The sequence below is a fragment of the Balearica regulorum genome, chromosome 5 (assembly GCF_011004875.1).
Source record: "Balearica regulorum gibbericeps isolate bBalReg1 chromosome 5, bBalReg1.pri, whole genome shotgun sequence".
NCBI lineage: Eukaryota > Metazoa > Chordata > Aves > Gruiformes > Gruidae > Balearica > Balearica regulorum.
In genome coordinates this window covers 58,601,872-58,672,922 of record NC_046188.1, presented here as the reverse complement: position 1 = coordinate 58,672,922, position 71,051 = coordinate 58,601,872, and the positions used below count along the sequence as shown (strand labels likewise).

General features: G+C 41.0%; 2 protein-coding genes across 4 annotated transcripts in view; both read left to right on the top strand.

The window, feature by feature from the left end:
* Window positions 1-20,417, top strand: part of DENND5A (DENN domain containing 5A) — a 70,750-nt gene extending 50,333 nt beyond the window's left edge. The window contains exons 13-24 of one of the 2 annotated variants that reach the window (XM_075755137.1): window positions 330-434; window positions 2,696-2,780; window positions 4,230-4,314; window positions 5,273-5,401; window positions 8,836-8,957; window positions 10,849-10,994; window positions 11,563-11,681; window positions 12,868-13,049; window positions 13,922-14,004; window positions 15,302-15,425; window positions 16,000-16,168; window positions 16,918-20,417. In XM_075755137.1, the coding sequence (XP_075611252.1) occupies window positions 330-434; window positions 2,696-2,780; window positions 4,230-4,314; window positions 5,273-5,401; window positions 8,836-8,957; window positions 10,849-10,994; window positions 11,563-11,681; window positions 12,868-13,049; window positions 13,922-14,004; window positions 15,302-15,425; window positions 16,000-16,168; window positions 16,918-17,101 (1,533 nt within the window). In that variant the 3' untranslated portion in view covers window positions 17,102-20,417. The remainder of the gene's footprint in view (window positions 1-329; window positions 435-2,695; window positions 2,781-4,229; window positions 4,315-5,272; window positions 5,402-8,835; window positions 8,958-10,848; window positions 10,995-11,562; window positions 11,682-12,867; window positions 13,050-13,921; window positions 14,005-15,301; window positions 15,426-15,999; window positions 16,169-16,917) is intronic. The other variant, XM_075755136.1, reaches the window with a different exon arrangement.
* Window positions 20,418-26,881: 6,464 nt separating this feature from the next.
* SCUBE2 (signal peptide, CUB domain and EGF like domain containing 2) lies at window positions 26,882-70,771 on the top strand. Of its 2 annotated transcripts, XM_075755127.1 has the most exons (22): window positions 26,904-27,077; window positions 29,441-29,563; window positions 30,015-30,140; window positions 33,259-33,393; window positions 39,177-39,302; window positions 39,688-39,804; window positions 40,683-40,772; window positions 42,360-42,476; window positions 43,472-43,594; window positions 45,396-45,512; window positions 47,897-48,019; window positions 48,500-48,616; window positions 49,255-49,341; window positions 50,052-50,156; window positions 51,386-51,541; window positions 51,902-52,105; window positions 60,088-60,255; window positions 63,068-63,229; window positions 64,444-64,641; window positions 65,256-65,408; window positions 66,479-66,558; window positions 67,187-70,771. In XM_075755127.1, the coding sequence occupies exons 1-22, from the start codon at window positions 26,975-26,977 to the stop codon at window positions 67,337-67,339; spliced, it is 2,883 nt and encodes a 960-aa protein (XP_075611242.1). In that variant the 5' UTR covers window positions 26,904-26,974; the 3' UTR covers window positions 67,340-70,771. The 2 variants fall into 2 exon arrangements, with proteins under 2 accessions (XP_075611241.1, XP_075611242.1); XM_075755126.1 differs by lacking the exons at window positions 48,500-48,616; window positions 49,255-49,341; window positions 50,052-50,156; window positions 51,386-51,541 and having other exon boundaries at window positions 26,882-27,077.
* Window positions 70,772-71,051: the final 280 nt, after the last annotated feature.

Here is a 71,051-nt window from a genome sequence, read left to right as displayed (position 1 = left end):
TTAGAGGTGTTGTTATTCATATGAAATGAATAATTGTTTGTTGTGCTCTTCTGTTTGGAGTCACTTGTGGGACTAGATGGAGTTTGGAATGCCTTTATCCTTTCTTCCTCCTTTGTACAAAGGAATAGTAAGGACTGTGAGGTTTATAACTTTTTTTTAAAAGAATGTACAGAATAAATGTACATAATCCAGGCAACTGTAACTCAGTATCTCTGTTCCCAGCACCCAAGTGCCAGTGTTTAAATCTGCTCTCCTTCAAACTATACAGCAGTTCTCTATGTGAAGATTTATCATGTGATTCTCTCCCTTCCCTCTTGTATATCACTTAGGATAGAAGCTGTACTGCTTTCGTCTTAGAAGACAGAGCATCAGTATACTCTGCTTCAACTCAGATTTGGGCCTTTCAGACCACCAGACGGCCAACCCTACATAAGGTTAATGCTTTGGATTGATTGCAGATGTTGGCAAACAGTGCTGAATGGTGGAATAAATAGAATGGTGGAATATAATAGAGGCCTGATGGAGGAAGTGCAGTGCATATCTTATTATGATCCACAGTTTAAAAAAAAAAAGCGCACCACTAATTCTCTGTGTGCTCTGGCCTTTATTAAATATGGAAAAGCTTGCTGGTTTATACATTGATTTTATTTGATTTTTCAATAATGAGCTAAGGAAGACTCTTCTTTCTCAATTGACTGTAGTAATGAGGATGGCTTTCCTTCCACCAATCCCTGCTTTTACCTCTTCCCTGCTGATGAACCCTGATAGTCCTACATTAGCTGCCTACCGAGTCTTCCATGTGCAATGTGAATCCATGCTTGCCTTTGCCCAGAGCAATGCAGGAGAGTTGTTGGATGTAGGGTCTAATGACTGAAGTAGTCTGAACTTTCAAAAGGCCCTGATTATTCCCTTGCCCGTTCTCTGTCCCAATGCTTTCCTTAGGCTGTCTTCCTTTCCCTTATAGATACAGCTTGCATCATCATTGCTATTTGGTGAAATTAAAGGAGAGTTAACATGACGGTAAAGGAAGTGGGCAGATATATACTGCATGAGTTCTTACATTCATCATGATTGTTGACATCTATTTGCTGCAGGATCCTTTGTTTGCTGCTTTATGTGATCTGTTGCAGTTCTCCTTGCCGTGGCAGCTAGTTGCTGAACACTAGGCTATGTGTGCATGTGTGTGTTTATTGAGAGAAATGCCATTTTGGATGTAACTGTTCCCTGGTTGATAGTTTTCATGCTCTCTTTTTATGTTTTTATAAGACTTGCAATTTTGGCTTTCCATGTTGGATCTGTCAGGTACACACATGAGGCATAGAGCTTCTCTGGATTTTTTTATATCTTCACCACCTAATGCATATTTTTAATAGATTTCTCTCAACACAGATGTAACAGACGCTCTAGGCTTTATCTTCTGGAGGCATGCCACTTCTGGAATAATACCTCATGGCTGTTAGTTCTTTGTGTGAACTGTAGCGAGCTACAGGATTGAAGTGTTTAGAGATTTTTAAAGATTTAAAAAAAAAAAAAATTCAGAGTTGAGCCATAATTACTGCACCTCCAGGAAGGCACTTACGTGATTTTAGATTACATGGGTAGTGCTGAATTGACAACTGTTGCTTTACAGTCATGGCTTTGTTCTGTACAAAGTTGCAAATAAAAATATGGCTTTATAATATGACTGCTTTTCTGAAATGCAGATTTAGTAAGTCTTTACTGGGATTTCCAGTTAATATAATATTTTAGAATGATGATAAGTAATACTAATTAATTTCTTCTGTAAGTAACTTCAATTAATGTGCCGGAGAGCCCCTATTCAATTACTGCTCCCTTTCAGTGGCTTTGCAAGCTTTTGATTTATCATGCAGAATATTTTAGGATGAATCCAAGAATCTTTTTAGTTTGCCAGTGAAAGATTTTCTCACATTGCTTTAAGGCATCAGAGATTTAAGAAAGCAACATAATGAGCAAGGTGCACCTTTTAACAGCATTTGACGGATTTATCTTGGCCTAAATACTACAACCCAAACTTTAACTTTTAAGTTGGTTTTAAAATATGCAGAGCTGGATTATTCTTGCTGATAAGCTTTCACTGTCCTGCTTGTGTTTTAGGTTGTCTTTTACTGTGCTTGTGATTATCCAAGTCCATTGCCTGATGAAATTGAGGGGGATCTTTTGAGGTTCTGAAAAGGGACAGCAGGCATCTGTGACCCTGAATTACCCTGAAAGTAACAGATGCACAAGGCTTGGTCTGAGTATAAGGTGGTTTACTCAACCTGGCTCTGTATCTCTTGTCACTTCACTGCTGAAGAGGCAGGGAGGGAAAGACACATAATACGGGTTATGGCCTCAGACATAGAACTCTACTCGCACATGGTGTTTTACAAGCCTTTAAATGTTTTCTTGGCGTGTTAATAAGCTATGAGAAATTAAGTTCAATTGACTTTTTCCTGTAACCGGAATCATTAGATCCCAGTAGTTTGACTCTTGCTTTTGTTTCTCAACCTCTTTACAGCTCCTGAGCACCTCCAACTTGTGTCTCATTTTTGGTTTTTACCAATGACTTTATAGGGAGAAACATATTTAAAGCAAGTTTTTGTTATGGCTGATACCTTTCAATGATGACTTAAACTTTTTTTTATATATTCAGCTGATAGTGATTTCTTTAAATTTTTTTTTTTTTTTTTTTTAGGGAAAGTCTGCTTTGTGGTCTCATCTGTTACACTACCTAGAAAACAGGCAGAGAAAAACTACATCAGGCAGCTTCAGTACCTCAGGTAGGATTGGCTTCTGCTGGAAGAAGATGATAAAAAAGTATGAGTAAGAGCTGCCTGCAGATTTGCAGCATGCAGAGATTGTTTCCTTGGAAATATTCTTCACTCAATATAACTGAGTCAAGTATTCTGTCCGCTACAGAATTAATGTGGATCTGGTGTATTGTCTCAATATATTTTTTGTGGAAAAAACTGCCAAACCCACTTGTTTGTAGTAGTCAGATACCAGAAGTAGCTGATGTTTCAAAGACAGGATTTAAAATGGATTGCTCTGATATACCATCATCCGTATGACACATAGTCACTGCATGACTGGCAAAGCATATTAAGTTATGGATGGGGGTGGAAAACAAGTAAAAACATGTAAAATTGTGCTGTACATTCTGAAGTTTTACATTCTCTCTTGAAAAACAAATGAACAGTAGGTTTATTGTTGAAAAGAAAAAGATATTTTAAAAATTACAAAAAACCCTGAAGAAACATATTTTAATTTTTGTTATATATAAATATATATTACCTTTATTTGCAGTAAAAGTAATATTGCACGTAAGATCCACTGATAAGTTGTTTCTAAGGTTGTTAATGAAATTTTTGTACGTTACTTGTGTCAGATGGAGGCATAGGGTATAACTTTGGAGAGAGCAGTGGGTTTGTGGGAAGCAGTGGGTACCTCCTCTTCTCTTCTCTTCTCTCCTCTTCTCTCTTCTCTCTTTTTTTTTTTTTTTTTTAAATAAAATTGCTGTAGGCAGAGAGCTGAGCATTACTAACATGGACAAGGTCTTCTAAGCAATCAAAACCAAAGATTTGAAAATATTAAGATCTCCTGAATGTCACTTGGTCTGTAATGTTTTTGCGTATCACACTAAAGTTGCAATCAGTTTTATGCTTTCTAACTTGGGAATGAGGGCAGGGACTGTATTTAATATACAGCTTGATTCTAGAGTGGAATTTGAAAGATAAGAGTAATAATATTTCTTTAAAAACCTCAAAACATGCTATTTTAAAAAGTCCTGGTATTACAGGAGCGTGCAAAGTGATAGATTAGTTAAGCATATGATGTGTAGTGTGCTCAGTAAAATATGTTGAACAGTGTTTTCTGGTGTCAACAGTTCCAGTCAGTTTTACTATGTAGAAAGAAAATAGGGTAGTCTTTAGAAAATAATACTTGATTAGTACATGTCTTAAGCCATTTGATGTCATACCAATTTCAGCAGAATCTAAGCTCATTAATGTGTTAATACTCAGTGTGTGCTGATCTACAAACCATCTGTGTAGCGTATTAGATTTTCATGTCATCTGAAGTGGAAATATGCCACAGTATCTTCACAAAGCAGTGAGGCATCAGTAACACAAGAGTGGAAGGTGGTGTTAATTCACCTTCTTTTTTTATATTGATTTAAAAATCTTTAGATGGACTTCTGCTAACAAGAAATTCTGTTCTTCTGAATCTAGGAATACTTCTTGATTCAGAAAGGAGAAAGTCTGATACCAGTCCAGCCATGTCACCTCTTAGAATTTCTCTCATCCAGGATATGAGGTGAGTTTAAACTGTTAAAAGCAACACAGAAAACATGAGATCTGCGTAATTTTTTTCTGTGTATAATGTGTACCATAAAGAAAAGTCTTTTTTTCATACAGCACGAGAGGGGTGTGGGGAAGGAACCTGCTGAACTGTTCTAGAGATTTTACATTGTCACAGCTACTAACTTAAAGAAATACCCTGACAGTTTTAATCTTTTTGTAAGCATTCTGTATTGGTTTATTTCCACAGAGATGTGGGTGTAGCATATGTATTTTCCCAGTCATTGCCAAGTTGGTTGTGTAGCTCTGAGCTCATTCTTGCTTCTCAGTGAAGAAAGCAGTTTAACAAACTTGTTTGATCTAAAGAATGGGTTTATCTAACATTGAGTACTGTAGTGTGAATAAAACTATAACTTCTGCTCAGTGCCTTGTTTTCAGTACATCAAAAAACAATATGCAGAAATCCTAAATTAATTTTTGAGAGGATTTTTCTTTCCCCTTCTTTCCTTATCAACATCTAATTTTTTCAGTGGGGAGGAGTGAATTGAGGCTTTTCAAGGGATGTGCTTGTCCTTTCAAAATGTATCATTTGTGTCTTGTGTGCAAAAAAGCTACTACTGAGCATGCAGACACAGTATTTAATTTTCCAAAGCACTCAGCCATAAATATTGCAGCGATAAGGTCCAGAATGATTCTTAAATCATGTGAGGCAATAGACCTGGTTTAGAATTTTGTAAATAGGGCACTGCATTGCAGATATTTCCATTTTAGGCTCCTATTCTTTTTCAGCTGGATATGCAAGGAATTTAGAGACTGCTGAATATTAAGGTGATCATTCCTCTTTTTCCAGTAGTTTGACTGATATTTTGCATTCTTGGCAAAATTCCTTCTTCAGCCTAGCTTGGTTCAAAAGAACGATCACACTTTGAAAATACTGGGCAGTGTCTTTTTTTTTTTTAATTTTTTCTTTTCAGGCATATCCAGAACATTAGTGAGATCAAAACAGATGTTGGCAAGGCCAGAGCCTGGGTTCGTCTCTCTATGGAAAAGAAGTTGCTCTCTAGGCATCTAAAACAGCTGCTTTCAGATCATGAACTCACAAAGTAAGATGGTTTATGTCGGGCAAAGCTTAAATAAATTAAACCTGTTTAGTTGTTTGACTTCAAAAACTCCGAAGTGCCTATTCTTTCCTCTGCTTAGCAGTGTGCAAAAGGAATAGAACAAACTAGCCTTCCAAGTGTATTTCTGTACCTGTGTATGAGCTATTTGGGAATTATGTTTCAATGCTGGGATTCTTCAGGTACAGAATCAGTTCTGTCAGCGTAGACTGTCTGTGACTTTGAGGTGAAATCTTCAAAAATTACTAGGGATTAAATGAAATGGGGTGTAAGTGCACATGCCACTACTTTGCTGAGTCAAGCTTGTTATCTTGGTGCACTTTCTGTAACTGTGGGATATTTTGTTTTCCTTGGATTGTTTGTGTGTTATCCCAATGCATGATGAAGTGCAGCTTAGGTCCTGGTTGCAGGTCTGTCACGATATGAAGAGTGTAGAGGCACATCCAGATGTGCTTCTGTGGTTCTTGTTAGTGTCACTCAAAGTGACTGTTCCTTAGCTTCTCATGTCTGTCTCCAAATCTGAGACATTCTTGTAACTCCTTTCAGTGCCATGTAAAATAATGTAGATAAAATCAACTTCTGGTGTGGTTTAAGAGAGCAGATGAATGGTGTACATGCAGTACCTTGAAGGTGACTAGGAAAGCTGTGATGATCGGTTCTTGCATCTCATTTTGGGGCAATAAGATCAAGATGAGATCTGGTAATCTTTTGAAATCTTCCATTTAAATCTTTCAGAGCATGAGTGTCCACATCTCTAGATCAAACTGACAGTGTCTCAGCTTTGTTTGTCCTCTCCGACAGAATGATTTTGCATTTATAGCCTGCTTAAGAACACAAGGTGAATTGGTTTTGTAATAGTCAAATATCTGCTATTATGATCCATTTTTTATTATTCTTTTGTAAATAGTTGCACAAATCAAAGTATAGGCCATATTTAATAGTAATTGTTTTAGGACTAACAATTTGAGGTTTATTTAGTATAACTTGTGCAGAAAACAAATGTATTGCTGATAAGGTTGGACATACTAGTTACTGCGTGGAAATTAAAGGCTCTCTTGTATGGGCCCTAGTAATTGTCATTAGCTTTAGTTGAAGACTTTTCTCTGGAGACAGCTTATCCTATGCTGTCTACTCTTCCTTTCCTTTCTTCCCACTCACACTACCTTCCAAGAAATATCTTCCCTCCCCCAAACCCCAACTGCTAATTATTTGAGATTTGCCTTGTATTGAATTATGTTGGACTTTCTGATGAAGCTGTGGCCTTCCAACAGTGAGCAAGGAAGAGCTGAAAGATAGAGTGAGGACAGCTGATAAACCTACTTGTATCTCTAAATTAAGGTTAGGTCTCTCCAGTGAAGTCAACAGTCCACATCAGGTTGAATTTAGCAGTGCTTGTCCCATGCAGAACAAGTGCTGTGAGAAGACTTTCCATACACCACCACACTCCATATCCCTAGCCCCAAAAAAAAAGAAAAAAACCCAACTCTTTTAACACTGGCCAATGTACTGGTCATCTATGACACAGATTCTGATTCTGTAGAACAGAATGAGACAGCAGCAAAAATGTTTAAAATCAAAGTTACAAGCAAAGGAGCAACTTGCAAAGAATTTTGTGTGTAATCTTGTGTGCTCTGTGCTGCATATTTAGATATCCTACTTAAAGGAAGGTGTTCTAGGCAGCGTGGGTTTAAAGTGTGCTCTGTTTTCAGTGGAAGCAGTGCCAAGTTCAGTGAGGTACTAAAAGTAATTGTGCAACTTCTGCCATTTTACACTTAACATGATTGTGTGTTGTTCTTTTTTGGAGCAACTGTTAGATATTTTAACCCATTCTCTTCACTTGGCATTTGCTAAAAAAAATACAAGAAAACTGAAACATGTTTGTTTTCTTTCTAGTCTACAAAGGGACTGAAGTTAGGGAACAGAAGCTTCACTCCCCTGAGACTTTTATGTGCACAAGCAAACTGAGAAATCTTATGCTTTGAAAAGGCAGGACAGCACATACCCTTGTGGACAGGCTGTCTAAATGTGTGGTTCAGATTATTCAAATGAAACATGGACACGGTAACCCGTGAGACTTTTGTGGGTTTGCTACTCTTGTGACTACAGACAGGTTATGTCAGTTTAAGGCTCGGTATCTTTATTTCCATTTAACATTTCCTGTCAATCTCTAGTGTTATGTTTGTTATGTAAGTGAGAATATGTGTATGTGTGTTTAATCATCATTGATTTGTTTTGCAAATTTCTGGCTTGTGAGTCACTTGCTGACTTTTTTGTAATTGATATCTGAAATTGAGGGGAATTGTCAGGATGCCCTCCTGGCAGGAACAACTTACCCGTGGCTGTGTCAGCATTTCTAACATCTAATTCATGCATTTATGATGTTTTGAATATTCCTCTAGAGTCAGTTGGATTTGATGCAACTTGGCATGCTCTTCTTTTATGATTATTCACCAACACTGGTGTTATTTATTGGTTGCATAATTAACAAAAACAGTGGTAATTGCTACGTACAAGTGAGAGTGTTTTCCACTCAAAATTTGCACTTGAAAAGGTTGAGGTTGTAAATCCTTTTCAAGGTTTCTCAGTTGCAAGTCTTAAATTCTCTAATGCGTTTGAGTAATCTCAATAAGTATATAAGATTGTTTCCATTTACAGTGCGTTCTTCTGCATAGGCGTTAGTGTCTCCATTAGTGAGAAGGCTACTGAGCTGTATCTTTTGCTATTTCCACTTAAAAGAAGTTGCAGTTCTCTGTTGCAGTCATAGCAAAGAGTTTGCTACCCAGTAAAAAGGAACAGTAGGACTTGAGGCCACCTTTGCATGCTTATGATTTTGGTTATGTCAGGAGCTGTGTACTGAGAACACTGAGGATATTCCCTAGCTTAACGTGCGGGTTGTTGTAGGCCCTGGGTTACCACCTATAACCTGATACAAGCAGATAGACGAGGTGTTTGCCCTAGTGTCCTTTGAAAACAGCCTTCTAACTGTCTTACATCATGTGCTGGAGGACTCTTCCACAGCACCATCTGCTCCAAAGTAACTTACTAGGATTCTCTTTACTTCAGTTCTGTCATTTTACATGGTCAAAAGAAGTCAGAATTTTTTCCAATAAAGTACAAAATTCCTTTTTCCATCTTTTGGGGTGGTTTTGGGTGGGAGAAGACCATTAGACCACCCCAAACCTTGCTTTCGAGGGGTGGGAAATAGTGTGAAGTATCAGACTGATGCACTTGGGAGACTTCAGACTTGCAGAGTGTCGATATATCTTGGCACATTGAATACTGTTGGCTCTACCAGTATCGCTTGTCATTTGTAATCGCTTGCACATTCTTTATAGTTTACCTAATAAATATGCACAATAGAAAACATTTCACTGAAAGCATCTTGTTACTATGACAGACTATTTGTTTTGCTTTGTCAGAAAACTCTACAAGCGTTATGCGTTCCTCCGCTGTGATGATGAGAAAGAACAATTCTTATATCATCTCCTGTCATTCAATGCTGTTGATTACTTTTGCTTTACCAATGTTTTCACAACAATCTGTAAGTATTTGCTTTCCCTGGAACTCTGATTTCCAGATTTGGTTGAGTCCTTAATGTTACTGTTCTGCTTTCTTCCTGGTGCCCATCTGTGTATGTTGTATCACTATTTCTGTGATCCTCTCTGGTGGGCAGTAGTGTCTCTCTTGTTTCTAACTTGGTAAAATACGCAGCTTTAATCCTTTTAGTTGGGGGAGACTTCTCAACAGAAAATTTTGTGGTGGGCTTGTTTGCATCATACTAAACAAGAACAGTATGGATTGTTCATTGTCAAGGTAAGAATATTAACTTAACACATGCTAGGATTTAAAAAGAAAAAAGAACCCTTTCCGTTTTTCATGCTCGGCCTACTTTGCTGCATGCATCTCTCTGAGTTTGGGATGACAATGAAATACCCATTGCATCAGAACTCTGCAACACATTGAAGTACCTTTTTTTTTCTTCTTTTTTTTTTTTTTTTTTTAAATGATACCTTAGAGAAACTTTTAACCTGTTGGTGCTGATGCTTAAACGTGTTACAGAGTTCTGATACATTTGTGGGCCTGCTATCACAGGACCTCACTAGTAAGGTAGAATACGGAAAGACTTTAGCAAGGCTTATAAAATTGGGGGTGGAGTGTATGAAAGGACCCTCTGGCCCCATGGTAGGAGCTACCCTTGATGGTACCTTATGATCCATATTTGTGTGTTTGGAAGACAAAGCAAGCAAATGTCTAAGCAGAATAGTTTTCGGTCTTGTTGTGGGCAAGTTCTGCACAAGGCTAAAATCCGGTCTGCTGGATGCAGTTAAATTGTTGCTTACTTTAAGACTATCAGCACAGAAAATAAAAAGGGAAACGTTTTAATTCATTCTTAAATGCTATGAGCATCAAGCTTTTAAGAAAACCCAACTACCAGATGCTTTCTTGAGGGGACGTTGAGGGAGAAATGTATTAAATGCCTCAGCTGTAAAGCCCTTACTGTAATCCATTTATGCACTGTAAAGGAAGGGCAGATTGTCAAGAAACACAATGACCATTCATATAATTGGATTTTGTTCTGAAAGTTTGGTTAATAGGGGGCTGTGCATGAGATCCTAGGCGATTGAAGAGCAAATGCATTTCCTCAGGAGCACATGCCTCCTGAGTCAGAGAGGGGGCTGTAACTCAGGTGATACTGTGTTGAATTAGTCACTGGTAAACTAGGGGACTAGAAGGCATTTGAGCACCTATGTGGTACCAGTTAGAGGGGGAAAAATTGGTTTGTCCTTTTTAAAATCAAGAAGTCTTACAGTTAGCATAACTAAGAGCAACATGGTACAGAGAACTCGCATCATTATAATGTATTTTCACTGAGTGTGTTCAGCTACATTAATGAATGCTACTGCAAGCAAGCCCTGCAAACAAAGGCTTTGGTTAGTGATTGAATGGGAATTGGTGTTAGTCATGTAGTGTACATACCTGCACGCAGAAAAGCAGGCAGTTAGGAGTTGAGCATTGAGTTGCATGTGGTGCTACAATGCAGTCCTGGATACAAGAGTATTCATTCTGTCTTTACTTCCTTGTCTCTAAGCTGGGGACAAGTAACCATCTTCATGACGTGTTTTGAGGCTGGTAAATGAAGAATTATTGTACCCATATGAAGGCATTATTCCATCCCTATTTCTTTCTTCATTTGACAGTGTTTTGCTATCAGCTCTGCTTCTTAATGACTGCTATATGTACACTTCCTGATTGTCAATCAGTGCTTAGTGTGCAAGTGTTAGCATGATTAAATAGCAGCTCTGATGTTGTTTTAACGCTTCACGGTACTGCAGTATTATTTTATGTCTTATCTTTTCTCCCTCTCTTCATTAAAGAGGTTACATAATTATCCTTCTTCATTTCTGAAGTGTTATTTCTTCTTGTGTTTGCAGTGATACCATACCATATACTGATTGTTCCTAGCAAGAAACTTGGTGGCTCAATGTTTACAGCCAATCCTTGGATCTGTATCTCAGGAGAACTGGGTGAAACAGGAGTCCTGCAGATTCCCAGGAATATATTAGAAATGACTTTTGAGGTTTGTATTGCTTGATTAAAAAAATGCTTTGGATGTTCTGTTTGTTCAGTTTTAAATTCTTCCCTTGCTGTACCATCTTGCTATACATTTCATATCTTTAGTCTATGCGGTTAGTTGCAAATACTTCCTGTGCCTGTACATAGCAAATTTAATCTATATTTAATAATGTGCAGAGCAAAATGACTGACAAATCCTTGGTGCAAGGATGGACAAGACTTTCTTTATATTACAGCTTTGTGCTTTAATGGTGGGAGGTGTCATACCCTCTTCTACTGGGGGAAAAAAGTGATTCTGCTCTGATTTTTGTGTGCGTGCACACGTTGGGTAAAATTTAATTGAGAAATCTAGTTCAACTGATGTTTTTTCTGCTGACCAAAATAATATTTAACAAAACAAAGCAAACAAAACCAAATAAAGCAACCTACCTCTAAAAAGCCCAGAATCAGTCATGCAGTTTGAAAAGGAGAACCACACTTCTAATTCCTTGTCTGAGCATCTTATCTAATAACTTACTCCTCTAACATGCTGCTCTAAGTTTACTCTGACAAACTCTTTGTTTAATTTGCAGTGCCAGAACCTGGGAAAACTGACCACCGTGCAAATAGGACATGATAATTCAGGGCTGTATGCCAAGTGGCTAGTGGAATATGTTATGGTCAGAAATGAAATAACAGGGCATACTTACAAGTAAGTATCATCCTGACATTTCATGTTGGGTAAGTAGAATTTCTGCAGGGAGCTGGCACAGTAGAGCTTGTTTGATTAAAAAGGTCTTATCTGCTGGGACTCTGTCTACAGTTGCCGCTACCTGAAGACATCGAAAGGTCATTTGGCTTCTGGCATTAAACAAGTCGTGATTCTTAAAAAATTAAACACGGTTTTCAGTTTGCAGATGCTCATGTCTAGCCTCAAAACATTGATGGAGAAGATTAGTTGACTGTTGCACATCTTAAAAATAATCTGCCTTGAGCCCAAGCAGGAAATAGCAAGTTAGAGCTTGCTGCTTACCAAATGTGGGTGGTATTTTTGTATAAAGGCTGAGCGCTCTAGCTGTTACAGAGAGACCTTTGGACACAAGCTGGAACAAAAGGGTTTATAAGTGTTTGAAACCTGTGTTTCCATAGTGAAAATAAAGGAATGAGATTTCTGGTGAGAGTTAGATTTCTGTTAGGTACAGCATAGTTTGATGCCCTGTCCTTTGTTTAGAGAAACTGTCAGGCTAATGTTGCTGACAAATTGGTGGGTAAGTCCACTCAGTTCTCCATGCCAATTTGTTTGTAATTAATGAGAGAAAAGGTTCTATTTTTGGATGCTGTTCAGTTTTCTGATTAAGCTGATTAAACTGACATCAACATTGGTTCATAGAAAGTGATAATGAACAAGTGAGCACATGTGCTTTCTAGTGTCTGATTTAATATCCCAATTTCAATAGCTGTATTGGCGTTTTGGCGTTTAAGTATGTATTTGGGTTTGGTTTTTTTGTGGTTGGCCTCCTATGTAACATACTCAGTGAAAGCATAGGTGTATTTCACCACCCATCTATAGCGCGCAATGGGTTGTCTTCTACCTGGTTTTTTTTGCCTCTGCAGCCCTCAAATCGTGTGCCACATATAGGACACGAGACAAAATCTACCGCTGTTTGCAAATCATCTAGTGTCACATTTAGCACAAACTTGGAACTGTAAAGCTGTTTTACTTTTGCTCCCTCTGCTGGCAAAAGCCAAAACCAATACTTTGTTGCTAGATGGATGAAGTATTTCTAATAACTATACTAGCAGAATTTGGAGTTAATGCAACTGCAGTTGAAAGTCTTTGGCATGGAATTGAATCTGGGTTGAAGGAATTGATCCAAATATCTCCTTTGTGTTCATAGGTTTCCCTGTGGAAGGTGGCTTGGAAAAGGAATGGATGATGGCAGCTTGGAGAGGATCCTGGTGGGAGAGCTGCTGACTTCCCACACTGAGGTTGATGAGCGGCAGTGCCGAACCCCTCCTTTGCAGCAGTCACCAAGCATGATCAGAAGATTTGTCACTATATCGCCAAACAATAAGCCAAGTGAGCGGTGGGGGATGTCTTGTCTTGTACTGTTCTGCATCGTTGCCTGAGGAGAGCTGCTTGCAAGCAGAACTGTAGATCTTCTTGTATTTTAGAACTGTAGCTTGGAGAGGACCCGTGAAACTTGCTTAGCCCAACCTCCTGCTCAAAGTCCAGCTAACTTCTGAGTTAAAATTCTGAGCAGCCTGTTCTATCTATCTACTCAAGTTCTGAAAGTCTCCAAGGATGGAAGGAAGATGTCTCTGAACTCCTGGTCTGGTGCTTAGCTGCCCTAGTGGTGTTTTCTGTATTCTTGTCCTTCATCTGTGGAATGAATGCTGTGGAGGAAGGTAGAAATTTGCTGTCCTGTCCCTGTCTGTCCTTCATGAATGAAAAAGCTTGCTAGTAGTTTTTATTCATGGGGTCTAGTTTTCTACTGAGATCACTGTCCTGGGATTGTCTTACTCCTGATAAATTAGGTGGTTACTTTGCTCCCAAGCATACTTGGGTTTACAGTGAAACTATCACAGGAAGTATTTCCAGGATGCCCAGATTTGGTGGTCCTAATCAAAGCATATTACCTTTTCTTTGTTTTGGGCCCTGGTCTGAAAATGCAAATAATGTGTAAAAAGCCTTTCCACCTGTTGGGTTGAAACACCACAGTGTTAACTTCGATTTAAAACCAAACTATCTCCATTTCTACCTCCTCCACAGTAAGTAAAAGCAGAATTAGATTTCTATTACTGTCCAGCACCTTTTCACTAACAGATTAGGTTATACTGGTTCACGCTCCTCTTTTTTTTTTTTTTTTTGTGGTATGCCTTATTCCTCATGCACATGTACAATTTCTAATGCTGTTACAGAGTGACCGGATATATTTTTCTATTTTGCAGAGTTAAATACTGGTCAGATACAAGAAGCTATTGGTGAAGCTGTCAATGGTATTGTCAAGCATTTCCACAAGCCAGAGAAGGAGGTGAGCGGTTGTGTTGCCTGTGTAGTGGCACTCTTGTCTTAAAACTCTTACTAATAAGCCTTGTAGAATATGTAACAGAAATAACTAAACTGAATGAACAACCTTGTGTTTGAAAATTCCTAAATGGAGCAAAAATGAGATACTGAGACTACGCTATTGGAATAGTATATCCTCAGGTACCTCAGTTTTGCTGCTAACTGGAGCATTCTGTTAATTTAAATGTTAACATTCTGTTATTGGAAATTGTATTATTAGTCAAATTCTGCCAAGGATTCTACCTGTACCTCTGTCAAGAGTGTTGCCTCCTGTTTAGTTTGTTCTGAATGACATTTTATATCTACATTGAGTACTGCGTAGGGTTTTTTATGTCTGTTTTCCATTATCTTTGTTACTGAAAACATGAAAACCCATGGACCACTTTAAAAAAAAAAAACAACCAAAAAACCTACACACACACCCCCTCCCCCCAACCCCACACCAAAAAAACCCAAAAGACTCACACCCAAACACCCACACCCACCCTGCTGAAGTGCTCTCAGAGACTCTGGCACACTTTTACCTTACACAGGTAACCATGTTAACTGACACAGCAGTTATTTCCTGAAACAAACTTAAGCCCCATGCCTCTGTGAAAGCATCACAGTCCAGCCCTTATGAGCAGGAGTGGTGCAGAGTAGTGCTGGCTTCTGTATGGATATCTCTTGAAAGTCATTAATTTTTTACATGTAGGTCCTCCTATTCCTTCTGCACTTATCTTTTCTAGAAAATTCAGTATACTGTGGCAAATTCAGATGCAGTATAATTCTGGTTGATGATCACATTTACACAGTAATCTCAAGTGGTCGTACACTGTTTTTGCAAAATAGAATTTATCATCATGTTCTAAAGAAGAATTTGGGTTTTTTTCTGACATTTAAAAATTGCATTAAATATTGTTTTTATTGATAAGCAGTCTGAGACACCTACTGCAATGGACCTGTGATCTTTGTTACTTAGTAAAAGAGGAAAATATTTTCTTAATTTTCTGTACAGTGGTTATTATTATAGGTAAAACGTGCTTAGGAACTTTATCTTGGCCTTTTTGTGGCTCATTTGATGACAACAAGGCCCTGTGACTGCTTTCTTCAGCCTCATTCTTAGAGAGGTTGACAAATTTTTGAATTTGACAGCAGACTGTAACTTTGGGCATCTAGTTATTTAAAAACTGGCTTCAGTAATAGATGCCTGAGACGCTTTTGTGTCCCAGGCTTCCAAACTGAGATAATAAAAGCGTGTGCTTTCTGTGTGTGCTTGGCAGAGAGGCAGTCTGACACTGTTGCTGTGTGGAGAAAGTGGACTTGTTTCAGCTCTTGAACAAGTGTTTCAGCATGGATTTAAATCACCAAGGCTCTTCAAAAACGTCTTTATTTGGGACTTCTTAGGTAAGTGGGAGGAAGACATATCAGAACCTGCTTGTGTCTTTGAAATATATCCATCCATGTGCCTTATCATTGCCACTGTGTCTCAGCTGGTGTGAACAGCATACTTCTTGGAGGCATCTCCTTATATCATCATTTTACTGTAGCATCTCAAAATTTAGTAGATACTAGAACCTCTTTAGCACTGTTCACAGGGAAGGAAGTGGAATCCCTGTTTTATACTTGGGGAACACGAGACTGAAGCATACAGAAAAAAACAATGCCTAGACATAATCATTCAGGAAGTTCATGGGTGAGCTTTAGATCTAGGTCTTTCAACTTTAACAGTCCCCTCCATGGTGCAGAGACTCGTGCTGATTTGCGAATGGTCTGATACAGGCATCAGATAGCCTTACGGATTTGTAAGCATGCTTATGGGGAAAGCATTATACTGAGGTGGTATTAAATTTAATCATCTAAATTTGAAGGTCTTAATGCCTAATTATTTTATTCCAAGCACAGGAGAATGATATTTCAGATATTGTAGGAGTGCTATATGTACTGATGAAACTTCACTATCTCCCACCATTTTTTTAAGAAAAAGCACAAACATACTATGAGACCCTTGAGCAGAATGAAATGGTCCCAGAAGAGAACTGGCAGACAAGGGCCAGGAATTTCTGTCGTTTTATCACTGCTATCAACAACACTCCTAGAAACATTGGGAAGGATGGCAAATTTCAGATGCTGGTGTGTCTTGGAGCCAGGTATAAAGAAACTTCATGATGATGATGATTATTAATTATTGGTATCATTATTAATTATTGTTATTTATTATTTAATCAAATGAAAAAAGATATTGCATATTAGTAAGATAAAGCCACACAACTGCTGGGTTGTGCAGTGTGACTATTACTTATGCAGTTCTTTGATGTAACTAAAGAAGGATCAAGTGAAGCATGCCCTGACTGAGTTCTTGGGCATGTGAAGTGTAGGAGATCTGAGTTACAAACCTGACTATCCCAAAGAGCTGAGCAGCTGAATCAAGAAAGATAGTGGGCTGGTGTGACTAGCCTCCCTCTCATGTACAGCTAGCAAGGGTGGAAGATAGAAACAGAAAACAATCCATTAGTGAGGCCTCTCCAGTTAATGGCTGGGTGAATTCCCCATCCTCCAGCTACTCGTTGTAGGAGGGAAGCTGGGACCACTTAGAAGCCTCTTGACACAAAGGCAATGGAACTGGCTAGTGACTTTGGGGCTGCTTGGGACTTCCAGGCCTCCTGGGAACCATATCTTTTGATGTGAGGGGTGGAAAGCCTAGAAGCATGTGTCTCATGGATGCTCCCTCCTTAAACTAGTTCCACAGGCAGTTATTCCCCCTTCCCTGCCTTATAAAAATATGTGGAGAAGATGGTAGGCCTGTTTAGAAGGCAAAGAATAAAAATCGTGTCGGTGAAAATGAGAAATTAACTTGACTTTATTTTTATTTCCAAATTGCAAATTGCCACTTTGTCAGAGACCACCTTTTGCATCACTGGATCGCCCTGCTTGCAGACTGCCCGATCACAGCACAGATGTATGAAGACATAGCACTGATTAAGGATCATACTCTTGTGAATTCTTTGATTCGAGTGCTGCAGACCTTGCAGGAGTTCAACATTACGCTGGAGGCATCTCTTGTCAAAGGAATCGATATTTGACCTCTTGTCCCACAGGAAAAACTGTCTTTTAAAAAAAAAAAAAAAAAAAAGAAAAAGCAACAAGGAGTGAATCTCATTAGTATGCAAAAGTTCTGTCTGCCAGTACATTGTATCGGGAACTTGTTCATGGCCCTAAAATGCAACCTTGGCTTTTCTTGAAGGGAACTCCAAAAATAGTACAGGCAAATGGATAGAAGCTGTAAACTCAATGTAAAAAAGAGGATTTTGGTATAAATCTATTTTAGAGTTTATTTGCTGATTTGCTTTTTACACACTTTCATGTGAAAGAGATAGAGACGAGTATTGTGCAGCTTATTTTAAAGCTGCAGTATTTCCTTGCCATAGAAAATGTGCAGTGAGCCTTTCAGCATTCTGTGAACTTGCCTTCAGATATGCTGTATGTCATAGACCGCGATGTATACACCCCATTTCTGCTGAGAAGGTCATTCTATAGTTTTTAAACTAATATTTTATATATTAACATTATTACCAATATTTGATTTTTAACGTATCGGGTCATGTTCTGCTGCAAGAGAACTACAAATCTGATGTGTGCTTTTTTTTTTAATGGCTCCAAAGCACTAGTTTGTCAACAAATCATTTTTTCCTTTATTTTTGTTGTCAGTATTATTTTTAGTGAAATCCAGGAGACTGAACCATGAAATGTGCAGAGATCAAAGTAATATTTTTCATATTGGTACGTAATTGCACAGAAGAAATTAAGCGTGTTTTTTAACTGATGTTTTTTATTTATTTAACCTATCGTTGTGTTTTGTAAGTTTGTCTTTAAAAAAAAATCTTCTATGATACAACTGGCTATATTACATTGCAATTCAGAATTCACAGTGCAGCCCACTTAAATGAAAAACCTGGAATAATTGTTCATAACACAAAAATGTTTTCACTTGGACCAGCCTTTTGAAGTTTGGTATACGGTTGCTGCTGGTAATTCTCTTAACTGCTAATAAAGAGGGACATGAGCTCCCCAAATGCCAGATGACTAAATAAAGATGTTTATGCCCCCATGAAATAATAATGGTATGCCTTACTAACAAATATAAGGATTTCTTAATTTTTCTGAAGACAGTGAGTAGTAAGGTTTTTTTCTTTTCCTTTTGAATGAATACATCTTGGGTCCTGTTGTTACAGTCTGTTTCATTTGGGATGCTTTTGTTTTTAGCAGAGAAAGCTTTAGTCCACATCTACAATAAAACACAAACACTTCGAAAGCTTAGTTTATTGGAGATCTGGAACTTGGCAAATGCCTAAAGGCATCTCTGTTCATTTGAATCCTCTGATAAAAATCTCTTTGAAATGAATATGTGACTGAAGAACAGGCTGATTTATCAGCCTCGCAAATTACTGTACAGAAATTCAGGGCTGTGTATTTAAGAGGTCTCCACTGTATAAACTTATCTCAGTATTGTCTCTCTTTTGAGAAGCAAAGTCCAAATTTTTTCAGTTCATACAATGTTGTAGCACCTTTTCTTTACCTACAGTTTAGTCACATCTTGTGATAGTTTTATTTCCATAATTTATAAGTATAGCACATGTATTAATTTTTTGAGTATTTTTACTTTTGTCCTATTTATTTCATTATTAAACTGAAAAGTTCCTTTGTCACTACTTATCAGAGCAAGATTGTTTTTTGATTTCACAGTAGCATTAGGAAGATGCAAGGGCAATGTCCAAGCCACTCCTCATGCTGAGTGGGTGTGATTTCTTTCACGGTCTGGAGCTTACAGGAGCATTTCACAGAAGTATTTTGTGTGTGCAGATTTAGTTTTGTTGGGTTTTTTTCCCATCTTTGGAAGGGAAAAAATAAAACAGATGTACTTTATTCTAAGAATTTCATGTATTCAACTTAATATGTTGGGATAATCTTTATACACTTGCCCCAAAGTGCTTATTTATGTATTAATAATAGCAAAAAAAATAAAAAAAAATTTACAGTGCTTTCAGCTATATTTAAGATCACTTTACTAGACCTGTGGATTTCACGGGGAAGATGTCTACGGAAGAAAGGAAGGTTGGATTAATTATCTTGACCTTAACAGAATAGTTGATCCTGTTAAAACCATATCTCTCGTAGTATTAAGTATGGATTAATTTTATCTTGCATGAGGTAATTATCCCTGAATTAAGGTTTGCGGGGTTTCTTTTTTCTTTACAGAAGTTCAGCTAGTGTGGCATGATACCATTGGTTTAATGGCTGGCTTTGGTGCAGATCTTTGTGGCCTCATTATGACAGTTAGCGATACCTGGGATGGACATAGGCTGGGTTTTGCTGGTTCCCAAGTTTGGGGTTCTTTGGCTAGCACATGAGGATGAAGCTGTCCCTCAGTGACAGCACCCTGTTGTGCTAGCTGTCCCAATGCAAAAGGAAGATGCAGAGGTCACCTTCCCAGCTTCTCAGTTACTTTATTTTCACAGGAAAGACCATTTTGTGATAGACCCTTCCTGCTTCTCTCGCAGGGGGACTATGCTTAATTCCATTAGGATTCAAAGCACTTTTTGGTATGGACTTCTGAGTCTGGAAGGATTTGCTCCACTGAAGAGTAGTAGAAGGTTCTGAAATGCAGCAGGAAAAAAAAAAAAAAATCTGGGTTTTGCTGGATCCAGAGGCCACCAAGGAAGACTGAGATATTTAATATAGCTCTGTGGTAGCCTGTGCTAGGGTTTTGGGTAGAGATTTGGCTGGCATATCTAAGAACAGTTCAGTATGGCTGTAGTAGCAGCCATAATCCCTACCACTCATCAGTGTTTACCACAAACCAACCCACTTCTTTCGTTGATGTAGCATTAGTCCCACAGGATAACATTAAGATCCAGCATTTGCTCCTTCCATGCCATTCTGCTGAATTGGATGACTCTGTGTAAGAACAAATTGTGTAGTCAGCATCTTTTACAATTCAACTAGAGCCTTGTAAAATCCATCCCCCTTTTTAAAACTTGCATTACGCTTTTTGTTCAGAAATGAGCTATAGAATAATCAATTGTAACCTTTTTTCCTGTTACTTTTCTAAAATAATGGAGCGGGTTTGGTAGGTGCAGGTTAATGTGGTTATACTGATTTGTTAGGTGGGATTTTTTTGTAACAGTTAATGGGGAAAAAGTCATGGTTTTTTAACAGCAGACATGCATTCTGTAGAGAGAAATATAATGATAAAAAGTAGTTCATATTGCAGTAAATATGTAGTGCTAAATTGGCCAAACATGTTTACATGATTTGAGGAAAAATCACCTATCAGTTATTTATGCTTCTTTGGTTAATGCTGTCAGAGTTGATACAATGATACTTTATACAAAAAGAAAATGAAAATTAATAAAGATTGGTTTTAAATGTAATGAAGTACTATGATGATAAGTTTATACAAAAAATAGCCTTTACCTGCCATAAACTTAACCTTCTGACATTCTGTAGCTGCAAACATATTCATAAACTGAAGACTATTCCACAATTTTTTCCATTATGTGAAGAGTATTTTTCAAATTGTTCAAATGGGACCTACTAGCCGGATGATCCATATTTTTGATGTGTTTTGAATTCATGAATGCGTTAAGGTTTCTGCAGTGAAACTATTCAGAGTTAACTTTTTCTGTATATTGTCAAATGATTTTTGTCCATAGTGCAAGATACTATAGGATACTTGAAAATACTTGAAGATATTGTACATGTACTTCACATCTTTGTAGCTCTTTATTTTATACCTAGAGATTGGCTGTTAAACTGAGAGAAAGCATCAATACCTTACAAACTATATATTTTACTACTTGGGGAAATCACTGGCTTGTTTTTTTTAAGGGCGGGCGTTGAAGTTTACATTATAATGACAAAACCAGGTACTGTTTTCCTTTTTTATTTTTCCTGTGACATTTCAATCCATTGGACATTCAATGTGAATTTGGATATACAGAACAGTTTTACAGGTGTAGCTCATTTGCTGAATTGCAATAAAATTTGTCTTCTAACATGAGAAATATCATTAATGTGCTACTTTCAAAAGTCTCATAATTTGGCTAATCATCTTTTCTTCTTTGCCTGACTGCAGGTACGTATGCCATCTTAGTGTCTGATTTCAGGAGATGTTTTTTTGTATCTGATCTGTTCAGCTGCCTCCCTCCCAGCACCAGTATAGCCTTCTTGCAAGCAGTTGTCGGTCAGACTGCCATCAGTGGAAGAGATGCCTACTCAGTAATCAGGGAATGGGGAGTACAGCAAGGCAAAGGGACTAATGCAGATCTTGGAAAGTATCTGTGAGTACACACGGACGTATATGCTGCCATTTATATTAGCTTTTTTCCTACCTTAGAAAAACTTTTGATTCCAATAACCAAATTTGGTGGAGGTCTCCAGACTTTATGTTCTGGAAAAAGCAATTAGTCACCTCTATGTGCCATGTACTCAACCTTTCTTTTCATGTGTGAGGATCCATACAAAGAAGCAGGAATTGTTGGAAATGTAACTATCTGATGCTTCAAATGTAAGGTTAAGTGAGGAAATAGCACTGTCTTCCATCTCTGAGACTGACATCTGTGGAACGCATGCGTGCCCAAGCATTATTGCCTATATTGCCTGTTTCCTATGTTTTTTACACCATCTTTGTCCAAGGTAAGATCTAACTTGACAGCTAGTCCCAGAAAAGGAGTTACTGGGTGGAGGGGTTGTACTGGCACAGAGGCAAAAGTGTGGTTCCTTCCCTCCATTCATTCACTTTTTGAATGATTTGAAGTCCATACCGATGTAGTGGAGCCCTGTATATCTTGGTGCATTAGCTATTGCTCTGCTTATCTCACCTGGAAACTGGTTCTGCCTGCCTCACTTTATATTAAATCTAGTTTTTAGATTTGAGTGGAGTAGTACACAAATGTGAGTACAACTCATTTGCGGGTATACTTTTGTAACTTTTCTGCTGCCTATGTCCTGAAAGTATTACATGTCAATTGTAGAAGAAGCAGGGAGACCAGGTCAGTTTTACTCACTTTCATCTCCTGCCTCATCCAAAATGCACTCTCCAGGACACCCCTGCTTGGGTAGGGGGGTTGAACAAGATGACCTCCAACGGTCCCTTCCAACCTCAGTCACTCTGATTCTGCGGTTCCTCCCCCCAAACGATGACAGGAATAGGTAAGAAGGCTGAATGCCACTTCCCCCGTGTTGTACAGTTTCTGCCATTAGTAGCCTGGCTTCTGTGAAAAAGAGCTCATCCTTCAGGTGCACTATTTTTCCTGTGTTTTAGGGAGCTGCCCGCTCTTTTGTCACCTATAGCCAGAGAGACTTGCTTATTCTTCTGACCTGCATGTTAGCAATGGCTAACTTCTGCTTTGACAAATTTCTGTTGGGAAGCTGACAAATACAGAAGGTAATTTTCTCAGCGTGGGAACAGTGGTTCAAGTTAGGACTATTCTGGAGTTGGTGGGGTTTACTTTGGCTTAAACTGTATGAGGTCATCATTGGATGTTTTATGCCATCAGGAAAAATGCAGAAGGGAAGGAGTTTGATCATTATTTGCAGGTATCTTTACTTCCTTCACCTCTCTTTGTTTCTCACACACACCCTGGTCTGTGCTGGAGGTTTTTTTTTAAGCAAAGCAAAATAAATCGTGTTAAGATCTCTCTTGGGGCAACCACATTGGTATTCCTGAACTGGCAGTGATTCTGCACTACTGACAACTGATGGTGTCATCCTGTGGGCTCACTGGGGGCGGTGCTGAGAGGGTGAACTCAGCCTGCCCCATGCTCTGATGAAGTGCTGGTGGCCTGAGACTTGGAGAAGTTTGAGGGGATGCAGTCGTGAACTTGGTACCTGCTGCCAGGTGTGCCGCACTTGTGTGAGGTGCCAAACCAGCCTCTCTTGAAAACTTGAGACCATCTCAGTTCCCTAGGCTTATTAGACCTGCTGCTTCTAATTCCTCTGCAGGGCACTATGAGGATGGACGTGAGGCAGGCCTGGATGGAGCTGTGAGGTAAGCACGGCTTCAGAAACACATTCACTTCGTCACAGGCGGCCTCAAATCTTTCAGACTTCCTGCAAGGGGAAGGAACAAAAAGAACAAGGTGAGCAGAGTGTGTGGTGCAACGCTGGGTTCACAGCGCTTTTCCAAATGGCAGGTCTGAGGTGGTTTTATAGAAGGTGATGCTTATTAATGTCTGCTGGTGAGGCGAGCGCTAGGCAGTGATTGTCTGTTGACTAACTGGTCCAAATGCATGGGTCTAGAAACATGCTTGTGTTATGATTTGTTGTAGTGATGACTTGGACAGTTCTTACGAAGTATAACTGTCAAAGAGCTGCACCAAGCAAATCTTTGTTTATAAGTTATTTCACATAGAAAACAGTCTCTTTTTTCGCTATTAACTCAAATATGTATATTCATTAATAGAACATACTGTATTCAGTCCTGAATAAACAGGAACTGTTCTTCTTCAGTGACAGTGGCATTTTAAGATACAGATCCTACAACATTTAAAATATCACTGCTGGATCTGATGTTTGTTTCAGGGAAGTTTTTCTACCAGTTGAATAAAAAAGACTTGGACAAGGAGTGTAAATTACATGAGAGGGTCTTTAGACTCCTTGTGACCAGAGGACCCCCAGATTTCCTCACTGAGATAAGCCATGTGCGGGTCCTGCTCCCAGTGAAAGCCACTGTTAAATTGCAAAACTGAATACTGAAGATGTGTTATTTTACATAGAACTCAACAACCTGTTCGGTAGCTTGGAAAACCTTGGATACGAAGATTAAAAGTGTAAGTGCCAAAGTTTGAGTGATTGATTTCAAAGAAAAACAATTGTTTAAAACCCAATATATGTATGGAGATGAGTAAGGCTTGAAACTACACCTCAGAGACATTATGTGCGTGAAAAGTTTTGGAATACTTAAATATTTGAAAGTATTTCCTCACTTGTCTGTCTTCCTCTTTCCCTTCTTTTTTTATTCTGGCATCTCCTCCCCCCAGTAGTTTTCAGCTTCTGTCACAAGCTTGCTCAGTCGTGTTAAATTTTGGGTCAATATGATGTACTGCTGCTCAGCCCAGCAGACCCGCTGCTTCTTGCTACATTAAAGTACAAATGAAATGGCAATCTAGATGTCTTCAAATAATGTTTGCTTATCATTAAATAATAAAATTTAACAAGGATTGTAAAGCATAAAGCAGGTTTTATCCCAAATTTTCAGACAAAAGTATTAGACTCAGGAGATCAGGTGCAGAATATCTGGAGCAGTTTTTACATTGACTGCTCTGTGGTGGCTTAGTCTCGATCCCTCAACATGAGGCAACTTTGAGTGGTACTTAAAGCGGAGGGCAGGGGGGAATTGGGGATCTTGTCTGTACAGAAGAGTTCCTTTGGAGCAGCAGACAGTGTTTGTAGCAGTGTTGTGTTCCTGGCGGTCCAAAGAGATCTGACAGCATTCGTGGGAAGAAGTTCTAGGTTTTGCAAGATTATACGGTAGCACACACGTTGGTGCAATTGGAAAAAGCAGACAAGTTCTCTGATGTGAAACCTTTCTCCAAACATAACCAGCCAAACTTTTCTTTCCCCACAGCATCTGTGAAACGTAACTGAATGGGACTCTGGTCCACAAAACACTGAGAAAATGTAGTTCAAAACTAAAATGCGGTGTGGTATCTAGATGAGCAAAAACTTTGTTACTGGTTTTAGGATCAGTATGTGTAATGTATGAAAATATTCTGTTTGCATACATTTCTTGCAGATAATAACCAGTAGCTGTTTTCCTTCCTAAAACTTTATTTTATTTTTAATTGACAAAAAAAATCCAAACAGTGCTATTTGGGGTCTCTTCTGTTGAACTGCCCCTGGTATGTTTGGTTTTCTTTCATCACACTTCACTTACTGCTGAAATTGAGTCTTAAGAATTTTTCTAGCTTCTTTCTCCCAGTAAAGATCTTAATGCCTCGTGCAGTCATCTGTCACTGACTCTCTATTTGAATAGAAATAGTTAAGAAGGCTCCAGAAAGATGTCTGAGTTGAGGTCTGAGCTTCTATCTGTTTTGTGTCTTTAAAGAGATATTTTGATGGCAATTCTTCATCATAAACAAATTAATAGTGTATGTGAAATAATAGCTAGGATCCTTCACAAAGCACTTTGAGATTTATGTATAAGAAATGATTTCATTAACTAAGATAAACTTAGTATTGTTCCTGGTTGTTTTCCAAGCTGTGTTGAGATCTTTTGATCTAACTCAGGCATTCCCAAATATTTATTTGTCACTTTATATTTTAGTTTACAGAAGTAAATAAGATGCTTTGCTTTTATTGTGTCTCAGAAAGCTTTAGTTGTTTGGGTACATGGCTCTTCTCCTCAGTGTCTCCGACTGTTTTTTCTGCTACACTCTTCATAGGTAGATTTTTATGTCTTTTGTCAAATCCTGTGCTGACTTTAAATTAATATTGGTCAAGTTCATTGAGGAACCTTGACTGGAAAGCGCCTGAAATATGTAACAGCTTTTCTGTAAGGCAGCTTGTAGTCACGTGCCTCAATGGGAGATGGCTTCTCTGTGCATTTGGGAGAACTGTTTGTAGAGACGCCTTGACTGGTATCCCCAGATGAGAGGTGTGTGGATGTGTGAATTCCCGTCGTAAGTATGATTGTTTATTCATGAGATCATGGAAACTGTCAAGAAAGTCTTCGTTCATTTATTACTTTCTGTTGGTAGAGGGGGGCTTGGGGTATGGTGCGGGGCTGGAGAATCCTTGGAGTGGTTAATGAGCAGCTTTATGCATTTATAGATGAGTTTGACTAAGACTGAAACCGTCCAGGAGATACAATAGGTTGTTTCTCATTGGATTTTGAAAGAGAATAACTTTGATCATTTCAAAAGCAATGAAGCCTGATGCTCCAGTGAGAATGGAAAGTGGTAATTTATAGCTACCATTAAGGAAACAAAGACTGAGGGAAAGTTTCACTCTGAAGATTTACTAATGTGTATAAACCACCCTTACAACTAGAAATAGCTCAGTATTTCTCACAGAACAAAACAAAAGAGAAAAGGCAGAGAAATGGGGATGGGAGGCAGGGGTGGAAAAGAATACTGCCTGCTTTCGCTTGCACCATGAAAGGTCAAACAACATTTCCTAAATGATAATTTCAGTGAATAATGGATAGGCCACTTTTACCTGCCAAAGGAAGGACAGCTGTGAGAAATCCCTGGCTGGGAAAGGAGGTGGGATGGGGCTGGGGGTGGTGGTGTGGTATTATGGGTTCTGGTATGGCCTTCACACGGGGACATCACGCACTGCAGCGGGGTGTAATTACTTGGTAACAATTGCAATACTATATTTTTGAAGAAGCACAAGCAAGGCTCGAGTGAGTTGTGTAAATACGGGTTGTGACAGGATGCAGTCATACAGGATCTCTGCTTGGGCTTGTCTCTACTAGAGAGAGACCGTTTCATGGGCCGCTCCAGAAAGAGGAGCCCGGGTTCCAATACACTTGCCGCTGGCACCCGCCGTCTGCGTGTGAGGTATTTTGTGTACCTCCAGGAAGCACCGGCTCTCCGGGCCATCTGTGTTTAGGGTGTTGTGCAGGTGTTTGAGCGCCGGTGCCGTGGGTGGGTGCACCGGTGCGGTTGATGCAGGGGTTTCATGTGGGGTGGGGCGGTTCGCGTGCAGGGGGGTGCACTCATCGCCTCTGGGTGCCGCCGGGCGGCCCGCGGGGGCAGCGGGGCCCGCGGGGAGGGCAGGGAGGCCCGGGCAGGGGAGGCCCGCCCAGCCCTCGCCGCCGCGCCCCGCCGCCCCGCGCCCGCTGTCAGTGCGAGGCGGGCCGGTCGCCCGCAGACACCTCCCTCCGCCGCGGCCTCCTCCCGCCCGGCGGCGGCAGCAGCAGCAGCGCAGCCGCCGCCGCAGCGCCATCGATGGGGTCCGGCGGTCGCCGCAGCGCGGCGGGGCCGCGGGCGCTGCCGCTGCTGCTCCTGCTGCTGCCCGCGCCGGGCGCCCCCATCGCCTTGCCCCTGCCCGGTGAGTGCCGCGCCGCCGGCTCGCCTTCAGCCCTGGACAGCGGCTCCCCCCGCGGGGCACCTGGCGCCCCCGGCGCCCCCGCGGGCGGCTTTCCCCTCGGGGTGCCTGGCCATCGCCGCCGGGGGCCGGCACCCGGGGTGGGCGGACGGGCGGGGGAGGCCGTTAGCGAAGGGAAGGGGAGCCGTTGGCGAGCGGCGGCCGTTACCGAGGTGAGGTGTGGCCGTTGGTGCGGCGCGCGGGGGACCGTTACCGAAGCGGGGGCGGTCGCTCCCCGCGGGGCGCTGCAGGCACCGCTGGTGACTTTCGAACGCCGGTTTCCAGGCGGTCCGGTCTGGGAGCGGGGCTAACCCCCGGGGGGCAGGGCACCTGGGTAGCGGCTCACCTTTGCCGGAGGAACGGGAAAGTAAACTGGGCATATATCACGGCTTGATCTGCCTTTGGTCGCCGAGGAATAAACCCAGTAATTCTTCCCGCAGCCTCCTCTGCGTCCGCCTTACTGCCAAGTTAAGGCTGTGATGTTTGCTCACAGTCTCCCTCCTCCAGGGTCTCTCTTCAGCTCAGGCTACTGTCACTGCATGAGGAAATCTCACTCCCTGTGCCTAATAATTTTTTTTGTTTTTTTTTTTTTTTTCTTTCTAGCCCTCTTTTCTATGCTTCTGTATGTACTAATGCTGGGGGGTTTGCTGCTGGTCGTCCCTGCACGCTGCAGACCACAGAGGATTATTGTAAAAAATAAAATAGCAGAACGGCGGTTTTGCCGCTGGCCTGGGATCTAGTTGATGTCTCTGTGCCGTAGCGTTGAAGAAGCCCCCTCCCTGGTGTGTGTTTTTTGGGAGCTGCTTCCCGGAGCAGGTGTGTCCCTCTGCCTCCGTGGCCCGGGCTGGGAAGGGGAGTGCTTACAGTGCAGGGGGTACGCAGCCAGTGCGTGCGGCTAATGCTGCTTTTTGCCCGCTCTCTTTCCTTCCCTACCCATCCCTTCCTCCTGCCCCATCTACCTGAATCCTACTAGCTGGAGGCCCCTCAGCAATTCCCTGCACCCCTCCTTGCATCACTTGCTCCCTCAGTTTGCTGCTTTTCCTATTTTTCAATAGCTTGACTTTTCTGCTCTGAGAGGCAGCAGATTCTGCTGCACTCTCCAGCTGTTTTCCACCTTCCTCTTGCTTTCTGGAGGTGGTGTCTGAAGACCCCATGTGCTGTTACCGCTTCTGTGTGCACCTGAGAGCCAGGAGAGCACTGTGGCTGTAGCATTGGCTCTTTGCCTCGTTTCCTGCTGCCAAATGCCACTAGGAGTTCAAACTACATGAATACTTTCTGAAGTTGGCAACTGCTGCAGTACCTACAGGCATATTCTGTGATTGGAGGCGGGGGGGGGAAGAAATGAATGCTGTAATTGTAAATGGGAGAGGTGCTGGCTGAAATTGCCTGTTAGTGATCCCCACTATAAAAAGCAACTGACTGTTTAAGTAGTCACCTTCTGCTGATACTCTTGCAATTCATCTCGTTATTTTAGGAGTCACTTTTTGTACTGATGCGGGGTGCTGCTTCTGCAATTCTTCCTTTTAGCCAGTTGCTGGAAATCTTCCTGTTTCTGTGTTTGAATTCTCTTCTGCTGTACAAAAAACTTCTGCTGATGTCTTCTGCTGCCCATAACTCTTTTTTCCTCTTCTTCTATCTACACTTCTTTGTCTCCAGGACTTCCTCCTGTTGCTGTTTCCCTTTCTCCTAATTTCCTCTGCTCTGAAGTTTCTACCTGGATATTTTGCTTCAGTATGCTGTGCTTTGTGATGGCTGGCCAGGCGATTTGGCAATGCTGCTCAGCAGATACTATTCTTGTTTTTAAAAAATTGGCATTATTTATAAGTTAAGTTATACATCTGTTCAATGGTAAGTCAGTCTTTGAACATATTGGTGGTGACTTTGAAAGATCATTTCTGTAAACTCCACTTGTTAGTTTAAAAATCATTTGGCTTCCAGAGGGTGATGTCACGGATGTGATCAAGAACTCCTTTTCAATAACTGTTTTTTGTTAACCAGAAAGATTAACAGTCTCTAATGAATCTCTGTAAAACTGTCAGCTAAATCTCATGGAGGATCTAGATTATTTTGGATATATTTATAAGCGAGTACAAAAGCTTAACATAAGCTTATCTGAATTGCATACAGACATCTATATGCAGGCAGAGCCTTTTACAAATTTAAGTTCAGATACGGTCTCTGCATGTTTCTGTCCTGACTCACAAATACATATAATATGCGTGCACACACCACAAATGGGCATTTAGCCTTATGTTATCTTGTCAGTGATGCGTACATGCCCTGTTCTCCCCCTTCTGACATCCCTTCTGAATCTTGTCTTTTCACAGATGTGGATGAATGTGCCCTGGGGCTTGATGACTGCCACCCAGATGCTATTTGTCAAAACACCCCGAAGCTGTACAAGTGCATGTGCAAAGGGGGTTACACTGGCGAAGGGAAGAAATGTGAAGGTAAAGTGGTGGAAGCACTAGGCTCTACCTGTGTCACCATGAGGTATTTCTAAGACAGAGCCATTAAAAATAATGGCTTACAATATGGAGGGTGATTTAAAATCAAAATAGTCATTGTTTCTTCACCCGATTTACTTCTTGTTTACAAAATCAAAGGCAAACATTGCACGGCTTTTCACCTAGTAATATCACTTGGTCTAATAATTAGTTTGTTGTTTAACCAGCAGCCTTGAAAAAGTAAGAGTAAAAAAAGTAAAGCTACATGGGAATCTCAGGGCATTTTGTCACTTTTTAGAAACATTCAGCAAGTAATGTGTTAAGTATAGTGTATTTGCAAGACAATGATGGTTTTGGACAGCAGTTTCTGCTCACATTTACACAGTCACATCTCTAACTGTCTATAACACTCAAGCAAGCATCCATCATACTGACTTTTTGCTTTATTCCTTAGACATTGATGAATGTGATAACGACTTCAATGGAGGCTGTGTCCACGAGTGTTTCAACATTCCAGGAAATTACCGCTGTACTTGCTACGATGGCTTTATGTTGGCTCACGATGGCCACAACTGCCTGGGTAAGAAATGTGTTCATGAACCTTGTGAGTGGTGATGCTAACCAAACCCTTTAACTGCATCCGTGGAAAATGCATGGCTGGCTGTTGGGCTGATTCAGCTTAGCTAGAGAAGAATGTTACATATGGGACTAAGGAATTCCAGGTACTAATGTACCATCCCAGTGTGGCTCTTTCCCCCTCTGTAAATGAGGAGGAGAACTGTGCTACGTTTCTGTTAAGTGCTTTGGGTTAAAATGTGTGAAGTGCCATCTATTATTATGCTAAATGAGTTTATGTAAAAGAACTTTTTCTATAATTTTCTTTTCTGTTCCGAAATTAGTTTAGGGTCAGTTCTCAGGTGTGTTTTCAGGCCTAGAAATCTTCTCTCTGGTACATCTATGACATGTGGGCTTCTTGCTCTTTGCTGTGTCCGAGTACTTCCCGACATACAAGCTGTAAGGGAAGGACAGTTAGGAGCGTGCAGTAGCTGTATATGATAGAGGCCATTGAAGTACAGAGGGACTAAGCCAAACGCTTGGAGTTTCCCTGGGTGGTTAGTGTGAGGTAAAGTACACAACTCTGGAAATGTGTTCAATCCTGGCAACGCTCCCTTGACCCTGCATACACACACTCTCACCCTCTTTTTAATTTCTTTATTTAATACCTCAGTAGTTTCTTCTTTTTGTGCGCCAGCGGGTGAAAATCTTTAAAACTGGGTAACAACACGTTGTGGTTTTACTGATGGTATTCTTCAGCACACAGTGCAGCAGTGTACAGAAATGCATGAGCTGCCAGCCTGTTGGCGATGTGATATGCTGCCAGTGTTATTTCCCTGGGACAGAGCCTGATGTTGATGAAGCTTCCAGGACCCATGCTGGGTACCCTGTGTGGCTCTGCCCTGCGCTGTGGTACCTGTCCCATTTACTTTTTCAGAGACGGCTCAGTTTTTCTGTACTGCTGCACTGAGTGTGGATGTGCCCGGGCATGCTTCCATGCCCATGTCAGTCAGAAGGAAACTTGCTCTCAGAGCATAATTTTAAGATTCTAGTTAGCTTGGCTGGGATATTTCCTGCTAGTGTATGGCGTATCAGGTGGGGGATCAGACCATCCCTGGGCTGTATCTTCTGCTGGGACAAATCAGGAAAAACTCCAGTGGGATTGTGTTGGGTTTTACCTGCTGGGAACCTGGTGGGTGCCCACAGAGTAACTTTGTTACCGTGTAAGTGGAGGAGAGGATGAAGTCACTGAGTTCCAAGTATCTCACTAAAGAAAGTAGAGAGGGAAGCAAAATATCTACTGATACATTGAAGTAATAGGAAGGCCATCTTTTTTGTCTCTAGTGCATTTGTGTAAACACACAGTGGAGTTCAGTTGAGGTTACCATGAAGGGCTGAATGTGAACAAACGCATTGCCTCTTACAGTGCCACCAAAGGCTGTATTCTCTTTGTATCCAATAGCTCCTCTAGAGCATACTTCAGCTGACTTGTTTGTGATCAGTAAGACCTAGACATAACTTAGACCAGAGTCTACCACCTGCTATGTTACTGGGAAGCTGCTCAGTGTTGCGTGGCAGGCTTTTAAAAATAAAATAAAATGTCATTGACATACAATGAAGTTTTTAATGCTGACCTGCCAATTCTGAAATGTGATGTAAACGTTAAATAAATATTTTGGCATGCAGCAAATTGCATCACATCTTCTCTTAATCTGTTTATTTACTTTGTTCACGCCAGGGTTGCCCTGCTCTCACCCTTATTTTTGAAGATCTCGGCTGTGTGCCTGGGTTTAAGCCAAATAGACAATTACTTGTTGGAAAGAGATGATTTTTTTGAAAGCTTTCCAAGGTCTGTAAGACAGAAACATCTGCTGGAGTTCAAATCTGTAGTACTAAAGACTCATGGTGGCTGTTTATTCATGATTGTTTGCACATTCACATCACAGTAGAACTCTGAAATACTCAGCTTCTCTGTGATGGAGATATGTCAGCCGCTCTTTTTGCTACAGCAGGTCACATTCTTTTGCATCCAATTGGCTTACTCATTGCCTTCAGTAGAAATTAAATCTGTCGTAATACTATGTTACACTTCTTACTAAAAGCCTTTCTCTTTCTCCTTTTTTAGAAGACAGCTGTTTAATGCCAGAAATGTTACAATATTAAATTAAGAACATTGTACTATTAGCACAGAAACAATGAACAGAACAGGGAGCAAACATCTTCCATAGGAATTTGCAAATGAGACCAGTGCTTTGCCTCAGCAACGTTTTGCCCTGGTTTTTAAGGGACTGAGCATTCTTACTTCCTGTTCAAAGTGGCATTTCTGAAAATTAGAGTAGGAAAATTCTTTGCTGGTAGTGGTCGCAAGAACCTGCGCTTACTAAGGGGTAAAATTCCAAAGAATTGGAGGTTGGGATGAGCATCCTGTTGTTTGGAGGCTTAGCTGAAGTTTTTCTACTCTTTGTTTCTCTTGGTTATCTTGCAAGCAGAGCCCTTCTGTATTCTCCAGTATTGTTGAAGCTCTGAATATTGCAAAATCAACATTAAAACTATTTCTAGAACTTCTGCTCCTGTCCTTGACTGCAGTCAGGCAATACAGCAGCAGCCTTGATGGTAAGTGGTGATGACCTAGAGTTGAGGGAGGAGCATAATAAATCAAACTGAGCATCAGAACAGATGTGATGTATGAATTCTAGCTAGAGTGAAAGTAAGGAGCAGGGGATAGGTGTTAAGATGACCTTATTTTGAGGTTTGTATTTTTCTTGTTCCACCTTTGCTTCAGAATGGGTAACTTTCTGGAAAAACACATAGGTGGAGTGTGGAGCCCTGCTTCTGGCTTCACTGACACTACTGTACCTTAGTTGTAACCAACTAACTCTGGTTAGTTGGCCAGAGCCAACTGTTGGCACAGGAGCCCTGTGACTGATTGGGCAAACTGCAAACAGGGGAAAAGCAGCAGCAAAAATATACTTTCCCAAGGGTGACAGCATGACAACAACAGGCTAGCCTGGAGTGTCTAAGCTGCCTGCATAGTTACACGCCGAGCAGATGTCTGTCTACTGCATATTGAGCGGCTGCTGCCCACACGAGTGTATTGCTGTTAGTACAAAGCTGATCTCTCTCTTTCTCTCTCTCTCTTTCAGATACAGATGAATGCATGTTCAACAACGGTGGTTGCCAGCATGTTTGTGTCAACACCGTGGGGAGCTATGAATGTCGCTGTAAGGAAGGGTTCTTTCTAAGTGATAACCAGCATACGTGCATCCACCGCTCAGAAGGTACTGGCTGCTTCCCTCCAGGCACCAAGCAGGAGGTTTTGACAGAAGCTGACTGTAAAATCTCTAAAGCAGCTTCAAAAGTATTTTTAGGTTGAGTTTTTCAAAGCTGTGAAGGGTCTTGAAGTCCTCACTTCTTTTAAAAGGAACAGTGTGTCAGAATCTTCTAAGTGACTTTGAAGACACTGTACATCCCTTCTGCTCCTTTGATCCCACCTGTATGTCTGCAGTGTTGTGCTTGTTAAAGGCTGTACCGCTGTACTCCCAGTGTACTTGATGCTCTTTTGTGCAGCTGAGCTGTGTCCTGATCCAGGGAATGGCAACAAATTGAAGGACAGTTGAGTTCTCACCATTTCCATTGGCTTTAGTTACAGGGCAGTACCTGCATGACCTTCAGATACCTTTTAGATTCCCTGTACAGTGTTTAAGTTTTAGCTAAGAGATTTATTGTTTGTCAACCCCAGAGGTATTCAAATTACGTTCTTTGTTTTGAGTGAAACCTTTATGAAGCGACCTTTTAGAGATCAGAGAGTGTTGGATATCTAATTAGACATTGGATTGAACAAAATTATTTTGGATGCCCTTAGGGAATACTTTAAAGTGGTTGCTCAGATCAGGGAGTTGTCCATTTGAACTGTACAGTGAATATCTTACTAAGAAGTATTTAAAGCTGCAAAGCTTTCTTTAATCTGTGGCTTATCGTTGGCATGACTATAAGAGGAATCTGAGCATGAATAAACAAATCTTGCTTTAAAAATCCCCATAGTGAAGAGATCAACATTTATAGACATATATGGCCATCCACAGATGAGTGTGCAGAGGTGGCAGTCATGTGACATAGCTGAATTGATCTTTTGTTTGAATTAAGAATTTGTATCCTTGGCTTCCCTGGTACTGGACTTGGTCTCATGGGGGTCTGCTGATACATGGTGATTTCTCAGGCCATTGCTCAGCTTGCCAGGCCAGGAACTGAGCCAGGAATGGGGACAAGCAGGAAGGCTGCAGTGGTGGGGCAAGGCATTTCCCTTCATATTGCCTTGCTAGCAGTGATGTGTGTTTGTGTGTGTGCACAGATGATGAATCTAAGGATGAAAATCAGTTGCTTGAACTCCTTGTCTTGTCCGATGCCAAGGGAGGAAAAACTTCCAACTCTTTTTATTCTTACTCGCTGCTACTCGAGTACCTTCTATTCTCCTGAGCTAACAGCAGCAGCATTTCCTGGCATAATATTGTCATAATTATTCCTAATATTTGTTCCCTAAATTGTACCTTTGGAATTCTACCTCTGTTCTCTTATTTTTAAAGATGCAGTTAATTTCTTTTAACTTTTTGGTAAAAAAGGCCTTTTTTCCATATACCAAATTTCCACTGAATTTAGTCTTTTTTTTTTTTTTTTCTTGGAAAAAGAAAAGCAAGAGGGGAAAAAAGCTGCATTTTTTCCCCCTAAAAACTACTAAATAAAACAAATTTATATGGAAACCAGTTTTAACAAAAAAAAAACCCTTTTATTATTAAAAAAATTAAAAAAACCCCAAATTTATTATTTGTCAATAATAAATATGCTTTTTTTTTCATACTAGAATACAGAATTGTTTTGTTTTCTTTAAAAGCAATTTTTTTTCAGGTTATGTTGTGACTGTTTCCCTCCTGCCTCCCCCTCACTACTGTCAAGAAGTGCTCCATGGGATTCCCCACTTTTTTTTTTTTCTTGGGTGGGCATGTCTGTTGTAAGCCAAATCTTATTGCTTTATCTCTCCCCTCACTTTGTTCTCCACTGTTCTGCTCATTGCTGTGTCTTCCACACTCTGCCTAGTGTATGCATATCTCTCTGTCTATACTTTGTTAGTTCTTTTTTGAGACCTCACAGCGTTGGTTGAAACAGCATTTGGCACCTACTGCCTAGACCGTCTATTCAGTTTTGCTTCTTATCTGTAATATAAGGGAGTATTTCCTTCTCTGTCTCACAGCCCAGTTAAGAGTGCACACATTAATGCTTGAGAGACCTTCCCAGTGGTCTGCAATGCTGGCCCTAAACATACACAGAAAAAGAGTGAACTGGAGTCGAGATAAGAGAAATAGAGAGGCTTGGGGCTGTTGTATTCCTCCTGACCAGTGTAACAGGGGAGCCTAAGAGTCATCTGTCCTTCCAAGTCTATCTGCAATTATCCTTTAGGTTCCCTGTCACCTACTGTGACATGGGACTCAAGATCAGGTAGCTATTAGAGGAGAATTTGATAACTGAAGTTCATTTTTTCATCTGATGTGAATGTGTTTGAAGCACAGAGAGGCCTGATGGTTCTGCCTAGCTTATGCTTAAATCACAGGAACTCAGAGTGTCTTGGGAAGTTGTGCACAATCCTGTCTTTTCCCTTGGCTGTCTGCTCTGAATGAGCTATATGTGAGAGAGTGGATTTACTTTGGGAGGCTGTTGCAGTAGCTGGCAGGACAGCCGTGGACGTGTAGCTTGTTTCTGTGTTTGACTTGCTCCATATTAGAGAATACAAAAATTTGAACGAAAATGGAGTTTTTCCATGAGTAAATATGTAGTATATCTTGTGGTTGTTGTTGCTACAGATGACAAATTTTGCAACTTAGCCTTGTGGTACTTCACAGTCAAAGGTATCTACTTGTTGGGCTGAATCAATGGGAATGAATTGGGCCTGCAAGATGAAAGCTGCATTTGACATCACTGGGTGGACTGAAAGCTCATATACAGGGAACCATCTCAGCTGTTGCTCTTAGAGTCCTCCTGACTGGAGACCATGATAACTAGAAAGCTTTTTGGAAAATGTTGCCTTAACACAAGGGTGTAGAAAGCATGAAAAAAGACTAAAGAATTACTGGGATGTCTGTCCTGTTCTGCTGGCTGTGCTGATAGTCCTCCCCGTTTGGCTATTAGAGGGCAGCTCTGAGAATCTCTGGTAATTCTTAGTACAATTGCATCCTCTACCTCTGTCCTATTAAGTGCCTGTTTGAATGTGCCCTAAGTGGAGCCTTAACGTTCTTAGCAGATTGGTGGTGACGTCTCTACATCTGTGCAAAAAAGACAAAGATTAAACACAGATCATATATGTAAGAGATTAATTAACGTGACCTGATAGGAAAATACCATGCTGGCTTTTTGCCTGTGTCTTGCCAGTGACAGGAGTGCTTGAATCTCACTGAAGTTTGCTGGGTAACTTCACGAAGTCATCAGAAAGGACTCATCTGTGGTCCGCTAGGCCAGGCAGGCGCTGGATTCAGCTCTCATGGCTGTGAGTGAGGCGATCAAGACACTCATCCATCCCAAGACACTTGTGTGTCAGTAGGGCAGGGTCTCCTGCAAGAGAAATTGTGTCTGGAAAGCATGTGGTGGGATTTGACCTAAATTTGTTTGGGGTTTGGTTCTGGACCACAATCTACTATTGCAACTGCTCTGGAACAACGTGACCTGGGAGACTTTGTGTCCACGAAGGAGTTTGCAGTCACACAACTTTTATGGTTTTACAGATGTTTCTTTAATACGACCTTATAAAATGGGGCTGAGTAGAAATCTGCCACCTTTGGAAACAAGCAGCAGCTTTGCAGTAAATGCTAGAATGTGTGGGAGCATGTGTATCTTCTATGAAATGCTGTCTTTTGGGTCACCTAGATTTTGGTGGATTTGGTCATGTACCTTGTTACACAATGGGTACTTTGTTATTAAAATGTGCCCTGGTTTGGGAAGTGCAGTTTTAGCTTTCTGTGGAGACCTGATTGAATTCTGCTCACTCACAACGGAGCAATCCCAAATTGAGCATTTAAACCATTTGTCTGATGTCAGTGAACTTTACCCAAGTACCTGCTTGAACGGTTTCCACTTTGGTAACTCAATAGAGACAAAAGAAGAACTTTTTTAACAGATACAAAGCTGCTAATTCTGTTAATGCGTTCCAACGCCTCTGAACTAACAGACCAAACCATACTGCATGCTTAAGAACAGAAATGTCACAAAAACACAAGAGTTAATGAGGCTAATTTGTGGCCACATAGGTTGTCTTGTTCCTTGACTTGACAGCACAATAATGGATGACAGCTTTCGTGTGGGCTCCTTGGGCTGTGTCTGTGTGCTGCAGGATTTGAAGTGTCATTGTCTTGTTAGACTTCTACAGAGTCCTCACTGTGGGAAAGGAATCAGAAAGCCAGTAGAGCAGAATAATCTAGGCTCTGCAATATCCATTCTTTTGTTGCTTAAAGCTGTCTTAATAGAGAAAGGGTACTGTAGCTTGTGCTTCAGATGGCGAGAATAGTCGTGTGCAGAGCAAGGACCTAATTGAAGTGTAACGGAATAATGGTGATGAGCTGACCTCTGCTTGCCAATACAGTGGTTTTGTTTCATTGAGTAATAAGGCTGCAAAAAGGTCCGTGTAAGTTTAAAAAATATATAGGGTGTGGAATTGTTCACGCAATCCCTTTTTAGCAGCATGGTGACCCTTTTCATTCTCTGGCTGTGCATCTGCTCAACTCAGTAGAAGTTCACTGAGGTAATGTGGGATAAGCCCTTGCAGCCAAAGTATGCTCCACTCAATCTTCTCAAAGGCAATCTTCTCACCAAGAAGAAAGAGAATTTTGGTGTAACATGACTTATAAAAGCCAAATGCATCAAGGCAGATAATTTGGTGGCAAAGGTGTGTTCTCCCTATACCTCAGAAGACCATTCAGTTGTCTTCTCTCCCAATTTTGTAACACTATAGAAGACTTAAGCAAAAATCTGTGGTGTACTGTTAGAAGAAAAAATGATCTTTTAATTTGGTCTAATGATCCCATTTGATAACTCAGCCAGGTGCAGCGTAGTTTTAAGTTGTGTGTATACAAATTGTGTCACCATCTTGCCAATGGCAAAGGCATTGATTTAGCTGAACCATGAGGCACGGTGAAAGAAGTTTTTGCAATAATTCTAAGAACATTTCCTCCCTGTTTAATTGACTTTAACTTTTTGCAAAGGCCAGACAAAACACTCTGGCAGTCATTGAGTGCTGGTGCATGAACAGCTTGTAACTGTCAAAGACAAAAATGACAGGATGTTTTTACAAGGTGCACCAAAAGGAAGAAAATCACCAGTGTCACATTGCTTTTTCATTGGGGTAAAGCAGGCACTGGCATTAAATTCTGTCCAGCTGTGTAGAAATACAGAACACTGTGATAATCCACAGTGGGGCTATTTTGGAAGGTATTTATTGAAATCAAGGGAAAAAATGGAAAACAAAATGATTACAAAAAAGAGAATTGACATGCAGCATATGTACAGTCTGCATGTGTTCCTGGTCACTACTTGGTCACTGCTGAGGTAGGTTATGACTTTGGGAATCTGCTGACTTTTGTGACTGTCGGCCTAGGCATTCCTGTGTCTGGTGGCACTTTTAAGCAGAGAAATAAGAACTTCACTTTAGGCTTTGATCTTGCCAGGTATCAGTCACCTTGCAATTTTTTAAAAGAAGTGAGGAGGTTTTATAAACGCTGGTATAAAGTGAGAGCATTGGGTGAGAATGCAGATGCTGTACAAATCTAGGTCTTTTTGACCTTGCAGTCAAAGAACATGGGCACAGAAAAGATCACAGGTGGAGAAACCTTGAGGCCATTGACTTTGCAGGGTTGGACTTTCTGCCTTTCCTGTCTGTAAGCTCATACTTCTTGTCCTAACACTGTAGAGTCCTCCCAGAAGTAGCAGGCTGTTGTCTGTGTATGTGTTGAACTGACTTTATTTGACTGTTGCCTGCGCACAGAGATGCTGAGGATGCTAATGCTCTTCCACTTGTCCTGTTTTGCAGAAGGCATGAGTTGCATGAATAAAGATCACGGCTGTGCCCACATCTGCAGAGAAACGCCCAAAGGAGGAGTTGCCTGTGAATGTCGACCTGGATTTGAACTGTCCAAGAACCAGAGGAGCTGCATTTGTATGCAACATTCTGCATGTGCTTATGGTTTCCCAAAGTGAACAAATAGTGTTCTGTTTGCAGTGCTATGGGATTTGGTATGTTATAGCTAAACTGGGATGACTCGTCTAAAGTGTGCGCATTTGAATTAAACTAGAAGCAGTGGCTTTGCTAAACATTATCACACCAGTCTGTTGGTTGCTGCAGTATCTGTAGTTTGGGAGTTGCACCTTCACTGGTAATGATGGGAAGTTCAGCTCCACAAGAGAGCTCTGCAGTGTTTCAGTCTCACAGAGTTCTTCAGGAAAGGGGCGTGTTAGGAAGGTATATTGGATGTCAAAATTGCACGCTGTCTTTCAAAGATACTGGAAGTACTTGTGAGATGTAACATATATTTTCTTCCTAGTAACATGTAATCATGGAAACGGTGGCTGTCAACATACATGTGATGATGCTGATAATGGGCCTATTTGTGGATGTCACCCTAAGTACATCATGCATGTGGATGGGAAAACCTGCCTTGGTCAGTATACAGTGGAGGGAAGTAGTTTTCTGTTGAAGACTAACTCTGGAGTGGTGTGGCATTGCTGTGTGTGCATGACTAACGCTCCTCATAATAGTATGGCTAGAAAACGTCAAGGAATCCAAAACTAAGAAACCTGTTAGTGCACGAGTGAGTTGGTTGGGTCCAGGCAACTTATACTTCCCTATATAAGCAGCTACCTAATACTACTGCAGCCTGTAATTATCACTGGTCCCTCTGAAGCACAAGACCTGTTGCAGATCAAAGAAGATTCCCTTCTGTCTAGGATATTTTAGGTTCAGTTTCTTGTATAGCACAAGCCAGAGAGCGTAACCAAGCAGTATGCCTGTTAAAACCAAAGCTCTGAATTCAATTAAAGTACAGTTTTTGCAAGGCAGTTATCCAGTAAAGAAAGCACTTAAGATTTGTAAACTCTTCCACTCTCTGGAAGAGTTTGTTGTCTGTTGATTGAAATCAAATGCTCAGGCATAACTGGCTGGTCCTTGTATTAGTCCATGATAGATGATGACAGTGTGCTCTTAACAGAACAGTTCATGACAGTTCAATTAGTTCTTTCATCTTGTCGCTATTCACTGCATCTGTAGCACATCTTCTGTTTTGTTAAGAATATTGAAACAAACAAGAGTTGTAAGGAAGCAACAAAAGCAAAGTATTCTCATGCTTTTGACTGAAGGGTCTTCATGATATTTATTATTACTTTCTTTTTAAAAATATTTTATTTCTGCCTAGTCAGTTCCGACTGTCCCTAATAATTCAGCATGCGATGCAACTGTTTGCGTATGTGTACATATTGGATATCAGATAAGACTTCCAGTCAGGGCATCTTTACTCATTAGCTCTTTTCATGTTCCTTACAGAGAGGGAAGAGGCTGCTGTTGAAATTTCTGAGGGAAACACTACTGCAGGAGCTGATGTGGACAAGAGAGTGAAGCGACGGTTGCTTATGGGTAAAAGTGCTTATTCAAAATAATTTTGCTGTTTGCTGAAGCCTTTTAGATTGAAGAATTGGTTTTTTTATTATAACCATCATAGCTCTGAGCTGGATTCTGTCTGAGAAGATCCGCTCCCTTTTAAGGAAATAATATTATTCCATAATGTATAAGAAACTATGTACATTGTGATGGTCAGTAGGCAGTGTCAGGAACTTGCCCTCAAAGTAATGTATGTTTCCGTGATTCTAATTCATCATGGGAATGCAGTACAATCTCTTCTGTGCTACAGTTTTAATGAAGTGATTGTGGAGGAAGCAGTGGTTTACCTGCTTCTCTTCAATTGAAAGTATACTGCTGCATGGAAGAGAATTGGGCCCAGTGGTGGATTGCATCTAGAAGGACATGTTAGGATACGAGGCCATCTTACTCTTCCCAGAGGTGTTCACATCTGGCCCAGAACACCAGCCTCTGAGGGTCTGTCACTACTAGGAATGAGAAACAATCACTGGTCTCTGGGCAGCTGGGTCAATGGATGTCCACCTCTCAAAAGCTCTTACTCCAGGCACTCAGGGTGATTTACTGTGCTTATTGGCATTTGCCACAGAAGTGGCTTGCAGCATGGAGGCTGAGGAAGAAACTACCGAGTGTAGGGCTAGCTCTGAGCTCCTGAATCCATATTTAGACATCTAAATGAACAGCCTCATTTTCAAAAAAACAACACTTCTGCGGAAAGAGGAAGAAAGAAGAGGCACTCTGTCTTCACAGGGAGGTTGGACACAGCTTCCCAATATTGAATGTGAGGTGAGAGACAGTAAATCAGTAAAGGTCTCAAAACTTGAGAATAAGCAGTGTATGCTTGATGCTGCAGAAAACTGAGACAGAGCTACAAAGAAGATTTCAAAAAGCAGACATAGAAAATTATCTTTGCAGCTCTCTGAATCAAGATGTGCTGGATAAAATTGCATTTGTCCAGCCAGTGAAAAGGTTGTTAGACTGACTACAAGAGGATGAATGCCAAAGAGTGAGTTATTTCTGTGTAGTTGTATGTGAAGAACTGTATTTTAGGGGTGTCTGCTATGAAAGGTTTGGTGAGACTTAGACATAGTTTGCGTAGGGGGAAGTTAGAGGAACATTAGGTTGAGATGGCACCTGGACTGCAGGACTGCTCGGTGTGGATGTAATCCACCATGACTGGGAACACAGGTAGCATATGAAGGAAGGTGTGTTGGGAGGGGCTTAAGAAAACTGATTTACTAGTGCTGAGTGTAACCAGGTATCTGAGGGGAAGTGTCAGAAGATCAGCCAGGATTGAGTGTGGGCATAAGGAGACAAACTGACAGGAACAGATTCATCAGCAGGAGTGGGAATTTGTGTTTAAGAACAAGAATATCCAGAAACAATATCTTAATTTATAGAGTCTCCGCGAAAAACTGGACATAGCTGAGGCAGGGATTTTGCCAACACATGTATTTAATAGTTGCGCGTGCATGCTAGACTAAATGTGGTTGAATAGCAGTGTACTTGGAATGGTGCCTTGTATCACGTGATGTTGTTACCATTATAATATCCCTGAGCAAACTTCAGCTTTATCTTGTTGGCTAGAAACGTGTGCAGTAAATAATGGCGGCTGCGATCGTACGTGTAAAGACACATCGACTGGAGTTCACTGCAGCTGCCCTGTTGGATTCACACTCCAGTTTGATGGGAAGACATGTAAAGGTGAGTTTTACACCTGTGGGCCTGTGTGTACCAACAACTTGCTGTAAGGTATTCATCTCCAAATGAAGGTGTCCAGAGGAAAGACAGTATGTATAACCTGACCAAAGACAGACTGCAGCCAGGGGTCGATGCATGGTTTCCATCACATCAGGTGCCGCATGTGCAGAGAATCTCTGCTGCTCTGCCCTTCTCCTCACCACTTCCACCCCTCCTGCTGAGATGTCCTCAGTTTTCACAGATGAGGTTTGGTAGGAGGTAATACAGGTCTGTGGCAGTCGTCAGTACTGGGAGAGGTAGGCATGTCGGTTCTTACAGGCATACAGTCCGGCAGTCTGCTATTTTACCTGCAATCAGCTGGGTATTAGAGCAGTTTGTAAGTAACTAGCAGCACGTAAACAGGGATGTGTGAGTAGAATTACTTAGACTGGTTCAAGCAGCTCTAATGAGAGTACTGGAAAGGAGCAAAGGAACATTTAGGCTGTATGTTAGAATCCAGCAATTAGATGTTAAGACTGTTCTGCTAGGCAAAAATGATGGAATCCCCATGCCTGAGTCAATTAATATTAGATAAAGAACTCATTCTAATATCGGCATGAAAAGGACGGGGTAGCTCAGGAAGTCTCCTCTGCCTGAGCTTTCTGCAAGGCTTAGAAGAGGAAACAGGGAGAATGTTTGAAAAGCTAAAACCTGTTAGAGAGCATTTAAGTCAAAGTGTTTCCAAACAAAACTTGGGGAAATGGTCTTTTATGAGTACATGTACCCAAATGTAACTGACGGCAATATGTTAAATAAAAGCAAACACCACTGTTACAGGGCTGAATGGGCGAGATCAGTCCTAAGAGCTGGATCTGATCTTCCTTAAAATTTATAGTCGTCTCACTAGATTTTGTTTCTGAGCTTCTCTAACCAATTGGACGTGACTGTTTTCTGGATCTGGCAGTGGAAGTATGTTGAATGTACTGTGTTTATTTGCTGAAGCACTTTTTTCATTACAGATATTGATGAATGCCAGTCCAATAATGGAGGCTGTGATCATTTCTGTAAAAACACTGTTGGCAGTTTTGATTGCAGCTGCAGAAAAGGATTTAAATTATTAACAGATGAGAAGTCTTGTCAAGGTATGTGCACTGGAGAGGCAATGGAAGTAGAACAAATCAGCGTGGCTTGGACATCTATTACAATGATGAAGTGATAATGGACTCCAGAATAATTTCCGTGCCTCAGTTTTGTGGGTTGCTTTTTTTTTTTTCCTTTCTGAAGCAGCTGTTGAGTTAATACAGTTGGCGTGATACTATTGTAGGAGGTATGTTTAATGGCACAGTGAACTACTATCTGGAAGTGACAGAGATAGCATCATATTAAAAAGCTCTTTATGAGGATAATGCCCCCCCACACACCTTGGAAGATGGACAATATCTCTCTGTCCATCTTGCTGACTAGTTCACCATTGCAGTGAAATTATTTTTTCTTAATAGGACATTTAGATGCCATGAGTTCATTATTGAAAGAAAAAAGATATAACACGTGATGTATGAAATTATAGGCCAGTAGACAGACTGGAATCACTATTCCCTGAAGCATCATAGAGCATTTGATTTTTAGGATGACATGGATTTCTCCTGTGAGACTTATAAAGCATATATGCTTTTCTGTATAATTGTTTGTACATACAGAGTTAGCAATCATGTTTAAGCTGCTTCAATAATTAAAATGTAAAGATCAAAATGGTTTGTGGTTTTACAAAAGCTACAGTATAAAACGATGTAAAGCTAATCAGCCAGCTGGGGAGGTGAATAATTCCATTTAGTAGACAACCAGCTGACATTAATGATGAATTTCAGAAAGCTGAACTGACCAACAGAAAATAATTTTCACCTGGGTTTTTGGTGCATTGTTATCCTTTCTAAAACAGATGGACAATTATTTATATGCAACAAACTTACTATAGAAACATAACATTTTCAACATAGTTTGTGGGGTTTTTTTAATACAATCTATTTATTAATGTATTTTAAAGACTTGTATCTCCCTTTTGTCCCTGTCACTTCTGTTACTTTCCCTAGACTGTTTCAAAAGTGGTATCTTGAAGCATGCCAAAGCCCAAGAAAAAAGAATGATGCAATGTGTCAGTGATGTTGATGTGAACTTTTTTATTTCTTGCAACATTCTTACACGGCATGCATAATATATTAGCACAGAAGTTTTAAGTGCTTTTGATGGTATTAAAAACATTCAGGGCCTCAAAGTGATGGGAATTTTACCATTTTACCATTCAATTCACTGACATCATGGTTAGGCCATTATACTGACTGTGCTTACAAAGATGATGTGTGCAGATTGTAATGCCAAGGAAAGTTTTCACTGGAGAAAACAGATATCTCAGCAGCTCTTGGAGACAGACATTGAAGTCTAAACATACAGTATAATGGATCCCTGGAAAAATTCACCAAATTATTCCAGTCATCTGTCTTCCGGTGTATCTCAGAGAACATGGTGATTTTCAGCACACTTAAATCAGGCACTGCATATTCATATAGAGTTAAAAATGTGGTCTTTGTTTTTTTCCCCATAAATGAAAGCAAAGACAATACTTTCTTTTGTAAATCTATTTCTGCAGACCTTATGTAGACTTTTCTTACTGAAATAAGAGTTTTGTCAGCATTTTTTTCTTCCATAGAAGAGAAATTATTTTAAACATAATTGTTAAAAATTAACAGCAGTTTTCATGTTTGCCAAGAAAAATATTGTTTGGCAAACTAATTGTTCTTTTAAAAGTTGTCATTTCATTATGTTACATTATTTGCTTTAAAAGAATTTTCTTAGTTACATAAATCTGCACATCTCTGTCCAACTTTGTTAGCTCATCAGTGCTCCCCTGTCAGGCTGAAAGATACTGATGTATCCCTTTAACACTTGCAGACATTGATGAATGCTCTTTTGAACGGACGTGCGACCACATGTGCATCAATCATCCAGGCACCTTTGAGTGTACTTGTAACAAAGGATACGCTCTCTATGGCTTCACACATTGTGGAGGTAAGTTTTAAAAAGACATTACAGGCCATGCTGATAGAGTGCTGTTGCCCCAGGTCTAATTAGTGTCTCTGCAAGACACAAGCCTGTGTATATAGTAAATTTTACTCTTGGCCATGATAAGGAGACACAGCAAAAGTAGAAACTAATCCCGCTCATTTCTGTCTTTGCTGAAATGATTTTTCCTTCCCACCCTGCATCCAGAAAGCACCTGTGAGTATTAGAACAAACTGATGTGTTTTGCACCTGGATATGAAAGCCATAATTTGATAGATTTTTCACATGCAGAAGTCTCACTGACTTCAAGGAAATGTCAGTGGAATAGGACTTAAAGAACAGGAAGCTCTGGATGACTTAGAAAATTCTGGTTTTGCAGGTTGCCCTTGTGCATATGTCAGATCCTCGTGTGATGTAGATTGGCATTTAGCTGATGTAGTACCACTGATTTGCATTGGCCAAGATTAATACTCTTAAATCTTTTATGTCTTTCCTAGAAGAAAAGTTCAAGGAAAGACAGATGTTCACAGAACCTCAGTGTGTGTCAAGTGTGAATACTTCTGTGACAAATTCCCAGAATTAACATGGACACTAAATGGAGTTAAACTTGTTTTATATAAGCTCTAGGCAACACCTTACTGACTCCATATGCTTGCTTAATTCTGAGTAAGACCTATTTATTTCTGAGCCAGAATGATGAGCATACTTGAACTTGGAGATGGCAATTCAGAGATCTCTGTGTGCCTGATCTGTTCTAACCTCTGCCTCTAGAAAGTCTGCGAAGAGGATTACAGGGCTACAACATCAAACCTGTCTGGATGGGGACTAACACTGCTCATGTGTTCTACTTGCTAAAAGAAGTCTGTTCTCATTAATTCCTCTGTGTTAATTCCACTTCTTTCGGCCACCAGTGAGGGAAAGGAACTATAATTTTTGCTGTTGGCTGCTAATTGGCCTCCTCATAACGTACTCCTGTGCAGATGAAGTTAATCCTTGTACCATAGTAAGTCTTTCATTTACTGGCAATCATAGGCTATGTCAAAGCTGGTAGGGATACTGAGTATACAACTTCTGACCTATATGGAAGAAGCCACTAAGTGCTGGAGATAATAGGATGCTGTTGCATGCAGCATTCTAACAAAAGGTCAATGAAAACCAAAGATTTGGGCCAATTTTGTGGTGTCTTAGGTACCAGTGCCTGAGATAGAAGGCGTTCCCTTCTTTCTCCATTATTCCTCTGCTGCTCACTCCTCCCCTGCTGTCTCAGTTCTGTTAGTAGCATGTTTTTCCCCTGAAATCAGATCAGTTTTGTGATCTGTTTCACAGTGTTTTCTACCAAATTGTTACGTATCTAGAGCGGGGAGCAAATGGTTGGGGAGACCAGTGACAAGAACACATTACTACCATTGCAAAACGTGTACATAGAAGCGAGTACCCTCAGTTGCACAAACTTTCTGGGACACACAGGAGATTTCTTGATGGCAGCTTTCTACGTTTATGTATAGTTGCCACAAAGCTACTGGAGGCAAATGAAGCAGTCATCAGGGTGGATCTGAGAAGCAGAGACATAGAACTTTCCCTTTGTTGAAATTCATGAGATTCCTGTCAGCCCATTTCTCCAGCCAGTCAAGGTCCCTCTGAATAGTGGCACAACCATCTGGTGTATCAGCCACTCCTCCCAGTTTTGTATCATCTGCGAACTTGCTGAGGGTGAACTCTTGTCCCATCATCCAGGTTTAATGAAGAGGATAAATAGTATTGGCCCCAGTATTGACCCCTGGGATACACCACTGGTGAATGAATGGTATATTTTGCATCAGCATGCAAGCTTGCACCAAAGGCAGCATGTTGTGTTGTCAGTAATTTCTCCTCCTCTTGGCATTTATTGGGTGGGGTGAGGCCCCAAATTGGATAATTGGCCCAAAGGGACAATGGTGATGCGATGGTGTTACTTGCCCACCTGGTGTCAAATAGTCTTCCACAGCAGTTGTATCTATCTGAGCACTTTGGAGGATTGATCAGTATGAATTCTGGCTAATTAATATTTCTAATTTGGAATAAACTAGACACAGTGCAATGCAGACTTGATTTGATCTCCTCTTCTTTGAGTCAGTTTGTTATCATATTGCTGAGGCTGGATTTTTTTTAAATTATGTGGTTTAAGGACATAGCTAACATCTCCCCTCCAACAACATTTGATCAATGCTGACGTTTATCAAAGGATTTCTATGAAAACAAAACTAGTTTAAGGTGGGTGTCCAGATAGCATTCCTAAAATCTTTTCCAAACCCTACTAAGCAGTATTTGTGTACATGTTTACCTAGTGGAGTTAGAGTACAGAACTTTGGCAAGGGTAACTTTTAAAAAGTATTTTTACCTTTCCTCTGTAGATATTAATGAATGTAGCGTCAACAATGGTGGTTGCCAACAGCTGTGTGTGAACACGCTGGGAGACTATGAATGCCTGTGTCACTCTAACTACAAATTACACTGGAATAAAAAGGATTGTGTTGGTAAGGTGCCTGGTAAATGCATTTCTACTCCTGATGTGTCTGGCCATGTGGTTATAGTCAAATCTGAAAATCTTAATCTATCCAGTTAAGTGGTATGACTCATTGTTCCCGGTATTCTGCTTTACTTTTTAGTCAGGCATGATGGTACTGATGTTGAAACTGGTAAAAACAATCAAAAAGAAAACCCCCAAAACAGGAGATACTTTAAGGGATTTTAATGCTTTCTTTCCTGTGCTTTTATCTAGCTCATTTTTCTACTACTTTTGTTTCTCTGCATGAGAAGGTTTGCTGATGACAGGAAATTACTTTTGTGGTGTGATCTTCCGGTGATTTTATGTTGCTCTGATTTTTCTGTCTAAACAGCACATTAATTGCATGGGTGCTCTCAGGTACCAGCTACAAAAGCAGGTGCATGCCAATTTATCAGTAGGGTGTATGTAGATGTTTTACTTCTGTGAGTATTTGTTTTATCCTATTTAGAGACAAAGGGTCCCTTGCCTGATAATATGTCACCTAAGGTATTGCTGCACTGCATTAAGAGTGGTGGGAGTGATAGATGCTTCTTAAGCTGCTCTTCGGATGTCCAGGTATTTTCTGGTAAGTCAAAACCAGCAAAAACAAGCATATGATTCTGTAGAGAGTGTAAGAGTAGTAAACCTCCCTAACTCTCCTGGAAGCCCCAAGAAGTAGACAATCAATAGGGACCTTTCCTCCTTCACTATAGATAATAAAGGGCTATATCCCTGCCAGTGTCCCAAGAAAGCCCCCCTTTCCTTGTCTTTTATAACCACTCTACCCTCAGATTCCCTTCTCATGACAACTGTCTTTTTGAAGCTGGGGAGGACAGGGCAGAATTCTCCGTGCTCCCTGGGCCATTCCTTAATTGGCTCTGAGAGCCGCTGCTGAATGGGGGGAAGGCATTCCAGCCCTGCGTGGGGTCTGAGATTTTGCCCGCGCAGCACCTCCACCCCACAGGACACTGCATGCAGACTTGGCCAGGGCTTATGGGACAGATGCTGCTTTTCTTCCTGAACCCTTTAAATTGCTTAGGAAGAGACAAGCTCTAATGTGGAGTATTTTATGAACAACGTTGTTCAAAAAAGGTGGAGATGATGATGCCGATCAACAAATTAAAAATGTCTTTTGTACTACAGGAGTCTTATAGTAGTTTTATACTATGAGTCTGTGCACAGTGCCTGTGTCTTTACTGTCTGTCTGTATGGTCTGTCTGTTAGGAACACAAGATGCCTACACCCTCACCTGCGGCAGGTCATCTCAGCTTAAGAAAAAGCAGCAAAATACAAATGCATCCAGCTGGTTGGGTAATCACTAGATTTACTGTTGCATGATTTGACTGATTTCTTTTAATAGGTAACTGTGAAATAAGGGTGTTTCTGTTGACTTTCTATTCTCCCTCTCTATTATACTCCCTCTGTTTTTATTTCCTCTTCCTCATGATTGCAGTTCATGATTACAGCAGGAAATTCCACTTGTACTGCTTCATCAGCATCACTAAAACTTAAAAACAAGGAAAGAGAAGATGATCAGTAGTGAAATAAACAGTAGGGCCAGGAGTGTCATGCCTCTTTTTAGACATCCAAACCGGACCGTGTTGGCAACATACAATATGGTTAGGTTGAGCTGTTGGAGAGTAAAGTTTAGAAAATGTTTAAAGCTAAACAGATAAGAGGGCTATTTTATATAGACATAAACTACTTTCTGAACTGGTTTGGAGTATCTTCTTTGATTTCAGCTAATCTTTATTTTATTTACCCAATAGCAGATCTGGACTTGATCTTACTCTTCTTTTTTATCTTTTTATTAAATAAAATCTATTACACTTGGTTCCAATTCCAGTTGTGAACCAGCTTCACAGAAGGAGGAAGCTGGTATCTCTAGGTTTTCTGTGATCACTGCTTTTTCAATTTATATCAGTGTATTTTTTGATATCATCATTATGATGTGACATTAGGGTTATCTAAATTTTCTATTCCTTTTTTAAAATAACATGTCATGTTTTTTCTTCCTGAAGATACTTCAGCTATCAAGATAAGCGTAACCTTTAAATTAAATGAAGGAAAATGTAGTTTGAAAAAGACTGAGATGTTTCAAGAAGGTCTGGAACAGATTATGTCAGGTATGAATATAAAAACGCAGGTAAGCAGGTTAGAGCCATAGCTCAGGGGTTATTAAGTGCTCTCCAGATATGAAGTACACCATAAGCAAAGCATAGAAGACTGCAGTATTTCTGCTCTTCACTGACCTCATCAATCACAGTCCTTCCCAGGCATGTTTCTAGCAATAGTTGTTTCAGATCACAGGACTTCCCTGTGACAACCTTACAGTCTTGCTAGGAAAGCCCTTCTCCTTTTTTGTTTGTACCACTGCCAATAAATTATCAGTAAAATCAACCATTCTTTTCATTCTTTTGACTACTTCTTTTCCTTTCTCTATCCCTTCTTTCTGTTCTTTCCTTTCTCACCTGCTCTCTGCTGTCTGATGCCTCAGTGAAGAATCTATTGGCCTTTTATGCTGACTTTATTGCCAAAGAGTTATTCCTCTTTTCACTGCTTTTTATACTTCAGCAGCCCCAGATGGACACAGTGAGGTCAGCTCTTCGATCTGTTCCAAGGCAGAAAGTATAGCCTGGGAATTTACAAAGTCAGCAGAAAATGAGGAGGAGTACATTTCAAAAAAAAAAAAAAAAAAGAAGAGCTGGGGGGAAGAAGTCACTAAACAATATGATGAATCAGCATGGCAGTTTGTTTGTCCTTAGAAGAGTAGCAGTGAGAAACTACACTAGATGCTCAGTGAAGAGTTACATACTCCAGAACCAAAGCTTATTCTGGGTGTTTTCTTTAACTAAATCTTATTTCTTCATTGAAACCTTGAAAATGGTCTCCAAATGTCCTGTGTCCACTACTTAAACACCATTATAAACTAATATGTTTTTCACATGCTTCATATGAGTGCAAAATTTTTTCCCTCGAGTAGCATGCCTGATGCAGGCAGTGTCATGGTTTTAAGATGCTTTGCATAGCGCAAAGGCAATTCATTAGAACCTGCTAGCGAAACCCAGGGGAAGCAGGCTGAGCACTACAGCCAAGCTCTTGCCTTGCCAGTGAATCGTGCCTCAGACTCGCTGCAGTGCCAGAGCCTCAGCCTGACAGTACATCTGTAGGTGCACTGGAGTCATGATTCCCTGAGTGGGTACCAGTTGAGAAACTGGCCAAACTGTTTACTGGCATGTGGAGTTGATCGTTTGCTCCCCTTTACCTCTTCATGACAACATACGCGCTGAGCACTAGTGAATGTTCAGTAACATAGCTGGCCAAGCTTTTGCTTCCTTTGATTTTGTTCATACAGAGACACATAATTCAGTAATGGAGAGCTTCCACTATGTAAACCTAACATGCAGCTCTGGCAAGAAAGTTCATGGAGCCATCAGTAGACTGACAGCGACTAGAGAAATTTTTATCACTGCGGACTTTGAGCTTGAAACAAGCCGAAAGGAGGTGACAGGTTGGTTGGAAAATAATCCAAGGTGCGGTTTGAAGCTTCTTGCTGTTTGCTCCTTAATTTCTGTATTTTTCACTTCTATCTGTATGCAAAACGATAATAAAAAGTATCTCCTGTTTTGAAAATTATTTTACTACTACAAAAAAGAGTGAGGGATGGGGATAATTTCAAAGACCAAAGAACTGCCCATAGATTAAACTCTTGTGGTCTGATTAATTTTCTTCTAGCCTGGTGGTGTCGTCCTTAAGGATTTTCAGACTTGTTCACAGAAGTTGCTTCCTCAGTGATTTGCATTCATTGGTCTTTTGGGTGGATTTTTGTGCATGGCCACTTATAGCAGCTTTCACCCTTGATACTTTTCAGACACATGTGATGTGCGCTGTGCTCGGAAAAAGACTGAAAAGAGGTTTCGTAAAACCATTCGAACCCTGCGGAAGACAGTCAGCAGGGACCAGTTCCGTGTTCGCGTCTCTGGCATGGACCATGAAGTGGCCAGAAAGTCTCTCAAGCTGTCGGAGCCGCAGCAGTCTTGTGGTGTAGGGCAGATGCATGTGGGTAACAGATGTGGTAAGTAAATGTAAATTAGGAATAAACCATCACGTGTGTTTTGCTGTTTTGCTCAGGTCTGGTGAGCTTGGGGGGATTGTGGGGTGCTTGTCCAGGAGACAGGAGGGCTGCACGTGAAGAAGTAGGGGTTACTGCTGGTGCTACTGAGATGTGCCCCTCTGTGCATTTATTGTTGGCAATTGCTGTGCTATAGTGCAGAACAAAGGCTCAGTGCATTGCACTTTGTTGTAGTTGATGCACAACCTACAATAAGCTCCAAGGTAGAAAATGTGGGAGTAACATCAGGCACCAATGACCTTGACATCACCAATGTTATTCTTAAGACTATGTTTAATATCTGATGTAACACTGTGTTTCTGAATTTGTGAACACATCATATCTCCCCCTGTTCCAAAGAAAAGGCTGAGCAGAATTTGATACAGTTACATTCTCTTTGCTGATTAAGCTCTGAGTCCCAGAGAATCTTCATGACGGACTTATAAATTCATGGAGAATAGGGGTTTTAGAGGCCGGTACTGAGAAAAATCTTAATTATTGTGGCACTGGAGGGCACAACCATAACGCAGTCCATAATACATGCTTCCAAAGCACAAAAGTTAAGGAGAAGGGTCAGATGTTATCTTAACAGGGGCCTAACAACCATGACGGCTAATTCAAGCTGCATAGGGTAGGCAGCATGTAGGTGGCTTTGTGAATCAGCAAGCCTTTAAAATGCTTGTCAGATCGAATTAGTACATCTTCCAGCAGCAACCCATTCAGCCTCAGAATAGATTTTTCCAATTTAGTTTTGCTAACTCTTGAAAAACTTGGATTCATAGAATAGAAAAATGAATTGGTGTTGCTTAAAACATCTGTACAAGCAGGCAGACTAGGGAATTATTCAGGAATTCTGTTGGAAAAAGCTGTAAGTTTTTTTTTCTTCCTTTTTTTTTGGTAACATTCTAATAGTCTGAAAAACTTTGGAAAGCTCATGAAGAGGAGTTTACATGGATGTTTTCAAGCTGTTGTGTTGGATGGTGGAGGAAGGCTTTGAAAAACTGTCTCAGTCTATTGTACAGTGTGACTTTCAAGCCATTTGTGATTTCATCTGGAAAAATAGCAATGAGTAAGCTAAAAATACTGCAGGTAGAGAAGGCAACATGAGTTAGGAATTAGAACAACAAAGAAACAAATTTTATTCTTTTTTTTTTAGGTAGCTGCAGAATCAGTTTAATTTCTCATTGCAAATGAGAAGCTTACATGGTATTTCTGTGCTAGTTCAGAGAGAAAGGGGGCTTTTGGAGAATGCCTGGAAAATTCTATGGTATGGTGAGGACAAATGTCCAGGGTTAAAACAGAGACACTGAGCATATGAAGACAAATGTTTTGAAGAACAACTTGTAACAGTCAAGCCTCTTCTGTTCCTGAATTGGTGCCACAGTTTGCTCTGGACATCTTAACAGGTACTGCTGCGAACAGTGGAACTAGTAAGATATGATTCCCTGTGGGTCTCATACCTTATGGTTCAATTTGCTTGTGTCTAAAAAGGTGCAGTCACTAAATGAATCTTCCTTTCTTCAGCTGAAGTATTCCGACCATACCCTTGCATAGATTTGCTGTGATCAAACAGGAGATGGAACTTGCACCACAGCCTTTTACTTGCATGAGTGCTAAGGCCTCTCTCTCCTCCACTTGCATGTTCCCCACTTATTTACGTTAAACATACAGAAACTTAGTATCTTTAAAAGCTCTCTGCATCTTTTGTCAGATTGCTTGAAGTTGGACAGAAAGCTTATTAGTTGCTGAGGGAACATAAAAGTACACGCAGAGGCGGTGTTATTACATACGCCTCATTTCCTTAGAAAAAGCTGATTGTCCCAGTGTGCATGGTAAAGGCAGCGCTCGGCTGCTGCTGCTTTGACTGCCAGTCAGAAAGAGCTCAGAAATAGACTGAGGAGAAGAGAATGGAGTGGGAACAGCGTGCAAAAAGAGGAAGAAGCCAGCTCAGAGATGTGCGTGGGAGAGTCAAGGATTTTGTTTTGATTTGATCCGATTGTTTTGCAGAGCTGCCGAGAGCTTCTGGACAGGATTGGGGCCCTGCTTATCTAGACACGCTAATGATTCTGGGGAGAAAGTAACTCCATACAAGAGATACCAGGCCAGCAGATGGATTCATTGCAGGTGGTGGATGTGGTCTCTGGACAGGCAGAGAACTTTGGCAAAGGGATTTTGCTCAGTCTGACCAGAGGAGCAGGAGCAGTGAGGGAACAAAGTAACTCTAGGGACTTACAAGTCATCTGTGATGCAGATAAGTGAGTGAAATGCAGGTTTCACTGAGAGAGAAACAGGAAGCAATTCAGCTGCTTTTCTGTTGCTTAAAACTGTCATACCTTGATCACATCCCGTGGAGTTGAAAATACACCTTGCCTGTTCCGTTTGGTATTTTTGTGTTGCACACGCGAATACTTTAGAAGATGGAAGGAGGCAGCGAAAAGTACCGTTCCCTGAAACTGCTGTGTAAAAGGACGTGTGTGCATCTCCTTGCTATACACGGTAGTTGCAAGTGGATTCATCCAAAGAGCTGTCACTTCAGAGAACAGCAAACGTGAGCAGCACTGGTATAGGCACTGCTCTGATGTAAATGCTGAGCAGCTTTATCTTGCGTGGGAGGTGCTGATGCTCAGCATTCAGCAGTTTTGTCCCCTTAGTTTAGAGGATGCAAACAAAATATTATATTATATCATATATATATATGATATTCACACAAATATCAAAGTTTAGATGTGCTATGATACTGGCATTATAAAAGTACGAGAGAGATATTTAAAGAGAAAAGCAAAGTGCTGCCTGCCTTTGCAGTTTGTATAATTAATAGTTGTGTTACACAACGGAGAACTGTATGTTGGTATTTGGGTTTTTTTTACAATTTTACCAAAATCTGACAAGAAGAAATGAATTATCAAATGGGAGAAAGGGTGCTATTTTTCTGCTAACCTGCTTGCTCTGACAATCATAGATTTAAGACATAAATCTTTAGGATACGTAACCATCTCATGTGACCTGTATGTGTGAACTGCTAAAACACAATAACTTAAAGGATGCCGCCTTAGAATCAATTTACATCAGTTGTTGGTGATTTTCCTTGTAAAGTCAAGGCATCATTCTTAAGAAAATGGTGAATTGGTGGATCATGACCTCCTTTATGAGGCTTACCTTCTCAGCCACTGAGATACTATAGCATTTGTCTATAGGAGCAAAAGCTGAAAGGCTAACATGTTGAAAAGAGGAGAAGAGCCTTTAAATGTCTTTGTAACTGTTAATCCTGGTTCCCTGTGGGCCCCACTCCCTCCCCCCCCCCCCCCCTTCTTTTTGTTTCTGCATCAGAAAAGCTTTCACTTTTTTTTTCTTCTTTAAAACAGCTGCATGAGACTCAAGATGGGTTTTTTAATGGGTATTGGAGACAAACAAAGACAGTGGCTGCAGAAATGAAGTCTACTAGAGGCAATTGGTTCTTTTGTTCATTTGGAGAAAAACAATCAAGTTTCTGAAAAAAGAGCAAAGCCAGCCAGTGGAATTCTGATTTAATGTCGTTATTTGCAAATCTTCAGATCTTGTTTTGACTGGGCATTTCCCATGTGTCAGGTGGGACCATGCAGTTTCTAGTTTTGTGAAATTAAGCTCATAAACTTTTTTTTGTTTCATTTAAACAAATGACAGGAAAAGTTTGAACCCTTAGAGGTGTTTCTTGGGGTTTTTTTTGTTGTTTTTTGTTGGTTTTGAGGTGGGTTTTTTAGAGAGGGTTCATTTGTGTCATCCTAATTTCATGCAAAATCCTATGGATTTCCATGGGATGATTTCTGTGTTGACATAATGTCCCTATAATTAATGTTACTATAATTGAACCTAACACCAAGTCTGTTTGTTATGCTAAATTAGGCTCTGGTGAGTGCTGTGAGCTTCTAAACAGGCTTTCCTCATTACCCCTGCTCTGTGCTCCTGTGGACTTAGATGAGTGGCCTGCGCTTCGCACATTTCTAGGTGGAAGATGAGGAAGAACTGGGAGCAGTTTACAGGGAATGTGTTTGTGGATCAAATTGTCTGGACGCTTGTACCACTGAAAAGCTTGGTTTGATGTAGTCATGTGAGGAAACGGATATATTTAAGAGCTTGAGGCATTAAAGCTTAGGTATCACTGGGAGTAGTTTTAATATTTGCATCGAATAATGAGTATTTGTTAGACTGTAAATAGCTAAATCTGTGTCTGGATGTATTAACCTCTTTTCTCATACACACATAGGATCTATTAAGGCCTGAGGTGTTTGGTGCGCCTCGTAAGACATAGTGGGGGGAAAGATAGGGTTACATATTTTTCTAGGCAGTGCAATATTTAAAACTTAATTTTCCCAGTCTCTGTATTTTACATACTTTATAAACTCAATTTAGAGGTTTTTTCAAGTCTCATTGATTTAAAATTGAGCATGGGTACTTAACGCCCTTGAGGATAAGGCTCATTATTGCACGTTGTAACATTAGATATGCATATGTGTGGAGTACCCCCATAGGTTTATCCATCTAGGCCTGGACTCTCCAGTTCCAGGAGGCATACTGCATGCTGCTTCATAAACCAGTGACCTCCGCTGTAAAAGCAACTAGTGTTCCCCTCGCCTGCTCTGTCTTGGAAGGCCACTCTGCACGCTGGGGCTCTGATAATGATGTGATTTCTGAGCAGAGAGTGGCCAGGTAGGAGGGCAGTGTCCTGTGAACCCAAACCCCTTGAACACACAGAACAAACCCGTTGCGCATCCAGCTGGACTCCTCTGTCAGACTGGTTTGTCTACAGCAAGGTGCCATTGCCCAAACTGATATTCTTAAGCAGTAGTTCATACTGAAAGAGCTGGGTAGTCATTACGTGGCTTTCTTTTCCTGTTGGGTCAGCTTGTCCTCTTGATCCTTTTCTTTCTCCAACAGCTGGTTTTACGCACCCTGTTACAGTGATGGTAGCTAGTTGGACCTTTTTATTTTTTTTCTTCCAAGTTTTCTTTCTGTTGTTGCCACCGTTTAGGAAAATCAAAATGAGATGCTTGAATTAATTGGTTCAGATCAAAGGGAAAAGTTTTGCTTTGGTGCAGGTTGATTTTACACAGTTCCTGCCTTTCACTGTCTCAGCCCTGTGTTTCTTCTGTGGGCACTGTCACAGGCATAGCCTACCATCCTGCTGACCTGCCACAGTGCATCCCTGGGGCATCCAGTGGAAGACAGGAGGGAAATGGGGCCTGAAGTCTGATGTTTCTGCCTCATCTTTCTCTTGCTCTCAGAATTCATTTGTGCAATACATCTGAGAATGCTCCATGTTGAGGATCTCAGTGATGTCTGAGGAGGTAATTTTAAGTTTACTTCTTCAATGCAAATTTTCAAAAATTAGACATTTTGTTAAATAATCCTGGAAGATTTAGATTAACTCAGTTTTATTCCACAGGGAGCTCTACAATTTTCAACATGCTGTTTCAAGGCAAGTAAGGTGCAGATGATAAAGTTGTGAAGAGAGATCTGATGGGATCAAGTTCTCAAATGTAACATTTCCACACCAGTGGTGGGTTTGGTTCCTGTCTGGGACAGGTTTTCTTTGAGCTCTGTTAGCCAGCCTGCTGTTATTCTGGACCCTGAGCAAGTTCAGGAAACCTGAAGTACAGTTTTAAGGTTGAATTTGTATGGTTTTACATGTGTCAATGTAAAGTAGCATTCTGTTCAAAATAAAACTAAAACAGACACACACACATGCCCCCAATGCAAAAAAAACCAAACCACCCCAAACATAATATGTGATTAAAATGAAGGGACAGACAGGTTAAGAGGAGGTAGCACAGAGCAGATAGTCTCTAGTGAGGCCACTCAGAGCATTGATTTCGCATAGACCCATAGAGTTTTTTGAGAGAAGGAGATTTGCACTGATCTTTCCCTTGCTTATGGGTTTCTGAAGTCAGTAGCCACTTCTCAAAATCACCTTTACTAATCTTGATTGTCTTTCCTTGTCGCAGAATTGTAAATAGTGCTCTTTCCTGACCTTATTAGGAGTGCTGTAATGAAAGCCTTAATTCATTGATGTTTGTTGAGTTGCACAAGGAGTACAGAGATGAGTGTTCCGTAAGAATGTTTATAAAATGAAGAAAGGCTTGAAAAGTTTGGGAGCAAATTAATGTCTGTCCTTATGAGAGCAGAAGTGATGTGTGGTGGTGATGTGGTTTAACCCCAGCCGGCAGCTAAGCATCACGCAGCCGCTCGCTTCTTCCCCCTGCCAAGGGGATGCGGGAGAGAATTGGAAGGGTAAAAGTGCGAAAACTCGTGGGTTGAGATAAAAACAGTTTAATAGGTAAAGAAAAAGCCGCGCACACAAGCAAAAGAAGGCATTCATTCACCACTTCCCATGGGCAGGCAGGTGTTCAGCCGTCTCAGGAAAGCAGGGCTCCATCATGCACAACAGTCACTTGGGAAGACAAATCATTCCAAATGTGTCCCCCTCCCCTCCTTTATCTTCCCCCAGCTTTATTTGCTGAGCATGACATCATATGGTGTGGAATATCCCTTTGGTCAGTTGGGGTCAGCTGTCCCGGCTGTGTCCCCTCCCAACTCCTTGTGCACTCCCAGCCTGCTCACTGGTGGGGTGGTGTGAGAGGCAGAAAAGGCCTTGGCTCTGTGTAAGCACTGCTCAGCAATATCAAAAACATCCCTGTGTTATCAACACTGTTTTCAGCACAAATCCAAAACACAGCCCCATACCAGCTACTGTGAAGAAAACTAACTCTATCCCAGCCAAAACCAGCACAAGTAGAAAAAGTTAGAACCAAGAGCTAAGACTTCCTCACTAGCTTTCACTGATAAGCTACAGAGCATTGCTTAACCTGCTATCTTTTATTTTTAAGTTAAGGAGGAACACTTACTATTCCACTCAGTGTATCAGCCATAAACAAAACTCTTCATCATTGATCATGACCGGTAGTTAATGCCCTGGTTGTGTTAGTCATATATCCTGAAATGAAGCCAAGGCCAATTTAACTTCCTAACAAAACAGCTATTCACTGAGTGATTTATTGGGGCTATAAACTAAAGCTAACAGTTTATTATCGTAACAGGTCTTTAAAAGGACAGAATTTTTCAGCACAGCTGAACAACTGCAACAGTGTTTTGTGCCTTTCCAGAGCAGGGTAATTATTAAATAGTGGCACTGAAGCCAGTTCTTTTGTGAAAAGTTTGAAAACCAGATTTTTTCAAAGATACCTATAAATATTACTGGGCTTGTTAGATAATATTGAGGTGTGTGTTTAAGTAAAATTGGTCGGGTTGAGTTAGTCCTATCTATGCACTGTACAGAACACAGCAATCCAGTGCACAGATGATCGTTATCCAAGATCCAGTATCAGAGGAATGGCAAGAATATTTCTGCTTTAAAAGTCTTTGAAGCACACATAATGTTTAGTTTAGTGAAGCTGCACAATTACTTGTTGCGCTTGAGGTTTTCACACAACTCAGTAACACTGATGGTTATGAAGTACGAATATTCAATAATATTAAGATTAAAATACTTACAGAAATCTGGAAGTACATTTTTGGCATCTTAGGTTCAGTACTAAATTATGTCATTTGGGAGGAGTCCAAGAGTTCTTTAGCTAGAAAGAGGAGATAATCACTACATAATTGCACTGTACAGATTAACAGAGTACTGGATAGGCCTAGTGTCCAGTGTAGCCTTGCAATAAAGTGTGAAATCCACTCCAGCTCACAGAAGAACCCACTAGCACCAGAGGTTGTCAGTGTCTGATTCAGTTTTACAGGGTACATTGCATGTATTGTTCTATCTGTTGCTAGCATTCAGTTCTGAAACCTGGCTCCCACTTCCCATGTAAAGAGGGGAGCAGTTTCACCGTGGGCTTTCAGGTCCTCTACAGGCTCACTAACATACCTTCACCTATAATGTACAGGTTGAAGCAAGTGTGTTCTTTCTGTTCTAGATCAGTGCTCACCAGGTGAATATTCTCCTGATGGCTTCAAACCCTGTCTGCCATGTCCCCTTGGAACATACCAGCCTGAAGCTGGGAGAGTATCCTGCTTTCCCTGCGGAGGAGGTCTAACAACAAGGCATACCGGTGGATCCTTGTTTCAGGACTGTGAGACCAAAGGTAAGGTCAAGATTTATTTGATGAACTGCATTGCTCCAAGGAAAAAGTAACTGCTGCTGCTACAAGCGGGGCATTCAAAGAAGGGTCATTCTCCGTCCAAGGATCTCTCCTTCCAAGGACGTTATAGTTGGCTGGCCTGGCTGAAAGAAAACTCAATAAAACCTCAATTCTTTTTATAACTGATTTTGAGACAATACTTGACAAGGGGTTAGGAGATACGTGGAAGTTGGCCAGTGAAGTTGTTGATCTGTGAAGAGTCATATAAAGGAGTAGCAGAGAGGAAAAAAAGCCTCAAGAAAAAAAAAATCAAGACCAGTATGCCTTATTGACATTTTGGGTATGAGCACAGCAGCAACATAAAATGTGAAGGAGGGAATTGCAATCCTGGAGGATAAGTAAGAAAATAGTTTCTTCCTGTTCATAATGAGAAACTGGCTTGGATACCTTGGGATATACCTAAAAAGCTAGCATTCAGCTTAACCCTGCAGTACCTCAGACAGCCCTCGAAATTTGATCATAGTGGAGTTGACATGCTATCAGCTCCCAAAGTTCTCCTCATAGAATTGAAAATCAGGTGGGGATCGTATCTTTAAAAATGAAGGAATTTTGTTAGCATCTTAGTTATCTGAAATGTAAAAAGCTGAAAGACAGCTATGAAGTCGTCTTTGAAAATGCTGATAAAAATATGTGCCCATGGAGAGAGATGAAATGTTAATCAGTATAATGGTTTGCTCAGTGTCTTAAAGCATGGGTAAAAGAACATCGCTTATATCAAAATCAGCTGAAGAAAAAGTCTTAATAGAAAATCTACTGCTGTAGAGTAGAAATAAAGGATAGAAATAAGGTCCTGACGCAAAAAGAATTCTGCAGTATGGCTGAAGAATTAATATTACCGGTAATAATGTGATAGCTTATAGATTTCTTCAGTGAAGAATCGGTGAATCCACAAATGCTGTTGCTTCATACTTAATTTTGCAAAGGTAAAGCACTAAAAAAAAAATGTTAAAAACCTTGAATCAAGATAAGAGGAATTGACTTCAGTTTTATTTAACACAAACAAAACCAGGTCTATAAATGAGGTTCAGTTTTCAAATTATAGAGTGGAGATTAAAGGAATTTTTTGTATTAACTGGAATGAAGAGCTCAGGGATTTGCATGTGGAAGAGGCCACGTGAGACATGGAATCACAGATGCAAGAACTATTTGGAACTTGTATCTGAAGCATTTGGGGGGTGGAGCATGTAGGGAAGGACTCCAGGCTGAGCTAGTTACAAAGCTCAACAAGACTAGAGTTATTTGGGAGTAAGCAGAGCTTAAAAGGAATAGAAGAAAGAGTCTGTGCAGCACAGAAAACTACATTTGGAAGGCAAGGTAGTAAATTATTTTGATCTTGAACGGAGAGAGGTAAACTTGCCAAATGAGGTAAAAGGAAAAAGAAAAGATTTTATTTTAATTTTTTTTTTAGTCCCACGAAGAAAAAGGGCAAGGAAAGAAGTAAAGTAGTGATGGAGTTAAGAGCAAAGATAATCTATGGCTGATGCTCTTGACTGCTTTCTGTGAGGTTTTGGTACAGATGATGATGGGCATAGATGGAGAATAGCTAAGCAAAATAAAATAAAAAGCAGCATATTAGAGATGTAAGCAAAGGTGTTCGGGGTCCTGTATTCTCAGATTGCAATGAGAGAAGAAGATCTTCCTGTCTGCATGTGGGGAACTAGAAAAAAATTTGCAAGTCTGCTAGAAAGGATTTTTCCCCTCTGTCAGCCTATCTCATGTGTAAAACTTCCATAAAATCTGTTATGTTTACAAAAGAGTTCATATGTCAGAATGGGGTCTTGCTTTGGTGATGCAAGAGGTACTCTTGGCAAGCCCTGTGAGGGGCTATAGCTTATGTGTCTAGCTAGCACAGAATCATTTCAGTTGGAAAAGACCTTTAAGATCATCAAGTCCAACTGTAAACCTAACACTGCCAAGTCCAACCACTAAACCATGTTCCTAAGCACCACATACACATCTTCTAAATGCCTCCAGGGATGGTGACTCAACCACTTCCCTGGGCAGCTTGTTCCAGTGCTTGACAACCCTTTCAGTGAAGACATTTTTCCTCCTCTGGCGCAACTTGAGGCTGTTTCCTCTTGTCCTATCACTTGTTACTTGGGAGAATGATGATTTGGAAGATGATTGTTTGCATGATGTGATAAAGTAGCAGCAGATCTGGTGGAGGTGGCTGTACCCTGAGTCATGGCCTGTTGTTGCAAGATAATGTGTGATCATGAGAGAAGAAGGCAATATACCAGTTTAGTCACTAATATTGATGCAATGTGCCACTTGTAGAGGGCCAAAGTCTTTCACCTATGCTTGTGGTGAACTGATCACAGGGGTATACTAGGATGCAGCAGCAGTTCACGTGCTGCTTGGCATAAGCTGGCAAGAAAGAAAGGTTTAGTTAGCATTTCCACTTAGAGTTCATATTGCAAGGCAAATGTCAGTGGCTAAACCATTTGGTAACACACTGTTCTACTTGGTGTCCTGCTTACAAAATCATGGTTGTTATGCTCACTCCCCCATATCTTTTATTACTGCTTCCACACAGAACTGTTCTATAATGTTGCGTTTGGGACTTTTGAACTTGCAAAAAATGACCTGATAAACTAAAATCTGTTCAATTACCTCTGCTTTATTACCCTCGTAGTTTATGAATATGGTATTTCAGTTATTAAAATTATACTAGGTCCTATAAAAATGCATAAAATCACAATCTAATGCATTACTGCTACTTTTTAACCATGCTGCATATTTAATTACTCTCCAGTTCAGTGTTCACCTGGCCATTTTTATAACACCACAACTCATCGATGTATTCGCTGCGTAGTTGGGACATACCAGCCTGAGTTTGGACAAAATTACTGCATTTCATGCCCTGGAAACACCACTACTGATTTTGATGGGTCAACAAATATAACACAGTGCAAAAGTAAGTATAGGAAGATGGTTTTGATGATGTCTTACAAATAAAAAGACTGGGTCATTAATATTCAGAGTAGCCCTAAGGGCAAAATTTAGCTTTGCTCGAGGGAGCTTGGAGAGAAGGCAGTGGTGTTGCTCCTCTTTTGCTGCCTGCCCGTATCTCATCCTACCCAGCTTACTGAGGTCCACGAGACACCATTTTTGCAGACTGGTTCCATCATTTTTCTTAAGGTAAGCAATGGTTGTGTCTTGCCAGTTGGTGCTGGGGCACTCTGGGTCTTGCTGTTCAATCTTTTCTCCTGTGATACAGCAGACAGAGTTTGTGTTCTCGGTACTCTGATTTCTTTCCCTTCTATTAAAAGGAATGGAAGCTGGCTCACAAAACATAATAGCTGTAGTAACCATTAATAGCTGTAGTAACCATTTCTTCTTAATAACAACCTTTGAAAGAGGCAGTTACAAAGAGAACCACTGTTCTAGATTATGGTAGCTGTAGTGTGGGAAGCTGAGGGTAAATTAAAGAAGGAAAATAGCGGGCAGAGAGGTGACTCCTCATACGATCCTCTGGTGACACTTACATACACACAAACGTATATAAGCGTACATACACAGAAATATGTTTCTGGGAACCGCATGTCTCTCACTTAAAGAATCTGTTCCCTGGGCATGTCGCACCCGCACATCCCTGTCACAGTGCTGTAGTGCCCAGACCCTTGTGTCAGAGTTGGGGAGCACAGGCAAAGCATCCTGCACTGGGGTTCACCCTCTCTTACTGCCAGCAGTGCTGATCTGTGCAGGGAAAGGGCCTGCTATAGTCCCTGTTTTGTGCTGCTGCAGGCACGGTGCCTGAGCAGAGCACCTCAGACTCCAGTTAGACTTCAGCTGATACTTCTGTAAAAACGTTCTGTCTGGTACAAGCATCCTCACTTTACCATTTCTACCTCCTCTTACAGCTGTCTTGCCGCTTGGCTGTGGCTTGGTCGATAGCACCTGCTGTGTTAATAGGGACTAATCTGTATCTTTGTCTCAACATTGATTAAAACACAAAGGCAGAAGCAGGCAGCAGTGTGAAGTGCAACTGGCAAAGAGAACTGTACCTGCATCAGATGCAAACAGAAAAGTTTGTGTGTCCGTCACCCATGTACTGTTTCTGACAGTGACTGTAAGAGCTGTAGGATGACCTCACTTTGCCTAGTCTTGCACACTGTATTGCTTTTTCAGATAGGCAGTGTGGAGGTGAACTGGGAGACTACACTGGATATATTGAATCACCAAACTATCCTGGGGACTATCCTGCAAACACTGAGTGCACTTGGAATATTAACCCACCACCAAAGCGCCGTATTCTGATTGTGGTTCCAGAAATATTTCTACCCATAGAAGATGAGTGTGGAGACTACCTGGTGATGCGCAAAAGCTGTAAGTCTGAAATATCTACTGAGGCATACAGTATCTATTTCAGAGTGCAACACAGGTTTCTCATGTGCATTGCTGTTTACAGAAGCTAAATGTATCCTGGCTGGCCTTTACTTAGGAGTAGAAATCTCTTTAAATGACAAATTGAGAAATCCTATTTGGTAATGCTGTTCCATAGGTTCAGGTGAAACAATGGTGCAAGAATATGATGTGTTAGTGAACTCTGGGAGAAATCTTGTTAGGAAGGGGTAGATGGTTCAAGCTTAACTAGTCAGGAATTATGCTAAGCAATTCTAGACTGGGTTTGGAAACAGGAGATGCTTGCTAGTCCCTACAGGTGCCTGATGTGTGAATAAACAGCTTCAGTTTCTCGTATAGGCACATCCTTCAAAGTGTAGACTGTTGGGTTTGGTTTTTTTTTCAGGAAAAGGGAAAATATTCCTTGACCAAGAAGCCACACATTGATGGCCTGCCATCCACTGATAGCCTGCTGCATTTTGAGGAGTTTTCCTAATGCCAGCAAGCATTTCTTGTCATAGTAGTTTAACCTATTTTCTAATTGTTCATTAGTATGAAGCGTTGTCAGATAACTGCCTATTGTGTGTTTTCTTTGAAAGCTTCTTCCAACTCAGTGACCACATATGAAACCTGTCAAACCTACGAACGCCCTATAGCTTTCACTTCTAGGTCTAAGAAGTTGTGGATCCAGTTCAAGTCAAATGAAGGGAACAGTGCCAAAGGATTCCAAGTTCCTTATGTAACGTATGACGGTAAGCGGTGTGAGCAGCTGAGCCTGTGTGGACTAGTGCAGCTGCAGCAGTGCAGAACTCCTTGTGGGCTCCTTGACCCTGCTAAGCAGCAGGGCAACCCAGCGCTCTCAGCAGTGTCACTATGGGACTACTTCCAGTAGCTGTTTTCATTTATATCTACTTTAAGGGATTCTGCATTGCACTGCAGTCTGAAGTGCCACTGTATTCCCAGTCTTCCTCAGACCTAAACAAAGAGCTGGGATTCTGGGCTCTGACCTGCAAAATGCTGGCCTCAAAGCCAGAATCTAGGTTTTATGCATGTTTGTGCCTTCCCAGTTCTGGGTTGCTTCGGGTGGCAGCAGAGTGCCCTCAGTTAGGAATTTAGGCAGAGCCCAAGTGCCTCTGATTTATCATGTTGCTGCCACCATCTGTAATCTAGTACCAGATAGCAAAATGTCTATATTGAAAAGAAGCTTGAGGGGCAAGAGTTTCACTCTGTCATTGTCAGAGTCACCAGGAGTGAAACTGGAGCTGAGGCTTTGCACTTGAGTATAAGTGTTGTGAAAATGATATGGCATGTTTCTGTTCACACTGGATTAATTCTAAGAGTTATTCTTGCTGTGGTCTGCAGAGTTTCATCAACAGTGGATAATTAATTTTCCAGGGGAGACCTCTCCTTTTTGAAGCATTTCAAGTTTTGATTGACCAGGAGGTTTGCCTTTTAAGAAAACTTCCCTTACCTCTTGTTTTTTTCCTTGTTAGTGTAGAAAGAAGCCAGTAATATGTTGTGGGTATGTACACATGAGATTCTGCAGTGCAGTTGGTTTGAAGCAGGCTGTTTGGTTACAGCATGCACTACAATCCTACGTGCATTATGATTTATTTTGCTTTGCATGCTGAGCAGCTCAGCAGAGTACACTGTTTTCATAGTTTCTTTACAGAAGAGCATTTGGAATATCTTCTGACTGCTGATATGAGGGCCAAGTACCACTGGTTCTTTTGAGGGTAGGGCTTACATGTGTAACCAAGGGAGGTATTGAGTATGTAAGTGAACTGAACCTGCAAATTACTTTCTTGTGCATTCTCCATAGAGGACTACCAAGAACTAATAGAAGACATTGTTCGGGATGGTAGGCTTTATGCATCTGAAAATCATCAAGAAATACTTAAGGTATATTCCTTTTACTAATTAATGTCGGTTTTGATTGAAAAAGACACTATTTTGTGCCAATGAGATTGTCTCCTGCTCTGTATCAGATGTGTTCCTTGGTGCACTACACACAAGCTACTTCAGAGAAGCGGGGGGAATCAGCACAACCTGTAGCAAACTGAGGGACATGGGATTTAATCTCTCGGGAAGCACTGGGTGCTGCTACTTGTAGCCTGTAGATTAGCAAGCGCTTTTCCTCCCTGGGCAAAAAAAAAAATAAAAATCTCTTTGTGGATTTCACTTCTCTGACCTTGCTTAGAGGATAGTTGCATGGAACCTTTCTTTTGCTGGATATCAGATCCAGTGTTTGTTTTGTGTTTTGTTTTGTTTTTTCGTTTGCTATTCTTGGAAATATGAGGAGGGGAGAAATCCTGGTGCCATTAATCATAAATGTGAAACTCCAGTGACTTCCCTGTGTGTCCGCCTGGGTGTCAGCCTTGCTCCATTGGTTTCTGAGCCCCTGAAACATTAGTACTTGAAAAGTAAAATGACCATAATCTTTTATGAGTTAATCAATCATTAAGCTTCAGTAATACTGACCCTAATTCCTCTGTGGAAATACTGTAAAGTCTACTCTCCTTTTTTCTAGGACAAGAAACTGATAAAAGCATTGTTTGACGTGTTGGCGCATCCACAGAACTACTTCAAGTACACAGCCCAAGAGTCGAGAGAGATGTTCCCAAGATCCTTCATTCGACTGCTGCGCTCTAAAGTTTCCAGATTTTTGAGGCCTTACAAATAGCTGGCACTGTACTTAAAGAACCTAACCAGCCCTGGGTGTGGACAGAGGGGTTGTGGTAGGTGGGGCTGCTTTCTGTGTTTTACACACTGGCAGAGAAACTCCAGGGAAGCTTGCCAGCTCTGTTCTTGGCAGAGTTTGGCTTTCTTAGCTAATATAAATATTTTGGTGAACAGAATTTCGATTCCTTTCCAGATAATACCGTTTGGGTACCAAGGATACTTCATGGGTCTCTGAGTTAGAGACTGCCCATAATTTCTGTAACTGAATGGTGGCAAGCAGAATTTTGTAGAGCTCTGCCCTGTTGCTTCGTCAGTAACTTTAAAAGCTAATGAGGACAGACAGTCTAAGCAGTGTGGTTTGGGATGAACTCTGGACTGCCATTAATGCATGTTACCTCAACAAAGCTGGGTTCATGTTTGGTCCGCTGAAAATGAGAACGAGATTGACGTCTCTCTTAACTTTTGCTACGCAGGAAATTCAGAGCTAAGATTGAAATAGCTTTAGTCCAAACCAGTTAGTCCAAGAATTACACAAGATGTAATTTTTCTCTGAACTATATGTTGTATGAGGCATATGGAGGAATAAGCAACGGGTTGAATATTAGCTTGAATGCTCTGGGCCTGGATCACACTGTGTTCATGCTAATGACTTACTGGTTTAAATGGAGTGATACCAGAATAAAACCAGGGCACCACAGTAATGGCAAACAGACCCTGACCGGCTGGACATGTCCATTTTGGGCTGGCTGCAAATGGTACAACAGAACAGGTTCTTTGCTAAATCGCAGTGCTCTCCCTGTGCATAGGCCTGGGACAGCACAAGGCATCAGCTCTTCCAAGAGCATAAAATTCTATCCTCTGAGCACCTGCAGTTGAATACACAACCCCCATTTTAAATGCAGGCTTTGCATAGATTATGCCCTTGTACATCACGATTTAAACCTGTATAAGGTTCTTAGATGAACTTCAATCCTTACATCCCTTATCTTGTCTGAGCACCTTGCAGTCACATTGTTGCTTTCCCTGTCTTGCTGGAGAGAAGTAGGTGTACAAAGATATTCCTCAACCAGACTGTGGCTGCAAAAGTCATCTATGGCAAAATACTGTTCAGGATTCCCCAACACTGTGTCCTTTTCCTCAGGTTGTCTTTCTGATGTGAGAGAAGGCTATTCTGAAAAGGAGAACTATGTTGATCAAAATGTTGTCTCAATGCTTTTCTGTCCACACTCAGATTACATCACTGTCTTCTGGCCATGTAAACTGTTTCATCAGTGTAATATACCTTCTGGGCCTTCTGTCTTGAAGGAGATGGCCACGGTTGTCCTCATTTGGAGATGGATTTACCATCTCTGTCTCTCGGTCACTGGCAGTGCTGAGCAGTGCAGTGGGCACCAGGCTTCTTCTGTGTGCCCCCTTAGGAAAGGTACTGAAATTTTGCAGTGTAGCCGGGACACATGCTCCCTTTCCAAGGGTGTGGAGTCAGATCTCCCTGGGTTTCGTTGCATTGGTATGTGGTATTTAACTGTTGTATGTGAATAATACCATGTTCACAGTGTGACAGATGAAACCCTCACCAAGAGCCAGGGTCTGAATCTCTTCCCTACGCTGTTAGGAGCAAACAAATACTAGCAAATGCAGCCTTGCTAAACTGTCATGCCATGGCAGCCCTGTAGCCCTGTTCTGTGCAGCCTGTCATGTGGTAAGGACACGTCTTGGTCATGCTGTGACGGGAAGGAGCAGAGCCTCTTGGGATTGGGTGATGTGGCGCTGTGTTCCTCTTGTTGCTGCCCTGAAAGAATTGCAATGGTCTGGGAGGAGGAGGGAAATGGCTTGTGTTGCTGCCGAGAGGGAGAACTGTGTCCTAGCTGGCTGCACTGGGGGTCCTGCTCGTGCTCAGGAGCTGATGATGGGTTTCTGTGGCAGGGTGGTGAGCACCCATTTCAGGAACGGGGCTGTCAGGCCTGCAGCAAAGGGGAGCAAACAGGCTGGGGGTGGGAGGGAGGCAGGGAGCAAATTAGAACAGGGGAAGGAACCCAGGTCCTGGCTGGTGTGCTTCATCCTGAACAGAGTCCCTGCTGCCTTCATGGGGAGGGAAGACAGGGGTTATCTGGAAGAAGATATGAGTGTGATTGGTGAGAGGAATGGCTAAGGGATGCCAAAAGGAGAAGGCTGGTGAGAAAGGCTTGCTACGGCTGTGGTGAAATGTACTGTTGTGGTGAGATCCCAGGAAGGTATTTCAAGATAGTTTCCCTCTGGCTGCACAGCCCCTGCCTCTCTACTGTTCACGGCTTCCCATGCCAGATGCAGTGTGTCAGTGAGTCGCAATGACCCATCAACCATCCCTGTGTGGCAATGGAGCACTTTGAAATGAGTGAGATGCTGCAGTTCCACTGAGTGTGTGGGTGAATTAGGGGCCTGCTGGTGGGGCACTGGGAGGAGAGGACCATGGTGTGCCAGCTTCAGGGCCAAGCCCAGCAGAGTGGCTTTGCTGTGGTCTGTGTGCTCTTGGCCAAGGGAAGCAAGCCAGTTCTTGCTGTATTCCCTCGCAATGTGGCTATAGATCTGAATATTTCTGTTTCATATTGCCGAGTGGCACACAAATTGGAGTGATTGGTTTCAACAAGGGCTCAAGAAAGCAAAAGTTGTGAAACATCCAAATATTTTTAATTGGTGAAATCATGCTTTTTTGCTCTGTGCATGAGTTACTGACTTGAGCTCTGTGTTCGTCACGCTGCACCTCATCTTGTAGGCACGCTGTTCTAGCTTTGCACGCTGCTCTGGGACCAGCGTCTCACCTTCGGTCTGTACAGTGGATCTCAAGTTTGCTTCTGTGTTGCCCCATGTGCACAGGCCATTTTCATTGTTGTCTGTGGAAGGAGAGGAGTCTATAAGTGTGGGGTATGGTCCAAGGCTAAGCAGAAAAGCCTGACCTTTTTTGAAGAAGTATCCTTTTTGCTCCACAGCCCTGTTCATTTTCTACGTAAAAAGTAAATGACTTGGGAGCACTTCTGTTACCCTTGATCTAACATTATGAATCAAAATTTCCCCTTTTACTGTGTGTGCAGTAAAAAGTGAAGAGGGAATTTTTGTCATCTTAAAATTTGGGAGAAGTGATAACTGTTGCAGAACGTTGTAACGCTTGGCATTGTATCTTCATAGAGACGGTAGTGGCTCTGTAGAAATTTTAATTTCTACTTTCTGTGTGGTTGTAGACTGATGTTATTTTTTGGCAACAAATGATTCAAAAAATGTTTAACCTTGTAAAACAGGATTTAACTTTTGAAATAACAATTAGTGTTAACTGGATGACTTAATGTCACCTACATGAGATAAGCATAAGAATCTTTTTCATTATTGTAAATTAATGTAAAATGTTTCAGACTGTTACTCTTAATAAGAGAAATAAACCAGCGAACTTTTAGTTGCATGAAAACCTTTGGGCAATATTTTCAGTTGTCTTTGCTATGCTAAATAATAGTTTTGTGAGAAAGTTAACAGTTGTGTAGCAAGTTATCTCGCATCAAATAGACTTTATCTTGGGAATATCTGTTTACCATAGCATTCTGTTTCATGTAATAATATTAGCCTGCATCAATACCCATAAAGATACAGTTTTTCATATATTTAGTGGTGCACATATTTATGGCTAGTATAATACCAGAATTATCCTGGTATTAATTCTAATAATTATGCTAAAAATATCTCCTGTATGA

What these genes read in the sequence shown, in the direction of transcription:
- SCUBE2 (XM_075755127.1), top strand. Translation starts at nt 26,975, where the DNA reads ATGGGGTCCGGCGGTCGCCGCAGCGCGGCGGGGCCGCGGGCGCTGCCG. An exon ending in GGATGGGAAAACCTGCCTTG is followed by an intron (nt 39,805 to 40,682) that starts GTCAGTATACAG and finishes TGTTCCTTACAG; the next exon opens with AGAGGGAAGAGGCTGCTGTT. An exon ending in GCATGTGGGTAACAGATGTG is followed by an intron (nt 52,106 to 60,087) that starts GTAAGTAAATGT and finishes TTTCTGTTCTAG; the next exon opens with ATCAGTGCTCACCAGGTGAA.